Source organism: Prionailurus viverrinus, chromosome A1, assembly GCF_022837055.1.
Source record: "Prionailurus viverrinus isolate Anna chromosome A1, UM_Priviv_1.0, whole genome shotgun sequence".
NCBI classification, from domain to species: Eukaryota; Metazoa; Chordata; class Mammalia; order Carnivora; family Felidae; genus Prionailurus; species Prionailurus viverrinus.
In genome coordinates this window covers 57,405,782-57,477,870 of record NC_062561.1, presented here as the reverse complement: position 1 = coordinate 57,477,870, position 72,089 = coordinate 57,405,782, and positions in this window count along the sequence as shown.

Genomic DNA, 72,089 nt, shown 5'->3' with positions numbered 1-72,089 from the left:
AGAAAAATAATTCCAAGTGTATATATATATACATATATATATATATATATGTATATATATATATATGACTTTTTCATATTATTAATACCTTAATGTATATCAGTGCTTTTAAATATATTCTATATATCATTTATAAGAAAGAAGTAAAATATCAATGTTCATTAGCTCTTGATTTTCCTAAATATTTTATTACCATTTTAAACAATAATGTGCCAGAAAATATACGTGATTAATCTGATTCCACTTGTATTTATATATAATAACATAGAAAAGTTTGTGCATGGCTTTTATCTTTTTGAAAATGGCTTATTTTTCCAATAGCAATATATGTCAAAATGCTGAAATGACAGCATCTTTATCTTCTTGAACCTCAAATATGATGTAGCTCATTACATTAGCACCGAGAAAGCAGGCCATAAATTACCACAGTGTGTTCAGGCATGTCTGCAGGCTTGACATTGCCTTCCTCACAGGATATCCATCATTCCAGAAATGTCCTGGATACTGAAGGGACAGACTGCAAAGAAATTAAATCCTAAAATAGAGCCATACAGTTTCTTACTGTTAATATCAGATACAAGATATTGTTATATCAGTTGAGTCTCTACCTCATTGATGAATTCAGTAATCAAGATAGATTATGAAGAATTTCATACTTTAAAAACTATGGAGAGCTTACATATGTTTACATCATTTATAGAGATTGAAAATGGGATAAGTGAGTAAAATAATAGAAAAAAAATTGAAACATGAAAAAAGTATTTTCATTTTTTATGTCATACATTTTAGAAAATAATAACTTTACTAAAATAAACATGAGAGTTGTTTACTTTCAGGACTGATAAATACATTATTCTTAAAGAATACACATAAAGAACATGCTTGGGTTGATGGTCAAAAATTTTAATTGCAGTACTTATAGTGTGTAACATAGGACTACATTATGAATAATGTTAAAGTTGCAGAGAGAAAAGAACATGTTAAAAGGTACAAATTACAGTGTCTTCTTCTGGCCTAGGAATGTTAAGTTCCATGAGGGAACAAATGGGAAAAAGAAACTATTTAAATGCAGTGCCCGTTCAGAATATTAAGTATGGAAAGAATATTCCATCACACACTCATTGATTTCAATGAGTGATGCAAGGTCTTATTGTTGAGGGACTAGAAAGGACAAGACATCAGGAAATTTAAGATTCTATAATTTTTTTCTTTGGAAATAGAAAAGGAAAATTGGAAGGGAAATATGTTTCATATATTAATATTTGGTTCATTGATTTTTTAATGTTTATATATTTTTGAGAGAGAGAGAGCATGAACAAGGGAGGGGCAGAGAAAGGGAGACAGAATCCGAAGCAGGCTCCAGGCTCTAAGCGGTCAACATAGAGCCTGACGTGGGGCTCAAACTCATGGACCGCCAGATCATGACTTGAACCAAAGTAGGATGCTCAATTGACTAAGCCACCCAGGTGCCCAGTTTATTGATTTTCTTAACTCAACATTGAAAATGTTACTGTTTTGTGAGACTTTCGGTACTTATTTCTTTTATCTGATTCCATTTTTTTCTTTTTTACAGTTAAAACATTGATCATGTTACCAAGTCTATAGTGAAGATAAAAACATCAAACTTCATCTAATATAATTTTATATTAGATAATGGTAAACTATGTATTCATATTTTGGAAAAGGTGACAAACAAACAAATGCTAAGATAAATGAGAATGTAAACCAATCCCTGCTGATCTGCAGCTGTGGCAGAATAATGCCCTCCACCAAATGGGCAATGATCTCATCCCCAAAACCTGTGAATATTACCTTACATGGCAAAATGATCTTTATTGGTGATGTGAAACATAATACAAAACAAACAGAAGAGACTAAATAAAACGATCTGTGTTGATGCAAGGGCATGGACCATAAGACGGTGAGAGTAGTCTGAATTAGCCAGGTGGACCCCATCTAATCACATTGTTAGAAGCAGAGAAATAGCTCCAGCTTGAAGAAGAGGAAAGCAGAGAGATACAGCAGAAGGGAAGTTGGAGACATTTGAAGTCTGTGAGGGAATCTACTGCCTAGCATGAGGGTTAGGTGACACAGAAGTGTGGGAGCCAGCTGGAAAGCATCAGAATAAATACAGACAACCTCTTGACAACCAGCAAAGGTGGTGCAGACCTCAGTCCCAGGACCCAAATGCCCTCCACAACCAGAATAAGTTTGGAAGCTGTTTCATTCCCAGAACCTCCTAAAAGGCAAAGACTTTGGGTTACACCAACTTTGGCCTCTGAGACCCTAAGTTGAAAGCCAACCGAGCCCATCAGGACCAACTTACTGAGGTTAGTTAATAAATGTGCATTGCTTTAAGCAGATAAATCATGGTGATTTTGTAAAGCAACAATAGAAAGTCATACAGCAGTATAGATATTTCTATCAGAGAATTGTTTCCACTTAAAGAAAAAATGTTAAATGGTTAAAAGTTTGAAATGTACTCAAGGCCATTATTAAGATTGTGTCTTAATTCTAATATAAATAAGAAGAATGGAAGAAAATAATATTCATGCACATATATTATTAAAATAATTTTTAATACAAGCATGAATACAGTGTGTTTCAATATCCTTCCAAATGTGAAATTAGGGAAAACTATAATCAAAATTACATGTGAGCAGAAAATGGTAAGGTGCCTAGTACCTCGTTTGTTGTGATAGCCTATTCAGAGTCTGATATAGAAAACTTGGTAGGCAGAGTCAGATATTTGCAGAAGACCTCTACTCCAAGGCAAACTCATATCTAAACGTATTCTCAGTCGGTGCTGTTAGTAGTGAAGCTGCTCAATTGACCTGACTTTTGTACAAATTGTATTCCTTGCCTCATTACAGCTGGAGATGTTAGCAGTCATAAGAACAACAACAACAAAAAACCTTACAGGTGGTGGGGGGGGGGGTATGCAATGCTTGTTTGATACCAACTATGATAAGAAAGAAAAAAAAACCTATCCTCTTATGCAGGTGAACATTTTTAGTTGGGATGGCTCAAACCCATTTAGGGTTTGAGTGACAACAAAAAATACAAATAATTATTAACATTGCTGATTGTATTTCATGTAAATCACCTGGCCATTCACCTCTCATTGGTTGTGTGTACGGAGATAGTTTTTCCCTGCCCCAATGCTTAATAAGTGCTATTTTTAAAACTCTGATAGCATTTCCATGTAAATTCTGAGTGTGTTGGTAGAAATGTAATAGATACTGATGACAGATTTTGATAACATAATTGTATAAGATATGATTTGCAGGTTAAAATTGGAAAATTGGAAGGTGACCAAATATCAAGGGCAAATTACCAGAGTAAATGTTTTGATTTAGGATTCATTCTATTTAATATCATGGGCAAGAATGGAGACTTTTCTAGCAATCATCAATCATCCAAATTGTCAATCAACTATTAGATAAATCTTTATAGAGTGCTTAAATAAGTACAGTAGAATGTAATGTATAGTACCCTGCTCTCCGTATGTAAGAGTTAAAAGAAATACTCCTTTGTTAGATTACACTTGAGTTTATTTTAATGTGTTAAAGCATTTTTCAGAGAGGAAAAATACTGTTTCAAAGTTCCCTTTACCCATTTAAATGTCCAAGTAGGAATCCGTAAACTCTTACCATTTCTGGACATACAATAGCAGAAACCTTTCTGCATCTGCCTCACTGCTTGTCAACAACTGTCTGCTTTTCTGTGTTTCAGAATATTGCTAAGAGCATATAACCTTGCCATTGCAATTTCAGACTGATTTTCTTTTTCATGTTCCCTATCTAGTTGCCTAGATTCCAAGGTCATCTGTTAGTTCTCCCTGTAGGAACTGATAAAAAGGTAAATTGAAAAAAAAAAGAATTTAAATTCTGTAACAATGCCAGCAAATAACCTACATAATATTTTGAACTGGCAATTTAAAATCTGAAGGCATCTTGACCTGAAAACACTGGGAGATGAAGGCATAGATGACAAAACAAAATAATAAAATATTTAGAAGGTAAAATATATTTTAAAAATATTGAGTAACAGGTAGTCCTTATTAAATGAAATAATGAAATAAGATTTCAAATTTTAGAGAATGCTAAATTCTCTAAATGATTGTAATGTTGTAGCTATATTAACCGTTTCATGCTTTATGGCTATAGTATGCTCATAACCTGAAAAAAAGTTAATGAATCTCTTCTTTTATCATTCAAAATTATACTTTGGTCTTGAGTAGACTCTTGCTCATTGGATATTTAAATTGAAATGGCAGTAATAGTAATAACAACATTTTATCTAACATAAGATCATTTTTAGAAAACAAAAGAGAAAGAGATAATCAAAATAGAGATTTTGGTTGTAGTTCCAAAAAGAACAAATAGCATGTCAGAGGTATTGTAAAGGTAAAAACAGATCAGGAAAATTAACATGTGTCAGTGTGATATTATTTAATTGTTAAAAGATGAATTTGGGATATTTGCAAGTAATATAATAGATAGTTATCTAAAGATGGTAGGATTCTCAATCACCGATATAAAAAAATCTATTAAATGTAACATATGATGAAAAAACTAATTTGGAACTATTTGTAGGAAATAAGTCAATTGCTAGATATTTATTTAAAAATTAGTGATTGTATACTTTGCATTTATCAAAAGCAATAGAATATAGAAAATTTGTCTATTACTATGATACACTGTGATGGCTCAGCATAACCTCTGTTAGGGTGAGTTTTATCTCTGAAGGTGTGTAGGCCATAGTGCCCAGTTATTTCATCAAACACCAGTGTAGGTGCTACTGTGCAGGTAGATGTGTTTAGCAGCTATATGATCAGTTAACATTAAGAACAGGAGATTACTCTCAATAATATCGGTGGGCCTCATTCAGTCATTTGAAAGCCCTTCGTAGCATAACCTGAGGAGTCTGTGACAAAAAGTTGTCATTATGTCTCAAGACTCAGAAGCAAGTCTTTCTGGTCTGGTGGCCTGCCCAGCAAATTTCACATTTGTCCTGGGATCATGTCAGCCAGTTTATTAAAATAAATTTCTTTAAATAGGGGCAGGTAGGTAGATAGATTCTATTGGTTCTGTTTCTCTAGAGAAACCCTATTGATACAGCTTTGCACATAAAATATAAGTATCAGAGGTATTCAATGATTACTGCAATAGTTGTTTGACACATAGAAATAGATTTTCAAAAATGAGCGGTGCCTGGGTGGGTCAGTGGGTTAAGCATCTGACTTCAGCTCAGGTCATGATCTCGGGGTTCATGAGCTCAAGCCCCATGTCAGGTTCTGGGCTGACAGCTCAGAGCCTGGAGCCTGCTTCAGATTCATTGTCTCTGTCTCTCTCTGCCCCTCCCCCACTCATACTCTGTCTCTCTCTCTCCTTCTCCCTCTCTCTCTCTCAAAAATAAAAAAATAACTTACGAAAATGCTTCCTAAGTTCATGTTTCTACATTTATTCTATTTTAACACATCACATTCTAACTGAAGACTTTTTCCTGAGCACCAATTTCCATGAGAAGGAAAAGCAGAGCTAAAGTTTTAAAACCCTTTTCTGTCTAGTACCCACATTTCCTTTAGCTTTTCTGACTATTTTTGTCTGTGAAATTGTGTGTTTTCTGCATTGCTAAGTGGATCCTTACTTGTGATTGATATTTCCCTTACAAAAGCATCTAAACCTGTATTTATTCTGTGGTTATTTTTTTTTCAATATAAGCAGTAGTAATAGAAAACTAATAGAAAAAAAGAACTAATAGAAAAAGAAATCCATCATATGTAATACCTAATGATTATTGTCACTTTACGATTATTTGAAACAATGAAATACAAGGATGATTTTTACTCTTTTTATGCTGTACTTTGATTTTAATTTTTTTAATGTTTATTTATTTTTGACACACACACAGAGATACAGAGTGCAAGCAGGAGAGGGGTAGAGAGAGAGGGAGACATAGAATCTGAAGCAGGTTCCAGGCTCTGAGCTGTCAGCACAGAGCCTAATGCAGGGCTCAAAACAACAAACTGTGAGATCATAACCTGAGCCGAAGTCAGATGCTTAACCCACTGATCCAGCCAGGTGCCCCTTAATGCTATACTTTTAAATGGCCAAATTCTCTTTCTTTCTTCCATCCGTCTATCCTCTTCTACATTCAGGTAACAATAGAAGATGAGACATTTGTGCTATTGTCAGAGATTTGAAATAGTTAACAGCAAAGAATTAAGTCAGTTGATACATACAGTTGTCCTAATAAAACATTCCTTTTGATGCTTTGTGATTCATGTGAGTCTATAATTGCCACATAATTAGGAACCCACAAAAATAGTAGCTAAGTTAAGATAGCCAGTTTCAAGAATATCCCAGAGTTTCATAGATGTTTTGGTTGGGGGGGAGGGGGGAAGGAAGGAATTAGGTCAAAGTATGTGTGGCACATACAAAATAGCATTAAAATTAATGCAATATACATTCTTCCTTTCTATAAATACATAAACTTATTTTTGAGTCACATTATAGAATTAAGCTCCAGGAGTTAATTTCACAACGGATAATTTAGTTGGCTTAGAAATCCAAGTGAGCAGGGGCGCCTGTGTGGCTCAGTCAGTTAAGCATCCAACCTTAGCTCAGGTCATGATCTCTGGATTCCTGAGTTTGAGCCCCACGTTGGGCTCTCTGCTATCAGCTCAGAGCCTGGAGACTGCTTCAGATTCTGTGTCTCCCTCTCTTAGCCCCTCCCCTGCTTGCACTCTGTCTCTCTCTCTCTTTCTCAAAAATAAAAACAACATTAAAAAAAAATCGAGATGAGCAGCCACTATGTCAGGCATGAGGCCATAAAATAATCTGGTCACTAGTTGATATAAATTTTGGTATTAAATATCTAATAGATTTTAGAAATAAGGGTTGCCAAAATGTGAATGCAGCAGTATATCTAAATAATTAATGCATAATTAATTAATCCATCAGTTAAGTTTTTTTTTCCTTTCTAGAAGTAAAAGTTACAGATAAAACCTATATATTTTTACCCTTTTGTATACATTCATCTATTGTTCTCCATAATAAGAAATGACTCTGCTAAGTACCTTATAATAGCAAATATAAATTAAATCATGTTATTTAAGTGCAGTAAGAAATCAATATGGTTTAGAAAGTTTAAAAGAATAAAGACTATAACTTTTTTCTGATAAACCCTTTAAAAAATTGAATTATCACTCAATATATCAGGGTATATTCAATATATCAGGGTATATTCAATATATCAGGGTATATTATCCCTTAAGATGAATAATAATATGTACTTACTCATTATTTTAATATACATATAGCAATGATAGAGAAAACAATAAATATTAAGTGACCAAGCACTACAGCAAAAAGTGGAAACTTTATTTTTAAAAGCAATTTTTGTGTGATTTTACTTTATTATCTGCCCAGCCACTCAAATACATGTACTTAAGAGTTTTAAAAATAATTTATATTAATAACTTTGATGAAAGTAGAAGTACAACCCATCTTCCTTTATGAAAGCATCTGCTTCTGGAATATACAATAAAATGGACTCTATATAAAAATACATTTTATAACTAAGAGTTTAGGTTTTGCTGGAAATGCTTAGATTTAGCATTTATGGCAAAACTAAATGTTTTATGCACAATTTATTTAAGAGAAAATGTTCAGAATGGTGATTTAAAGAATTCCTTTCTTTTTTAAAATTTATTATTTTGAGAGAGAAAGCATACACCATAAGAGGAGAGGGGCAGAGAAAGAGGAAGAGAAAGAGGGAGAGAGAGAGAATCCCAACATGGGGCTCAAACTCACCAACCGTGTGATCATGACCCGAACCGAAATCAAGAGTCGGACACTGGAGGCACCTTGGTGTCATCACAGTTGGTGAGTTTGAGCCCCACATGGGGTTCTGTGCTGATAGCACAGCCTGCTTGAGAATCTCTCTCTTCTTCTCTCTTTCTCCCTCTCTCTCGCTCTCAAAAATGAATAAATAAACTTAAAAAAAAAAGTCAGACACTCAAATGACTGAGCCACGCAGATGCCCCAATTGTGTATTTCCAATTTCAGAACTGTTAAATGTTACATGCACTTATTTTTCATTTGTATTAGTGCCTGAGATATTTTAATAAGGACCTGTAATTATGATTACCATTAGATTGTGATCAGATTAATTAATTTGTTTTCAATTTTTGTTCAATTCAAACAGTAACTGTTTAATGTACCGCCGGCACTGATTCAGTTACTGTGGGTATTGGGGCATAAGAGGTAACAGAGTCTTTTCCACAGATAAGAGAAGACACTGGTTGGGTTTTGTCCCAGGCCAGAGACTAAGCCCTCCCTTTCCCCTGTACTCACAATGCAGAGGTGAGAATGTTGAGGTTGTCAGGATGGTTTTGAATCTGAAGCGGTTTATAAGCAAAGATAAAATGCTTCCAGAATCAACCCCCTGAGAGGGATACAGCCATGATGGTGGCAATATGGTTGACAAAGATGGGTTATGTCAGAGGACATAAGGCGACCCTCTGTACACGATGTCTCCTCAGTAGTCAGCATGTGGGTCCACCAAAAACCCTGCTCAGTTTCCTAGAGAAGAATAGATTTGTGTTTTTGACAGTGGAAAGTTGAGTAAATTCTTATCGAATGGCCTTTTTATTCTTCAATTCAGATAGAAGTGGCAAAGATTGAGGGAAAGAGATGCCCCAATTAAAGGTGAAGAGACTGGAGGAGTTATTGCAGGGCAGGGCTGGCATCCTGAATGTGATTAGAGACATTAACTTGCCAGCCAGGATTGCTGGTGAGCCTCCCTTGCTCCAGTCTGCACTGGAATCAACTACAATTGTATCAATCTTACAGTGGCATGAAGAGCAAATGGCTAAGGTAGTTAAGAAAATTGGTGACAGTGATTTAAGTGCCAATCCACATAGAAAAGGAAGGGAGAGCAAAAGGGGAAAACAGAAAATGAGGTAGAAGAGGGATCAAAACAAAATCAAAATGAGAAAGAAGAACAGACATGCTAGAGATAAATAGAATCAAAATATTGGAAGAGTGTGATCAAATAGTACAAAACCCCCAACTGATTATTTCACAGATAAAAGACTTCCAGGGAATGTTGAGTTCCATTGATGTCAGTCCAAGTCTTTGAGATCAACCAGAGGGAAATTTTACTTTTGGCTTTTGCCTGCAGATTACTTTCACTTGCTCTTTCGTTCCATTTGCTCCTTCTCACAGTGTGCCTCAATCCTCATCTGTACTACCTTACACCAATCTTAATAGAAGAGCATTTGGAACAAAGCTATTCCTAGTCCTATTATTGGGGGATTCTGATAAGAGGTTGTCTAACCGTATGCAAAGCAGTTCTGGTATAAAGGGAACTGCAGTGCCCTCCTCTATGTTAACCATTCCAAATGGTATTTGCATAATAGTAGAGCCTTATATTCTTACTTTCATGAACCTGTAAACAGTGGTACTGTTGTATGATTGAAATTCAGAGATGAAGACTATATTGGTTTCCCTAATATTATATTGTATGTGCCTATGCTTTTCTGATACCGTTAACTATTAAGGCCTGTAAAGAATTCTAGGTTTCAGAATAATATAGCTCAGAACTGACAAGTAAACATCATGAATGCTGCCTAATTGATAAGTGCATTTTTCTAACTATGTAGAGAATTAACTGAAGAATTCTTGATGTGCTCTCTCAATCAATCACTATCAATTCATCAGAATTTGTGCATCAGAAGCAAGCTAGTCAACATTTTTAGCCTTCTCCTAGGAAATCCAGAAGGATTGTCAATCCAGCCAATTGTCATTGGCTCTTGTACCACAGACAAATGATGAAGCAAAAGTTACATCTAAGGGAACAGGGAGGATTTGGTTTCATGGCATTCACAAAAATACGGGGCTTCCTGAAATTTAATCCATTCGAGGCTGATCTCCACAGAGACTTCTAAAACAGGATAAGAACCCAGAATTTCTTCTTTTCCACAAAAACTTCTGCTGGACCTTTGCAGTTGGATTTCACATTGTTAAGGGCGCATCGATTTTGCTCTTCATCATGATTGTGTTTCACTCCCCCCATATTTGTTATAAAACAGTCATATATTTTTTGTACCTTGGTGGGATTTTTGTCTTAAAAAGTATGAAAGCATTTTACTAATTTATATAAAATTCCAATCCACATGTTTTTTTATATTCTCAAAATAATTCTATTTAGTCAATGTTATTCTTTTTCTTTTTTTGAGAGAGAAAGAGAGAAGGAACTAGTGAGTAGGGAAGGGACGGGGGAGAGAGAGAGAGAGAGAGAGAGAGAGAGAGAGAGAGAGAGAGAGAATATCTTAAGCAGGCTCCACACCCAGCACAGAGCCCAAAGTAGGGCCCAGTCTCACCAACTGTGAGATCACGACCTGAGCTGAAATCAAGAGTAGGATGCGTAACCAACTGAGCCACGCAGGCATCCCTCGCCAATGCTATTCTTCTGTGTTCACTCCAACATTGTAAAATTGAGGCATTTCTAAGGTACAAAGGGACAAAATCGGTTCCACGTTTAAAATCTCAAAATTTCCAAATTTCTCAAAGACTTTTAAAATTAAATATAGTTTATCTTGTTATTTTTTTAAAGTTTATTTTATTTTGAGAGAGAGTTTGTGGATATGTGCAAGCCAGGGAAGGGTGGAGAGAGAAGGGGAGAGAATCCCTAGTAGGCTCCACACTGTTGGCACAGAGCCTGACAGGGCTTGATCTCAAGAACCACGAGATCATGACCTGAGCTGAAATCAAGAGTTGGACGCTTAACTGACTGAGCCACCCAGGCACCCCTAGTTTATATTATTTTTTAATATTGGGAGTAGATTTTCAGATAAAAAGGAATTTTTTTAATAATAGTCATATTTCATCATCTTCCCATATAAGTATGGGAACATAGTATATATGGGCCTCTCTGGGCTCTATCCCAATACATTGAAATATTTGGCTGTGCTTGCACTAATACAACCTTGCTTTAATTATTATAATTGTTTATATTAATAATTCTAATTCTTCATGAATTATTTGATTTTCAGACAGGATATGTCCCCCCCTTTTTTTTACATTTTAAATATTTTATTTTCTAAAATTTCACATTTATTATTCCTACATTTTTAGGGTTTCTACCAACCCTAAAAGCAATATTACTTAAATGCATTTCTTGGTGATCCAACTCAAAATGTTGAGCCTTTTGTGGACTACCACACCCTTCTCCATTTGCTTTTTTTAGAATTAAACAAAAAGACTCCTCACCCCTGTAACTTGAAGCTACATCGCAGAATGTGAAATTTTGGCTTGACCTGTGTTTTTTTCTATTTATGTAAGATATTGCCACTCCAGTATGACTACAGTGACTGCTTTATAGTCTCTTTGTTTATGTATTGTCTACATATATTCCTTAAAACCAAATCATGTGGCAAATGTAGCACACCCATTTTCGGGAACCATATGTCTTCTCTTCCTGATCCTCATGAGCAGATTAGATGTCACACTGATTCAGCGACTGCAAAAGTGGGTGAAGTAGTAATAACACTTTTTTAAGGTTCTTTTGTTTATTTTGAGAGAGAGAGAGAGAGAAGGCACATGAGAGGAGCCGAGGGAGGGAGAGAGACAGAATCCAAAGCAGGCTCCACACCATCAGCACAGAGCCCGATTCGAGGCTCAAACTTAAGAACTGTGAGACGGTGACCTGAGACGAAGTCAAGACTCAGATGTTTAACAGATTGAGCCACCCAGGCACCCCCTAGTAATAACATTTTATTTAGCAAATTTTACATGTGAAAATACATAAATACAAAAATTAAGCAGTGATTTTTATTTCCAAGGGAAGTATTTCCCCAGTTCTCTTAAACCAGCATTTTAGATATGGTTTAATAGGCCAGAATATGCAGTTGTTTTGCCAGAAACATTGCATCTGCTAAAATGCATGCTTTGGGTAATTACTTGTTCGACCACTAGCTTGACATGATATTTGACATCATAAATGTCTGCAATCTTGAGAAGATTAGTTAACTTAAAGGAGCCTCATTCTCATTTCAAAAAGTGTGAAAATACTACCTTTAGGAAAATAATTCTTTAGACTTGTGATTTGAAATATGGGAAATAAATGGGGAGACTACATTGTGAGCTCTTATTATGTAACTGTGAAAAGTTATTATGACATACGTATGCCACACCACAGCTCCCAGTTTCCTACAAGACTGTCAGAATTTATATTTTATTCTCTCATTTGTTTTCATTGCTCTGCAGTAGAAGCTACTGCATGTGTGGCAGAAGTCAGGAACAGATTTCAACAGTTTATTTCCAGTGAGATTTCTAATGAGGTCCCCCCACCCGCCACCCAAGACCTACCTAAGAGGCAAAGTAACAGGCACTTGAATCTGTTACTTTTAATCAATGTGTTATAAAAGCTGAAAAATGTAACAATATTTTATGTTTTAGTAATTTATCAGGTAGTGAATTAGACTCTGGGGAATATATTGCTGTTTGTATGATATGAAAATAATATGAAAGAAATTAGCATCTTTTTTTTTTCAACTTTTTTTATTTATTTTTGGGACAGAGAGAGACAGAGCATGAACGGGGGAGGGGCAGAGAGAGAGGGAGACACAGAATCGGAAACAGGCTCCAGGCTCTGAGCCATCAGCCCAGAGCCTGACGCGGGGCTCGAACTCCCGGACCGCGAGATCGTGACCTGGCTGAAGTCGGACACTTAACCGACTGCGCCACCCAGGCGCCCCAGAAATTAGCATCTTAAAACCCAGCACATTCTTGTAAAATTATTTAAAGTATTTTACCTATCTTTGTAAATTTTGATTGGAAAATAAGAAAAATGTTATTCCATCCTCACTCCCCTATCCACTCTGGCTTAAGTTTCTAAGAGATAAAATAAGCCACATGGATTTTTCCACTCCTGGATCTGAGTAGTTGTCAGTTGAAGAATTCTCTTCCCGTTCCCTTTTTATCCCCACCCTCGACCCCCTACCTGCCAGTCCTACAAAGGGCACAACTTGGCAGGTTTACTGAGAGTTTTGCCCAAATACAAAGAGTATGTGAGGGCGCCTGGGTGGCGCAGTCGGTTAAGCGTCCGACTTCAGCCAGGTCACGATCTCGCGGTCCGTGAGTTCGAGCCCCGCGTCAGGCTCTGGGCTGATGGCTCAGAGCCTGGAGCCTGTTTCCGATTCTGTGTCTCCCTCTCTCTCTATGCCCCTCCCCCGTTCATGCTCTGTCTCTCTCTGTCCCAAAAATAAATAAACGTTGAAAAAAAAAATTAAAAAAAAAAAAAAAAAAAAAACAAATACAAAGAGTATGTGAGATGCAGTGTGGCAAAAACTTGGGCCAACATACAGTCAGCTGTCCCTCTGCCCTACCTGCAATACAAAAATGGCCTCTCTGATCAATTAGGAGGCTCATTATTATGTTCTTGAAAGAATTGAGTACTGCTTTATCATAGCCTGGAAACTCAGACCACTGCATTCTATTTCTGATGATGTAGCCTATAACATAAATTGTAAGAAAAATATCTATGAAAAATGAAGTATTTCCTTTTTGTTTTTTCAGGATATCAGGGAGCCCTTCCTGGTAAGAATGTGCTAATATCATTTTCTTTCTTTGTTTCTTTTTTTGTTTTTTCTTTCTTTCTTTGTTTCTTGAGAGAGAGAGAGAGAGAGAGAGAGAGCAAGGGAGGGGCAGAGAAAGAGAATCATAAGCAGGTTCCAAGCTGTCAGCGCAGAGGCTGAGGCAGGGCTCAAAACCACAAACTATGAGATTATGACCTGAGCCAAAATCAAGCATTGCCCACTTAACCTACTGAGCCACCCAAGTGCCCCAACTAACATCATTTTCTAAAAAACAAAACAAAATAAAACAAAACAAAACAAAACAAAAACCAAAAACGTTTAAGAATATGAAGTCATTTGCTTTATTTTTAGTTTATTTTGTTTATTTTTATCAATGAAAATATATCATTAAAAACACATAATGTTATTATAACAAAATTGCAGCCATTGGCCCACCCCTTTCTTTCCATGCTAGAGTCAACCACTGCAACTCTGTTATTTGTTTTATTAATTTTCATTTTCCCTCACCAAAAAAACATACTGCTGTTTCCTCTTTCCTCAATTTTAGACACAATTTATTCTAACTATGGAAAATTAGTATTTAGTCAGCCTAATACATAAACTCCCTCTACCTGCCCTCAACCCCCCTGACACATTTCTTGTCCCATTCTCTCTGTACATTATATAACTTTTGGGGGTAAATATTCAAATTTTAATCTTTATATCCATGTAAGTTTCATTAGTGTGATATCATTGTATTTCCTGTCTTATAACATTCCAGTGGGACTTTGTAAGTTTTTGGATTCCCTTTCTGTGTTGGAATTCATTCATAAAAGCACAAAAGGATTACAAATAATATCTCAGTTTAGAGAATGGAAACACATAATTTCAGGTTCACTTCAGTCCTAGAGGTAGAGGTATTTCTCCCAAAGCCCTTCCTTTTGTTTTGTTTTGTTTTGTTTTTTTCTGAATTCATTCTAGTCTTGTTCTCATCCTTAAGCCTTTCTTTTTTCATCATCTTGCAAATCTCCTTTACGTTTTTTTGGCTGATGGTTTTCCTCAGTTCTGATTTTTATCTTCTTGCTTGTTTTCCTCCCTAGTTTTGTCTGCTCACATTCAGCAGTAGTTCCCGAAAATAATCCATGGGGGTATTTTTTTGAGAACCAGCATGTTTTGAAGAAGATTTTATCTTTGCAGTTCATTAAAGTCTAGGTTAGAAATATATTCCCATCAGAATTTTGAAGACACTGATTTCTACTCTTCAATTTTATTTAAAAGTTTATTGCCACACCAGATCCTTTATATGTGAACCACATGTTCATATTCATCCATATACCCATAAATATAAGGCATTTGGGAAATTTAAAATACCAAATGGTTACAAATGAATTATTCAAGCAATCCAAATAAAACTTTAAGATTAGTTTTAGTTTAACCAAACAATGTGGTGAATTTGTTAATTCTTTACTTTTCTTCGTATTCAGAACAAACCATCCTAATCAGTGTTTGAAATAAGCAGTTTTTCTTATCAATGTTGCATATTTGTTTCCAAATCTGTGTTTGAAGGGCTGGTAGAGTAAAATGAAACTTGCAAAACTTGGTTTTATATCTGTTTACTCTCATGATGGTATTAAAAGACACATAAGAGATCACTGGACTAGAACTGCAGGTCAATCTTTCCTGCTGGATTTTAGGCAGAATTAAAGTAGAGATTATGCCTGTTTGATTCCACTTGTATCTCCAAAAGTTAGCATAAGACCTGGCATATAGCAAATATTCCATAAGTGTTAAGTGAGGTGTGTGTGTGTGTGTGTGTGTGTGTGTGACATATTTAAGTAAATTCACTAAGTAAAGGAATTATCTAAAATAACAGCATAATGTTTACAAAAGTCACCAGCGTAAAAAAAAAGTCACCTGTGCTAAAAGATATTTCCAACATCAAAATATTCTTTCTGACCTCATTAGTATGGATGAAGACTCAATGCAACTTGCTTTATTTATTTATTTCCTATGTTCCTTCCATTAATGTTTTAATCATACTGTGTGAAACTGTTCAAGCTTCAAAACTGATATTACATGTCTCTATTCTGCCAAAGTAAGACTGTTTTGTTAAACATGAAGCACGTCCTAAGGCTGTTTGGGGATATTGAAAACTTACGAGGTGAAGAAACTTAACTTTTTTCTGTAAACTAGGATAATTATAAAATAGTCTAATCAAACATTTTTAGAGGCCTATTTTGGTGCTATACTTTAAATAATAATGACTAGGCCTTAGTAGATAATATGAATCATCCTGACTCATGTCTTTAGAATTGTGAGATTAAATTTATATAAAGCTCAGGGATAAAATCGTATGGATTTTGAATTTATGTGTTTATAATGCTATTAAGGTAGAACGTCTCAAACTTAAAGATGACATAATTATTAGATTATAATTACTGAGAGACTTTGAAAATGGAAGAATACTGAAAAAATAGCCTGGTGATCAGAAGTCATAGGTATGTTAAAAGGTAAACTGAGATACATTAAATTTTTTCAAGTTATTTGAGATTAGAAATGGGCAGCACCAAGCCCAGGGTGATTAGGAGTACTACAATGATAAAAGCTAAGGGGAGGTTTTTATGAAGGATGCAGAAACAGAGGAAGGGAATTCGTTTATTGGCTAGACCTTAAGCAGTTACCTTATTTAAGAAAGCCTAATTGACTGTTGTGATTGGTTGTTTTTAAGTTCTGTTTTCTCAGATTTGAGTCCATTGACTCTGGCTTAGGTTTTAGTTTGCTTACTAGGCTACCAAGTCATTAAAGTCACCTCAATCTAATGGTTTCCTTGTTTAATTACAAATTCCTTATTTGATTTTGTTTGTTTGTTTTCATTGAAAGGAAGAGGAAAAAGCAGATTAAATGGATACTATTCTACTTTGACTTTATAGAACTGTACAACTAATGTACAACTGGATGACTGTGAACTAACGTACACATCTTTTAAATTCCATATAAAAAATGACTACTTAGAATATTAATAAGATAAATAACAACTAAAGGAAAGGAAAAAACCCATTACTACCATGAATAATGCAGATTTTTTCTACCTTGGAATCTTGAGAATTACTAAGTTATGAAAATGATTAACCGAGAGGATAACTTATAAGTATTTTTTCATATGGCTGATTTTATAATTTGCAATACCCAGTAAACAAACACAGGAAGAACATGAGAACAGTTTTGTATTTTTCAAAGATCACCTCATGGGGAATCTGTTTTAGTGTATTTAAAACAATTGTTTAAGGCTCTGTTTTCCCATGTATTAACATTTAAATAACTTCAGTTCAATAAGTGCGTCAGGTACCAATGGTGGAATTATGATCAATAGACTTCTGTCTCGAAGCAGTGAATGATCTGTTGGAGGAGAAAGAAAACTTAAAAATGTTTACTACTGGTAATTATAAATAATTCATAAGACCTGAGGATTCTGGTCAGTCAAGTGTGAGCTGTCTGCAGACCACCCAGTATTGCATGAGCGTAGCCACTCTTTTCAGATATATAACATGATTTAGTTTAGAGCAGATAAGTGATCAAATGGTTATAAAATTAAACAACAACAAACTTCATTCAATAGTTTCATGACAGAGATGATTTAGACCAACATAATGAAAATTCAAAGAACTATACATTTGGTTACCTTTATCCACATGTGAATATCAGCATCATCAGATAATGTTATAGTTAAAAGTTACACTGTGGAATGATAATTCACTCATTCATAAAGAAGGATTTTTGTTCAAATCGTACAAAAACATCTTTACTACATTACCTTTAATCATAGTTACAAACAGGTCAATTTTGTCATGGACTGAATTCCTGATATTTAATGAATGACACATGATACTGAAATAGATTAACATACATGCATAATTATTTATAAATATTAATTACAGTATATATTATGTCAAACTTAATAGTGAATCAAAGGCTTATAAGCATGTGTAGTCAATACATTTGCAAATTATTCTCATCAATTGCTTTATGTACTTTGTATGAAAATCTATCCATGTGTAAAGTATTTGTGTAGCATTCAGCCAAATCAACCCCATCAAAACAGAAGAAAAAATTTGCTTAACTTTTCTTCTATTGTAAATCACTGAACCTTTTTATCTGAGGTCAATGACCAAATGATACTTGGATTAACTACATTTGATATTTATTGTAAAGGATGTCTCCAAGTCTGTCTCACTTCATGTCAATTCTGTTTTATGCCCTGTTCATGTTTACCATGGAATGAAGCTGAAATAAGAACTTATTACTTTACTTTGGCATTACTAGACTTCTTTCAAAATCTGATAAAACTCCAGGTGATTTTAAAACATTGCTAATTTGTTCTGCACGTCTGGACCACATTAGTTGCCTGGATAGAGACAAAGCATAGATCAAAGAAGAAGTTAATTGAAGTACCCATTTGTTTTTAGTGGATCCAGTATACGTTGCTTGGAAAAAAATGTCAAGAGTTGGACAAGAGTTTAAGGGAAGGTTTAAAAGAATTTGTGCAGAAGCAATAATTTTTGAGGTAGAAATAACTGAGCTTGAAAGCTGAAAGAAATGAAGTATTGAGTATTCCTTACAAGGGTAAGGAAAGAGGAAGTTTTGAAGAACTACCTCACCTGATCTTCAGGTCCTGTTAAAGCATAATGAGCACTTGATTATTGCTCAAAGCAAGGAGAAAAGATAATATAGGAAGGAAAGGGAAATCTTGGAGAGTTGGAGGTGTAACAGCATACAAACCAGTGATTTGAATATGAAAAGTGCTTTTGAAGTTGGTCTGTTCAAGGAATGGTAATACATTATACCTTAAAGGAGGACAGCAGTAACTAATGGATTAAGGTTTTGTTTTTCATATCAGTACATTTAACTCATTAGTAAATTAACCCAATAAGTTATAGTTTCCCTATAAAGATAATTACTTAAGTCTTTAATTTTATCAAATGTATGCTTTGTGGAAGTGGGACATTTATATTCTACTTTAAACCATAAACATGTTCTCTCATATTAATCTTGCACGGATTAAGGTGGTTTAAATAATTTAATAATCCACAATAAGTATATCAACACTCCTAAAATAATTTATTACCACATTTGAAATTTAAGGATGCATTTCACTTATTGTATACTTTGATTTATCTAACATTTATTTAGGATACTTTGAATATTTTTGTTTTTCTTTTCCTTTGAGCTCTTTTGCACAATTAAAACTAAGCTGGAAAGAGGAAAGATCTTGGGGGTGTAGAGTGTGTGCGGGGTGGGGGTGATGGATATAGGGTTTGGTGGGTAGTATGTAAATGTCATGTGGGCATAGGACATAATTGAGTTTAAAATATTCCATAGTGGCAGACATGTTAGTCATTTTTGCTTTTTAAAGTGAGAAGTAGGTTTAAATACCACCAGAAGAATGTCAAGTTTTAGGGAGCTGGGAAAATTCCTAGTTCCTTATTTGCACAGATGATTATATGCATATATTCCTGATGAGTTTTCTAACTCTGGGTATTAACTTCAGATTAAGCATTACAGGTAGCCTAATTGGAGGATTTTTCTAGCACCACATAATATAGTTCTTTGTTTGCAATAGAAAACTGAGTACAATATAAAACCATACTAAATTCTGCAAAGCTGCTGTCAGTTGTTAGCATAAAGAAGACAGATACAGCTAAATGGCATTTTTGTGACCCATTTGTAATGCAATGCTTAAGAGCCTAAAGTGAGAGCCTTTGATTTCTAGCATGTATAGAAGGCATGTTTCAACAATGGTAATATATGAATGGAATTTTAAATGAACATACAGTTAAAGCCCAAGTTGCAACCCACCGATTTGAAGAACATTATATATATATATATATATATATATATATATATATATATATATCTGCAGTCATGGCAGCCTTAGAGAATAGATTTTAGATTGTATATATTATTATAGACTATAGATAGAAAATAAAGTGAGAAGTCTCAGTTCTTCTCTCTACTTCACAAAACTAGTAGGAATGTATTTCAGCCACAGGAGATTTCTATTATCTACTAATTGTTTCGTTATTATTATAGTCACAAAACACTTTAACACTGGATACCTTGAAATGGTCTGCAATTAAATTAATTTCTTGTGAGGCATAGCCATTGAGCTCTCAATAAACATAATAATAAAAAGCCTTCTTTCCTACATCAAAATCTTAGATGAGCTACAACTCCTCCATGTCATATATATGATGTCCTTACTACCTAAATTTTAATAAAATGAATTGAGTATTATTTATCTTTTTGAGTTTTTTAAATTCCAGTTGGTTAACATACAGTGTTATATTAATTTCAGGGGTACAATATAGTGATTCAAGAATCCATACATCATCCAGTGCTGATCATGACAAGTGCACCTTAACCCCATCTCCTATTTAACCCATCCTTCCACCCACCTCCCCTCTGGTAACCATCAGTTTGTTCTCTATAATTAAGAGTCTGCTTCTTGGTTTGTCTCTCTCTGTCTCTCTCTCTCTCTCTATCTCTCTCTGTTTTCTCTTTACTCAGTATTTGCTCATTGTTTCTTAAATTCCACATATGTGTGAAATCATATGATGTTTGTCTTTCTCTTACTGACTTATTTCAATTAGCATTATACTCTATAGCTCCATCCATGTCCTTGCAAATGGCAAGATTTCATTATTTTTAATGGGTTAATAATATTCCATTGTGTGTGTATATGTATATATGTGCATATATGTATAAAATCAGTCTCTTTATATATTCATCAATTGATGGACATGGGCTGCTTCCATATCTTGGGTATTGTAAATAATGCTGCTATAAACATCCTATAAACATCGAGGTGCATGTATCCCTTTGAGTTAGGGTTTTATATTCTTTGGGTAAATACCCAATAGTGTGATTGCGGGATCATAGTGTAGTTCTATTTTTAACTTTTGAGGAACCTCCATACTCTTTTCCACGATGGCTGCACCAGTTTGCATTCCCACCAATAGTGTAAGAGAGTTCCTCTTTCTCCACATCCTCACCAACACCAGTTGTTTCTTCTGTTACTGATTTTAGCCTTTCTGACAGGTGTGAGGTGCTATCTCACTGCAGTTTTGATTTGCATTTCCCTGATGATAAGCAATAATGAATGTATTTTAATGCGTTTGTTGGCCACCTGTATGTCTTATTTGGAGAAATGTCTTTTCATGTCTTCTGCCCAATTTTTATTTGGGTTATTTGGCTTTTGGGTGATGAGTCTTATAACTTCTTTATATATTTTAGATACTAACTCTTTACCAGATATATCCTTTGCAAATAATCTTCTATTCTATAGGTTGCCTTTTAGTTTTGTTGATTGTTTCCTTTACTGTGCAGAAGCTTTTCATTTTGATGCAATCTAATAATTTATTTTTGCTTTTGTTTCCCTTGCCTCAGGAGAAATACCTAGAAAAAAGTTGCTATAGTTGATGTCAAAGAGGTTACTGCCTAATGTTCTTTTCTAGGATTTTTATGATTTCAGGTCTCACGTTTAGGTCTTTAATCCATTTTGAATTTAATTTTGTGTATGTTGCAATAAATTGGTCCAGTTTCTTTCTTTTGCATTTTGCTGTCCAGTTCTCCCAACGCCATTTGTTGAAATGAGTTTTGAAACTAGGTGACAGTGAAATGAATATTTTACGCTATCATTTATTGTATTATTTCTAACCCAAAAAGAAGTGGTCTCAATCCAATTAAAACAAAGTTGTCCTATGGAAATTTACTAATTCTACATCATATCCTAAAATTAGAACTTTCTGTTACAAGATAGATATATTACCATTTCTTAAAGCTTTGCAATAACATGGGGAGGCAGAGTGTCAAAGAGAAAAGAATATAAGCATTAAAATGATATAGACTGTTACAAACTACATAGATAATAAAGTAGAGCCACTCTATATATATACATATATTATGTATTTTATATTATGAAATATATCTATATATGCATATATATACTTTCTATATTATATATATTAAAAAGCTAATAACATTGGTAATAATATTCAGTAACTATATCAATTGAAAATTATAAGTATGAGTCATAAATGTTGCACAAATATCAAAACATCATGAATTTGTCAAGAATCTGGAATAAATGATGCATTGAAAGCCATCAACATGGGTGATATATAGTGTAGAGTCTGGATAAGAAGGCAAGAAAAGTATCAAAACATAATCTTGAGATCACTAATATTTGAAGAGTCATTAAAAGAAGAGAAGATGTAGAAGAGGCTTCAAGAGACTTCCAAACAAAGGGAGAACATGGAAAGTGTGATTTACCAAAAATATAAGGGAGAGAGAAACATTTAAGACCTAGCCTTTCAGATGCTGCTGAGCTCTCAAGCGAAATCAGTTGTCATGGATGCAGGATTAGTAAAGAGGTGGGAATGAAAACAGATTTCCATGATTCTAAAGTGTAAACAAAAGCTGAAGAGTAGGCACAGCAAGTTGAATATGTCTTATAAAACATGTCTGTAAAGGAGACATTTTAGGTGTTTGACAAAGGGAAGTTCAAGGTATAAGGAGGCCTTCTGAAAATGAGATGAGAAGAATATAACCTAAGGTGATAATCTCAGTGAAGGAATATAATTGTAGGATAAAAGGGAAAGTAGATATAACTGATCAGTTAGAGTTTCTGGAAAATAGGCACAGGTGTTATCCAGAGCAGAGAGAGAGAGCAAGTGAGTGAGTGAGAGAGAATTAGCTTTGAATTGGAGTGATACATTTTTCCTGCAGCATTAAAATGTGAGAAGTGATAATGTGTGTGTATATATAATATGTTAAAGAATAAGATGCTAAAATAAATCCTAGTTTATTTTTTCTTATAAATTTACTTATAAAAATTTCTTTATAAATCAGAAATGGGGTCTTTGGCTTTGTGGGAAGGGAATTAGAAGTGGGTAAATTGGCTTAATTAGAATGGTAATGTTAGTATACTAAATAAGAGAGCAGAGAGAGGGAAGGAAAGAGGACACAGAACATAATCTTAAAGAATAAGGATATTGGAGAGATAAAGAAACACAAATAGTGGCCAGAGAAGTTTAAAGGAATCAAGGGAATAGAGTTTTCATGAAGATAAATGATGAGTAGGATTATATGTCTTTCAGTTATTTATACAGGAATATTTAATATTAGTTTTAGCAAAAATAACTGTAATTTCAGAGCAATTAGACAAATTTTACAGAAAAGCAAGGTTTAAAAAATTTGACATAGTGGCAATCAATTCAGTTAAATTCAAGGAGTTTGTGCAGGAAAGAAAATAGATGGGGTTATATGGTTGCAAGGAGGATATGAGATCAAGGGATGGTACGTTAATGAGAGGGAAAAATCAAGTATGTTCAAGTAGTTAATGAAAGGATCCAAGAAAAAGTGTTGGCTAAAGACCAAACAAAAAAAGATTGGTTAAGAGATAAATATAGCTGAAGAAGGAAGGGGAAAAAAGTGTGAGATTATTATTGCTATCAAAAGATAACTCTTTTTGAATAATGGTGGGAGAATGTTGAGTATTTCTGCTTGTGAATTTGAGGGAAAATTTTTCTGTTGAGAATGAGGACAATGGAAGATAATGTTTGAAATAATTTCTCTGGAGAATGGGAATAGCAATAACTTGGAATGATTGTTCAACATTGTAGAGCCCAGATGATGTTAAAAAACAGGGATATGTATTGGCACAGATCTTAAAGTTGAGCTATTTTTCTTTGGCAATAAATGTGAAGCCAACCATTTGTTGTAATTCAAGTTCAGGGAGTGGAGAGGGTGGTATTGTTGAAGGACAGTACACAGAGGGACTATACATGCTGACAAGTCAGTGGTTGAAATAATGGAAATGGGACCTAAACTGAATATGGCAGAAGGGAGCTTATGATAGGGAAAAAATAAAGATCAAAAGACTAGAGTTCTGCTGAGTCCCAATAATTATGGAAGTGGAGCTCTAAGTAGATGTAGTCAGTATGATTAACAAGAAAAGTAGGAAGTTGCAAGGATCATTTTTTTTCAATAAAAAAGGGTGAATTATGACAATATAAATGAGCCTCAGAGAACTGAGGTTTGCATTTAAAAAAAAACACAAAACATAAAAGTAAGAGTGTGGAAGTGGCAGGAAGCCAGCAATACCTAGGATGTAGGAGTAACAGGCTCGTTTACTTCACAGGGTTACACAGGAAGGAGACAGGACGCTCAGGGGAAAATCTATTTTGAAGATGAGATTCAAGATCCCTTAGTGAAGAGTTTTTGGACATAAGTTCTATGTACAGAATGGTGCCTTCTTAGAGAATCATGAAAAGATATGGGTAAGAGTGGGACATTGAAATTTGTGTTAATGAAGTAGAATTAATGAGAAGTACGAATAGACATGAGCATGAGATGACATGAAACAAAGGGATTTGCATCATGGGAAGTCCCAAAGACTATTAGCCATGATATGGTAGTTTTAGTAGCATCACTGATAACATTTTTAGTCACATGAATCTGAAATATAATGTTAACAATTTTTCTTGTAACTAAACTTAGATGTAGCATGTCTAGACTTTTCTTTCAAAACCACTTTATTGAGGTATAATCTAAATGCCATAAAATTCACCAAATATAAGTGTCCTACAGTTAGCAAATATACAGAGTGGTACAACCATCACCACAGTCCAGTTTTAGATAGTTTTCATCACCCAAAAACTTTCCTTGTGAATATTTGCAGTCAATCAATGTTCTTACACCTAGCATGGGACAGCCACTGATTAACTTTCTGTGTTTATAGGTTTGCCTTTTCTGGAATTTCCTTATAAATGGATTCTGATCTCTTTTGTGTCTGGCCTTTTAACTACACCTAATATTGTTTTTTATGTGCTACTTTACGTGCACCACTTTATATTTCCACCAAAAATGAGTGAGGGTCCCAGTTTCCCCACATTTGTGCAAATACTTGATATCCTCACTCTTACTGATAATCACCATTCTAGTGGTATATAGTGATATTTCACTATTATTTTAATTTGCATTTTCTTAAAGATATGCTTATTAGCCTCTACTTATCTTCTTTGGTGAAATGTCTATTCAGATCTGTTTTTTTTTCTTAAGCTGGTTTATCTTCTTAGTATTGAGTTGTAAGTATTCTTTACATATTCTGAATAAAATTATTTTAGATATAGGATTTACAAATATTTTCTCCCAATCCATAGCTTATCATTTTTTTGTTTTTGTTTTCTTTTTGTGGTAGTAGTAGTTGTAGTGGTATCCTGCTACTTTGTTGAATATGGTTCTTAATTCTAGTAGCCTTTTCATAGGCTCTTTAGAATTTTCTACATACAACGTTATGTTGTCTGCAAATAAAGGCAGTTTTACTTTTTTTTTTCTTCCCAGTCTGGATGCCTTTTATTTGTTTTTGTTGTTTTATTTATTTGGCTAGTCTCTCCAATACAATATTTGAATAGTAATAAGAGCAAAATTCTTTCCTTGTTCTGAACCTTAGGGTGAAAATATCCGGTCTTTTGTAATTAAATACAATACTATAGTTTCTTATAAATGCTTTCATTAGATGGGTATATTGCCCTTGTGGTTTGTCATGAGTTTTTATCATTAATAGGTGTTGGATCTTGCTAAATGCTTTTGTTTTTGTCCTTTGTTATTACTTAACTAATACTCAGATATTGAACAAACCTTGCATTCCTGGAAAAATTCCAATCTGTCCTGATATATAACACTTTTTATGTGTTGTGGGATTTAGCTTGCTGATGTTTTGTCAGTAATTTCTGCATTTATGTTCATGGAGTTTCTATAGTTTCCTTGTGTCTTGTTTTGATATCTAGGATACATAGTCTTTGTAGAAAGAACTGGAAAGTGTTTCCTCTATTTCTAAGAGGTTAAGATTGGCAATATGTCTTCTTTAAATACTTGATAAAACTTACCAGTGAATTTCATAGAGCCTGGAACTGTCTTCATGAGAGATTTTTAAAATTATTATCATTAACTTAATTTCTTTATCTGTAATAGGTATATCCAGATTATCTCTTTTTTTGTTGTTGTTGAGTCAGTTTTGTTAACTGTTGTCTTTGTATTAATTTGCTAATTTCATTTAAATTGTCTGATTTACTGGCATAAAAATTGTTCATGACATGCCCTTAGAAGACTTTGAATTTCTCCAGGGCCATAAGTAATGGCTTTTTAAATATCTGATTTTTATATTTTTTGTTTTGTCCTTTTTATCTTCCTTAAAGAATAGATTGTCAATTTTTGTGTTTTTTTTAAAATCAGATTTTGTTTTTTCATTTATTGATTTTCTGAGTTCTCGGATATCTATTATTTTATTTCTTATGCTTGAATTCAATTTCCCCTTCTTTGACCATTTTCTCTATTGCTGCTGTTTATATTAAATAACTGTCTCTCTTTTTAAATAGAGGCATTTAAAGTCATAGATATCTACAAACTATTTATCAGGATCTGATAAATTTTGATATTTTGTTTTTGTTTTGATTCAATTAAAATATTTTCTAATTTCCTTGACTATTTCTTTTTTCAAATGTAGACTTCTTTAAAATTGTGCTGATTAATTCCAAATATTTGAAGATTCCCCAGCTGTTTATTTTATGTCCAATTTTATCCTATTATGTTTAGAGAATATAGCTTCAATTATTTTAACCCTTTTGAGTTTGAGTCTTGTTTTATAATATAGCATACATCATATCCTGGAGAATATTTCACCTACACTTGAGAAGAATCTTTATTATCCTTGTTTTGTGTGCTGTGTTCTGTAAATGGCAGGTCAAGCTGCTTAATAATATTGCTCAAGAATTCTATATCTATGCTGATGTTGTATATAGTTGCTTTAGTAATTATTGAGAATGTGGCATTGCAATATCTAACCATAATTATGAATTGTCTATATACCCTTTCGGTGCCATCAGTTTTTGCTTAATGTATTAACATATCCCTATGCTAAGATACACACATGTTTATAATTGTTATCTTATGGACATTTTATAATTATTAAATATTTCTGTTTCTAGTAATATTTTTGTCTTATATTGTATTTGATATCAGTATAGCTATTCTCATACATTTGTGATCACTATTTGGCATTTGTATCTTTATCTACCCTTTTACTTTCCACCTATTGGTGTTTTTGGTCTCAATGTATTTCTTGTGGACAGCATTCACTAAATCTTGCTTTTTCATCTTGCACTTCAATTGCATAACTTGCCAAAACTCATTTAACATAATTATCAGTATGTTTGAATTTCTGTCTATAATTTTGTTATTTTTTTTATAGTTCTCATATCTTTTTCTTCCTCTGTTCCTTCTTACTCTTGTATTTTGTGTTAACTACTTTTTAGTGTCCATTTTCATTTCCCTGGTGATTTTTTACTAGTATATTTTTAGTTTTTTTAATGTATTTTAATATATTGCATTCTTCTGCAAGTTAATCTTAAGAACTGTCGATGTTTTGAGATTTTGCTTTACTTTCAATAACAAATAGTGTGCAACAGTATCATGGGTATTAATAGGGAACATGTGACTCACGAGCAAGAAGCAAAGGACTTTCTTACTCAAAGCAATAGTGGAAACCGGAGGATCAGCATTCCCATGCCTGGTTCTTTGAGGACTATTTCCCACAGGGCAAACCGAAAAAGGTCAAGCGGCACTTGCAAACACAGTGAGTTTCGTTACAGGAAGGAAACCGTGAGGTTAGCTTACTCAGATCTTATATACAGCAACGAAGTTCCCCTCTGTTTTGTTCCAGTGGGAAGATGCCATCTCTTACTTCCAAGGCTGTTCCTTATACAAATGTCCTTGAAGGGGTAGTCCAAATTAAATGCAGAAATGTCTCTGCTGACAAGATAGATGGGAATGTGAGGGACCCGTGGGGAATTGCCTCCCAACAATTAATACTGGCTTAATTCTGGTTAAATACAATAATTTCACACTAATAGAACTCTATCCCACCTCCTTTTGTGCTATAATTTTTATATATCTTGCATCTATATATTTGATCTGAAAAATACAGCATTATAATTATTGCCTTATAGAACCATGTGTCTTTTAAAGAAATTAAAAGAAGAAAAGATATATTTATAAAATAATTTATATTTACCCAGATATTTATCATTTCCAGTACCCTTGATTTCTTCCTATGTATTTGTGTCAACATCTGGTGTAATTTCCTTTCAGCCTGACAGTCTCCTTTACTATACCTGGAATGACAGGTATACTAGCAACAATTTATCACAGCTTTTGTTTATCCAGGAATACCTTTATTTCACTTATTTTGAAGGTTAAAGTGTGTGTGTGGATGGGTGGCAGGGTGTAGGTGTGGGTGTGTATTTTATGAACATGCTATTCTCTAGCTTTTACCTCTAGTTGTTTCGATGAGAACTCAGAAATTAATCTTATTGGTGTTGCCTTCTGCGTGGTGAATTGTTTTTCTATTTGTTCTTTCAAGTCTTTTTCCTTTGTTTTTGGCTATTGACAGCTTGTCTATTCTGTATCTGGGTGTGGATCTCTTTGGCTTTAAACTTCTGTGGCATCATTTTATAAATCAAATTTGGCCAATTGAGTGTCATCATCCTTAATTTTTAATCCTGCCCCCCGTCTCTCTCTCCAAATGTATCTATGGTGGTGTGCCTGATACTGTGTTCTGGGTCTCTGAGCTTCTGTTTATTTTTCTTTCATCTTTGTTTCTTTCTGTTCTTCAGATTATGCACATTCTATTGATCTATATTCATGTTCATCGATTTATTATTCTGCCATCTAATACCTGCTATTAAGCATATCTAAATTAAAATTTTTTTTTTACTTTTCACACTAGAATTTTCATTTGTATATTTATAGAATTTTTATTGTTTATTGATATTACCTTTTTGCTAAAACATTTTCACATTGTTTATAATTCTTTAAGGATCATTTCCTTTGATTCTTTGAATATATAAAGTTTACACTCTTTTATTTCTTTACATGTCTCATTTTTAATTTTTTTAAATGTTTAATTATTTGAGACACACACACACACACACACACACACACACACACACAGAATCTGAAGCAGGCTCCAGGCTCTGAGTTGTTAACACAGAGCCCGACCCTGGGCTCAAACTCACAGACTACAAGATCATGACCTGAGCCAAAGTCTGAGGCTTAACCGACTGAGGTGCCCCTCTTTACATGTCTCTTACTTCTCTGTTGGAAACTTTACCTTTTACAGAGCATATTGTAGCATTTCTGCATTCTGATTTTTTTTTAACAGAGAAGAGTTATAGCCATTGCTAATTTTTGTTATTTTGCTTTGCTTTCCTTTATGCTGTAACTTTCCTGGACTTAAATATGGACTCTCTCCTCTGCAGTGTGTGGTCACTGATGCTTCTGCTCAGTTGTTTTTATTCTTATATTTTTAGCCTCAATTCCTAATGGTTGTACCTATGTTTGCTTGGTAGGCAACCAATCGTTGATGAAAGAGTCTGCTCAAGCCTAAAGCCAGTAAGATTTCCACTCTCTTACAGTAGCTCTGATTGGAAAGTATTTCCAACATCAGGCGGTTTTCAAGTCTTTCCACTCAGGCCTCTCCCATCTCCCATGTGCATATGCAAAGTCTCCTATTCCACTGTCATTTCCTGGAGCTCTTGGGCCCATCTGAGTCTCCTCCTTATGGACATATAGCTACCCATCAAGCCAGGACTAGGGAAAAGCTTGTCTAACTCGACTTTTGCTCTTAATTTCTAGGATCTCTCTGCTAAGAGTTTTGATTGTCTGGGGGACTTCCACGCATTCCACTCATGATGGTTTTAACCTTAAGCTAAAGAGCTACAGGCTTTCTGTATTTGTTTCCAAGTGAGTTTGCTACTTTTATTGGGAATATTGTTAGGGTTGGACTTTCCATTCTGTGAAACAAATTAAGTCTACTTCCTCCTCCAGTGAAACTTCCGGTTTTCACAGTTGGCACTGCTCTGGTAGAGCTATATGCTGACTGAGATGGTGGGGACAAGAGCACCCCTAGCAATAATGACACAGACTCCCACTGTTGTTACCCCAAATTCAATGGTACAGCATAAGAAACTGCTTCTGTTTGTGTTTGTTGTTTGGCCTTTGACCAACTCCCAGAATCTTGAAATAGATATTTGTAACAACTTTGTTCAGATCCCAATTTGCTTTGGGGGAGACTATTTTCTGAGCTCTTTGCACCTCTATAACCAGAAGTTCTCCCTATTCTTTTTGATATGGTGAAATAAAACAAAACAAAAAGCTTAGCTTAAACTCTTTCAAATAAGTCACTTTTGTAACTTTTCTCAGATATTTCTTGCTTAAAGAGTCATTCTCTCCCATCCTGCCCACTCTTCCCTTGTGGAGTTTTTAGGATCCTCTCGCAAAATATTCAGTGAACTGCTATCACTGCCCACATCTGACTCGTTTGGATGTTTTCTCCACAACTTCTGCTGCTATGTCTCCTCTAACTGACAGTGAGAGGCCTTGTAAAATTTTCTGTTTGTGTGTTCTCTCTCATGGTTAGTTTCTGTGCCTCCTTTGGGGGTGGCAAGTGGGACCATAGGTGTCCATTCTAATCCTACACTACTGAAGAAGTGCAGGAATCTGAGGAATTCTCTGCTCTCAGGTTTGGACACACAGTGCCACTATGATAACTGAAAGAAGGCTTTAACTAGAATTTGCAGCACTGTCTTCTTTAAAATCATTTCTCCAAACATAGAGTTGTACCATCCACAACTCCCCACTCCAAAAGACTAGACCTTGAAAACAAACAAACAAAAATAAAAAATGCAGGTAGAAATTATAATCTAAGTATCATATCTACCTTGTTCTGACTCTATATCCTCACATACCATCCTGCCCTCTCTCTTCACAGTTCAGAGGATTATACGGTCGGGAGCAAAGATTCAATTTCCTATATCTTTCTGCTTTACAATAATACAAAAGGTTTTTTTTTAACTTAAAATCTCAGTATTTACCAGTTCTTCTGTTTATAATCTTTCCTCAAGGCAATGCCATTCTTCTGTCTCAAGGCCTAATTTGAGAGGATCATAAGTTACAAGGGAGAAACATACTTCAGCTAGTGTGTATCTTCCTGCCACATTTGCAACAGCCTTCTCAAACTAGAATAAATCCCTTTCAGTCCCTGATGAATAAAAGACATCCAGGACTTGATTGATCATATTTCAAGGTGACTCCTTGACCAGAGGGACAACCTGGCAATGTGAATATCACCACATACTGGAAAAGTGACAGCCTACGATATTTGAGAAACACTTAACTTATGAGGGAGATATGTGCCAAACAAGATTCTAGCCTAGTGGTCTCAATGCTTGCTTCACATTTTAATCAGCCAGGGAAGAGTTAGAATAGAGCAGTGTTCATGTTCCACCTAGAAATCATGATTTAATTGTCTTGGGTTATGAACATTGTTTAATTCTATAATGTAGCACAGCTTGCTTGAGCCTTTCTGGGAGGGGTTAGCAAAAGATTCGTTTGGTTTTAGGGATTTACGGCACATACTATCAGAGAGGCACTGTATGACCTAAGGAAAATCTCAGGTAATTGAAAAGTGCCTAGCCTGTAGTCACTGTGTCTAAGGCGCTGGTGGTTAAAAAAGTCTCATTTCTCTACTTCCTTTGATAGTCTTTATCTCTCTACTTCCTATTGCTAGCAAATGATTAACCAGTGTATTCTTTATGAATAATCATGGTCCCGAGACTAAAACACCCCAGGCTATGATAATAGTAATGTTTCAGAACATCAAAACAGAGAGCCTATTCTTGAATATAGTGACCTTCTTGAATTTACCTGCTGAAGTACTTTACAATGTAACCACTTTTTCTTGTATGACATGGCCAGCACTTTGCTGAGTTTCTACAAGTATTTGTTGTTGAAGAACAAGCTGTCTGAGGCCAGAATGATATATTATTTTTTTCTAGGCATGCCATAATGAAATACCACAGACCGAGAAGCTTAGACAGTAGAAATGTATTTTCTCACATTTCTGAAGGCTGGAAGTCCAAAATCAAGGTATCGGCAGGGTTGGCTTCTCCAGAGGCCTTTCTCCTTGACTTGCAGAAGGTCACCTTCTTGATGTGTCCTCACATGGTCTCCATCCCTGGTGTCTCTCTGTGTGTCTTAATCTCCTCATTTTATATGGACACCAAGGAAATTGAATTAGGGCCAAGGCCAAATGTCTCACTTTACTTTAATCCCCTCTTTAAACACCTTACCTCAGAGAGGCTTGAGACCTGAACATATGAATTTTGAGGGGACAAATTCAGACCATAACAGATGCCGAAGCTGCTGAAAGGACATGGGGAACAAAGCCGAGGTGAGGGCTGTTCTAATCCATGATCTTGTGACAACTACTTAAATTGTATTTCTTCTTGTTTTCTTTACCTATAAAATGGGGGGAAGTGAGCATCAGAATAGTTAAAATTAAAACGTGTTAAAATTGGGGCGCCTGGGTGGTGCAGTCGGTTAACCGTCCGACTTCAGCCAGATCACGATCTCGCGGTCCGGGAGTTCGAGCCCCGCGTCAGGCTCTGGGCTGATGGCTCAGAGCCTGGAGCCTGTTTCCGATTCTGTGTCTCCCTCTCTCTCTGCCCCTCCCCCGTTCATGCTCTGTCTCTCTCTGTCCCAAAAATAAATAAACGTTGAAAAAAAAATTTAAAAAAAACGTGTTAAAATTATGCTGCACGCTCTGAAGATACAGTTCTCCATGGATTACTTGGGTTTCTGTGTGGTCTCTCGACTTCTTAGCAAAAGGCATGTTTGAAGAGCCGGTGGAATTGGAGATTAGAGACAGTCTATCCCTGTAATTTAATTTAATTCCTATATATTTACCATATGTAGCAATTAAAACTGTACTGAAATCACTTGTTCCATTTATGATTTGAGGCAGAAATAAGTTAGGAACAAATACTCTGCTTGTAATAAATGAGAAACAAATGAAATTTCTTGAATTATTTAATAATTAGAATATTTCTTAGAGTACTTTAGCAATGTCTTGATTGTCCTAATAGAATATTTTTACCAAGCTGTAATAAAGTGGATGACTGCAAAATAACCAAAAATCATAATTATCCTTTACACAATTGGTAGAAATGACTTTTGTTACATTTATTTAACAGAACCCTGTAGCTTAGCTCCAATTAATGAGTCTGTTTTGTTTTAAAAGAAAGGGATTGGGACATAGGAAATATTTTGCCTTTAATTTTTCCCCCATTACTAGAACATGTTTAAGTTCGCTGTCTTGAAAGCATAAGCTCCGTAGAATCTATGACAAAAACCAGATGCAGTGTAACCCTATGTGGCAGATAGCAGATTAACCCTATGTAATACCAATACTTACAATACCTGCCCTAACTATTGCACACTATAGACTGGGAAGTTGAAGAAAAGTGCGTGGGTCCAGATATCTCTAAACATATGTATAGGATAACAAGTGCATCAGATGGTGTAATTCAAATTTGAATTTTAACATATGGTTGATCCTAAAGTTTTTAGTACCACTCATCTCCAGTCCTGTCCCATGCGTTTATTCCCTTCTCTCAGGGTATTCCACTAACCAACATCAACTCCTCTCCCCCATTTTCAAAGTGTCGTTGGAAAAACAATGAACAGAATAGCTTTTGATTTACTCTATTTTGGCTTCATCCTAGCCATAAAGAGATCTGCACTTTACCCTTCCAGGTGATTCTTATGCACATTGATTTTGAGTCCTAGTTTCCTGGGATTTAAATCTCTGCAAAACTTTCTGACTATTTTAAAATTCAGGCCTAATGGTTTGTGTTCTTACTTGACTTCTAGTAGACCCTGCTGGACTATACCAATAGTACTCACATTGACACTGGGCAAGCACTTCCTGTAAGTTATCTCTCCTAATTATCACACCGGTCCTATGGAATGGTATATTCCCATTTCACATGTTAGAAAATGAGATGAATAGTTAAATAGCTTGATGCTTCGCTGCCAGTTTGTAACTGGAAGGACTTTGATTTGAGAATACCAGAAAGAGGCCAGTAACCCGAAAAACTAGATATTAATTCTACCTAGAGCTAGGTATTTCTGTCTAAAGATTTTATTACACCAGTCACTACCAGGCTGTCTTCATAATATCTATCTGAAATCATTTGCTTCTTTCTATCTCATAGACACCTTTGCTGAAAAAAATGTACTCAGTCTAGCCATTATGTAAACAGACTATTCCCACATTGAATTTTCTTTTTGATTCTACCTGAATTTTAACATGTTCTCATCAAATCACTAATTTTAAATTGTAAAATTCTCCATCTTCCCTACCAAAACTTTTTGAGACATTGAATTAGATTTTCATGATTTGGTTCTGAGATGAAATTTTTATCATATCATTTTAATAATACAACAGAATGCTCAGTTGCACCTCTATTACTGCCCAAAATTGATGATGGAATCCAAAATTGGAGGCTGAGAAGCATCAAGCAGCAAGGAATTGGAGGCCAGACGTCCACTTCAGCACTTAATAAGGGAGGCTAATTTGGCTCTGCTCCCCTGATTCTAATCCAGCTTCTGAACCCTCCATTTCAAGCCAAGTAAGAGTGTCTCCAACAAAATTAGTCACAGAGTTTTAGGGTTGCCTTCATTCTCCATTTGAAGGTCTATTCCTTAAACTATCAGCTACGTATGCTTATTTAAGCAGGAGCTAGGGAGGGAATTGAAGTGAAAATCTTCGGCAGGAAGAAGACACAAAATGGAGCAGCAGGCATAACCATCACTTGACGTGGCCAGGATGCGTAAGCTTTCTCTAGTATTTATAGTGCATGAAAATAAAATTTGAGGCATGTTGCTGGTATCTCAATCAGGAAGCCTGCCAAGTCTGCTGGCTGCCAAGCGAACAAAAGACTGTAGGATGGTAGCTGAAGGGTTGGAGGAAGGCAAGCCAAAGGAATCACCATCTTTGCATACCTCCTGTCTGTAAGTTTACCCATGCATACAGTGAGATAGCCAGCCTTCACACCGTTGTTACACAGAACATCAGTGATCACCTAGATGAGTGAGAAAAAAATTTGCAGCCTAGAGAGACACTTGTTCCTTTCTACTCCTCTTTTTCCGATCCCGACCTAGTGAAGGAGAATGGAACTGAAGAGAGAGAAAGAAAGCAGTGAGAAAGCAGAACATATCCCCTACCCCATGTGGGTTACCAGGGCCAGAGTTGAGCCTGACTTAGGCAGAGAAGTATAGAACGCATTGAATGAGATAGGAGATTAGACTATTACACTTGATTAAGTTTGTCTCATATTTTCAAACCTGACAAGAACCATAACGTTATAGAATCTGTGCATGACTGGAGGAAGGGACAAAGTCACAGAATGTTTGTGTCTTACTTGGTTCACACAGTTTAACAAATTAGTGAAAACTAAAATACAATCATATTCTTGAGAACAGAGAAAATTTAATTTGACTTTGCATTTTTTGCCATTGTTGTATGCCAGTAACTCCTTATCTTTTTATTAATCTGGGAATTCTCAAAGTGTGGTGTTCATGTCAGCTGCACTGGCATCACTTAGAAGCTTGTTAGAAATGTAACTTCTCAGGCCCTAACCCAGACCCACTGAATCAATAACTTGGAGGTGGGGCCGGGTGATGTGTCTTTTAACAAGCCTTCCAGATGATTTTAGTACAAACTGAAGTTTAAGAATCGCTGGGTATTTTGTTTTCTATTTTGCATGTCTTGAGGGAAAGAGTTACACAGATTTAACTTTAATTGATATTTTGGTGACAATTTTGCAGCTTTGTATATTCATCACTTAATTTTTCTAATATTTGGTTTAACTTAAAATATTTTGGACCTTTTATTACAATATTATATCAATGTTTATTATGGTAAAATCTTATTTAATAATTTTATAATTATAAATAAGTTTATAATTTTTATATATTTTTCCAAATGAAAATGTCCCATTTCATAAATTTATATTTGTTATTAGCTAGTGATTATTTAATATAAACTCTTAATGAGCTATCCTACTGAAGAGCTATTCTCTTAAAATTTCCTTAGAATATTATCCCTGGCCTTTAAAAAATGTAAGCATTTCTGTAATTTTAGTAATATGCTTAATTCAGAATGACAAAGTTAAAGTTAATACATTCTCAAAATTTATATCTGGCTCAGTAATCCTTAACAGTTTATAATTGACCCATATTTAGCTAATAAAAGATTTCTATTGCTTTTGAAATTTTATCATAGCCAGCTTAAAATTAGCTTCTCAAATATGTTTTATGTCTGGTTTAATATCTAAAATGCATTTCTAGCCTTGATTGCTATTTGTTTTGTTTTGTTTTGTTTTTACATTCCTTGTCTGTTTTACTATCTAGGAATATCACCATTTTAAGTTAAAAACTGGTAAAGTCGTATTGACTTTAATAATCATATACTTACTTAATAGTAGAATAAAGAAGAGGTTGTTTTCTATAGCCATCATATTTTTTATAAAAATACAGAGACACACACACACACACACACACATGCACATACACACACACACACATCTATTTAAACCATGGCTTGATTCTATTCTACTTTGGAGCTAAAATAATGGTGCATAAAGATTTGCTTGGTAACTGTTTCTGGGTTAAACAAACTTTTAAAATTCTAATAAAAAGCTTCTCAAACTACTGTGTTGTGAAATGTAAAGCATTGCCACATTATATTTTCAAAAGATAGAGAAAAGAGACTAACATGAATGTGAATATTAACACAAAAATGCATTTCTATAAAAAAATAGGTGATCAGTGCAAAAGAAATATTTTGATTTCATGTTAGTGTCCGCAATATATCTACATGCCCTTAATGTAATAGAATTTGACTTAACTCTGCTAGAATGGATCAATAACAAAAATAACAATATCACTGTGTTTTGGATGTTTGAAGGATGTCAGGAATCTCTGTAAATGCTAAAAATACAGTATAGTATGCCAAACAAAGGGAAGCTAAGAACATGTGAGGTCTAAAATTTGTGGATTTTGGCCAGCTGAGCACAGCAACAAGTAGTTCATTTTAGCAGTGTGCACAAACACTTCTTTCATAGAGGAACACTCTGTCACTATTCCAGCCCCTCCGGTCTCCCTGAAAAATCCCATACATGACATTTGCATTGACTTCATCAGCTTCAAATCGCACCATCATGAATACTAGCACGTATTTTGTATTCTTTGCATCAATAGCCAGGACAGGAGGCTAATTAGTGTACCACCAATCCTTTAAACACAGAGTTGCCATAAAGAGCAATTCTCTCTCACAAACACCTCAACTTCAAACCTGTCAATTTAGTCAGAGATGGGATTTTTCCCCCTTGCACAAACTGCCCTAAATAGCTACCTATTTACAAAAGTTTTAACTCTTATACTAAAATGTCAATATTTTAAAAACTGTTCCAGCTTCAAGTCTGAAACTTTAAATTCTAAGTGAACTGAAGCCATTCATTGAAAAATATTATAAATTGATCTGACTGCTATTTAGACTTCAAATTCTGTTATAAATTAAATGAAGTAATTCATTGAAAGATATTATATAGTAAGACATGGTTAGAGTATTAGTTGTGGGAATGAAACTCAGAGCCTTTGTTGCTAGTATCTGATCCCAAAGGTGGTTGTGCTTTGAGCAAATATCACTGGGTTTAGACCTGCCATAGTTCTTAGAAACTCATAAAGTTCCAATAAATAATATCTTGAGCATAAGAGTGAATGACCATGTACAACATTTCAACAGGATAAGGATGTGAATTTTTTTTATTTAAATAATATTGATGATTCTTTAAAAAGATATGATTGAAATAATTTTGAAGTAATGGTAGAACATTATATATGTATATATAATACCTATGTGTATATATTTGTACATACTTATACAGATGTATAAACACACACACACAAATTTTTCTTTTTTTATAAATTACAAATGAAAATTTGAAAAATACTACTTTCTGTATTTTTATCAATAAAAAATAAACTAAAATATCTATCATGGAAGTTGAATCCATCTCTCATCTTGAAAGAATAGATACATGCAAAAATTTGTAGAAATTCGTCAAGGGAAGAGAAGACAAAACATTCATATATTTTCTGAAATTGTTTAAAATTCTTCATTTGTAATCATGTAATAATTATGACTGAGAAATCTCTCCAGTTTCCCTTTTTCAGGAATTGTAAATAAGTATTACCATCTATATGTGAGTTAGACTGTGTTACAACGAGGTCAACACTTCTGTGTAGTACAACTTTCAAAGCACATTTATAATTGAAAACCAATGTTAACATTAGTTTTTGGGGAGTTATTTTATACTTGTGATAATAAGGTTTGGCCCGTAATGCCTTTTTAATATTTGTATATATTCCAAAATGATCACCGCAGTAAGTCTAGTTAACTTCCATCACCACACGTAGTTACAATTTTTTCCTTGTGATGTGAATTTTTAAAGCCTACTCCCTTAGCAACTTTCAAATATATAATAGAGTAGTTATAACTATAGTCACCATGCTGTACATTACATTTCCATGACTTATTTCTTTATAACTGGAAGTTTACACTTGATCTTAGCCAAAATGCTGCAGTGAACATGGGGATACATATATCTGTTTGAGTTAGTGTTGCCATTTTCTTCAAATGAATGCCCAGATGTGGGATTGCTGGACCATATGGGAGTTCTATTTTTAATTTTTTGAGGAACCTCCATACTTTTTGCTTTCCATAGTGGTTGCACCAATTTACATTCCCACCAACAGTGTAAAAGCCTTGTATACTACCTAGGAACTACAAATTAAATACATTAACTCAATGCATTTAGAATGAATTTTTAAAGTAAAAAAAAAAAAAAAACGAACTTCGCATTTTGTTTTGTTTTTCTTTTTATTTTTCAGAAACCATTAACAATGTGGCTTGCTTTATTTATTTATTTATTTAAATAAGAGGATCCAACTTTTTTTTAAAGTTTATTTATTTATTTTGAGAGAGAGAGCATGAACAGGGGAGGAGAGACAGAGAGAGAGGGAGAGAGACAGAATCCCAAGCCCCATGCTATCAACGTGGACCCAGTGTAGGCCTGGAACCCACAAACTGCGAGGTCATGTCCTGAGCTGAAACCAAGAGTCAGATGCTCAACAGACTGAGCCATTCAGGTGCCCCAACAATGTGGCTTCTTAAAAAGATTATCTACTGTGGTCTTTATATTAAACTTAAAAAAGTATATACATATATATATGATATATATCATGTCTTTTTACAAACCAGAGTAATAAGAAGCATATCATTAATAATTTTCTTATTATGACTATGAAAAACTGAATTAAAAATTGTAAAACCTTATGGAACATCATTCAACTAAATTTTTTCAGAAATGATAGCATTAAACTAGCAGAAGAATAAATTAATGAGTATATTAATTGAGAAATCATTAGCTCCTATCTCATTTTAGTTGTATACTAAACAAATCAGAGTATCTGCAACAATTTTAATTATTTTGTTAGATGTGGTCTTAAACTAAACTCCTCTTCTGCCTGTGTTGGAAATAGACTACAGATGATTACATTTCCATAGACTTCAAAACATAAGCTTCTTTTGGTTTGAAATAAGAATGTTAAGGTTGCCAAGTATAAAGTTTATAACTGCTGTTATTTTGGATTATATAGAGTTATGAAAATCCAAATGTTTTACAAAGTTAAAAAGTATTCTTTTTTTTGCTCACTTATAACTCAAAAATCTCTAGTCATTCTGCCAAAACATGCCAAGAAGCCCAGCTCCTTGCCATATGTCTGCATAATCTTATCAAATCACTGCTATTCACGTGCACACTCTCACACACATACAAACAAGGGATGCCAAAAATTAAAAATATATGTATTTTACAGAAGCTTGAATTGAGACCATGACCTCATTTGAACGCAGCATGTGGCCTATTTCTAGGGTTATTTTAAGCCACCATTAACAGAAGTGTGTATGTGTATTTTACTTAATACTCCTTGTACTACCTACTATAATTTTAATGTATCCTGATAGTCAAGCATGATTGAAATAATTTAATAATAATTTAGTTTTTTAATTTTGTTTACTATGTACAATTTTCTTTGTTTATCAGTTAATAATATAAAACAACATAATAGTGAATGGCATTCCGGAATCACCAAATAAGCATTAGCTATAATATAATAGTTATTTAATATTTAATAGCATTAACTATTACTAAAACATGTATAAATAGATTCTTAGACAAGGCCCTTAATGTCTTAGGTTCTTAAAATAACTAAATTCTGTTAATAAGTTGTTTATTAGATTTTTTTTCCTTTGTGAAAAGTAGCAGTGCAGCAATTTGTTCTGAGGTCACGATTGTCCAAAGTTCCATATTTCCTGTTTCTAGATACCCATTGATATCTTCCTATAATATCAGTCATCAGTTCCAGGCCCTGTGAGAAAACAGACACAAGGATTGTATTCTCTCTCGAGACATGGACTAAAGAGAATTTCAAATTGGGTGTTCTAGTGTTTAAAGAATACCTACTTCATGCCAAAAAATAATTAAAAACCATTTCTATATGTCTATGTGTTAGGGAAAAAATGTGAGTGGGAAAAAGCAGGAGGAGTGAGCTCCTCTCCTTGTCTTCAATATCACCACATTTTGTTCCAGGATAAGTAAGTCTCAAATGCTTTAGGGTATGAGGTTCTTTCTAAGCTGATCTCAGTTTGCCCCTTTATCCTAGGTTTGAATGATTTTTCCAATCCAAATCACCTCACATCAAGATGTATGTCCTTTCAGATTGGAATTTGCATTTTGCACCTTTACTTTTTTCTATTTCATATCTCTCTGCTATTTATATTCACACTATCTTTTTTTAATTAAAAGAAAATTTTAATGTTTATTTATTTTTGAGACAGAGAGAGAGACAGAGCACAAGCAGGGCAGGAGCAGAGAGAGGAAGACACAGAATCCAAAGCAGACTCCAGGCTCTGAGCTGTCAGCACAGAGCCTGACGCGGGGCTGGAACTCACAGACCGCGAGATCATGACCTGAGCTGATGTCGGATGTTCAACCAGCTGAGCCACTCAGACGCCCCTATATTCACACTATTTTATAGCTACTTTAGTTTTTCTTATATTCTTAGTCCTAGATAAAGACTCAGTGTTTATTTAATAAGTAGACAAATGAGAACATTTTCTTGAGAAATACTGAAAACTATGTATAATCCACCCAGTGGGAACGGCCATTCAATCCCACTATAGTGAATTTAGACTACTTTAATGGCACTCAGCCTTAGATGAATGTGTAACTTGGAAGTATTGAAAGAAATCATGTTGGAAGAACTTGCTCCGAATTATATTAAAATATCTGAAGGTAGAGGGGACTTGGCATTAAGAACTATTAATATCTCCCAGGTGATATTCTAATGGGTAGCCATGGTTGAGAACCACAAGCATAGATGACTTTGTATCTACCTATAAGGTTTCATATCACATGTACTTAATTAGGCCAATGCATCAATGAACATCAGGTGTTGCTGAAGTTAGCCTATAATGTGGCTTACATGGATCTACTTCCTGATCACTTTTCCACTGCACAATAATGTGAGAGATTTTTCACGGAGTCCAGACCTATGATTTATAACTTATATCTTATGATTGGATTTGGTCATGGTTTTATGACTTGATTGTGTTATTTTATTTATTTTTAAGTATTACTTATTTCTGAGAAAGAAAGAGAGAGAAAAGGAGTACAAGCAGGGGAGGGGCAGAGAGAGAGAGGGAGACACAGAATCTGAAGCAGGCTCCAGGCTGTCGGCTGTCAGCGCAGAGCCCAAGGTGGGACTTGAACTCATGAACTGCAAGATCATGACCTGAGCTGAAGTTGGACACTTAACTGACTGAGACACCCAGGCACCCCTTGATGGTGTCATTTTAATCCCTTCTACAAAGTCTTTTGGAGATGCTTTGTTAGACTTTTTTTGAACAAATCACTTTGTGTTTTTCCCTTGACACAGTCTATACCTATTAATAGATTGTTCTAATTCAAGTCAATTTCCTGTTAAAAAACAAAATTCAGGCAAGTAAATTTGAATATCTAATTGGCTTTATTAAAGGATTCATGAAGTGTGCACCATCCCATCTGGCAAGTAGAGGGAAGCTCAGAGTGGTACAAATGGAAGGTTTTTATAGGAAGGAAGGTGGGGCATCCTTTGTTAGTAGAAGAAAAGGATGATTCCTGGCAAGGTTGCTTTTCATTAAGGGGGAAAATGGGCTCTTACCCAGCAGATGACCTCATCTCCCTTTGGGGGATGGAGAGGGCCCACATGGCAGACTACTCCACTGGCATCAATTGAGACAATTCCTGACTGACCAGTTATAACTACATTTCTGGGGGAGGTTGAAACTTCAGATGGATTGTATATTAAACCTCAGTTTGGGGACTCAGCATAAGTGGTGCCATTTTTGGCTGTTTTCTGTTTAACATTCCTCATTTGGATTGATTAAAAATCAGGTTCCCTATGATTTTCCCTGGACCTTTGCACATGAAATAAATCTGTTTGTTTTCCATCTGTAAGTCCATTGAGTGTTTGAAGATGGTTATTATATTTATTTTTCCAAACTATACTTTTATACTTCTCTTATGATATGTTACTTGGCTTTTGTATTACTCTGTAACAATTCTATTTAAAGTGTAGTACTGTGCAAATATTTAATACTGTAGATGCATAGTGAACTAGCAAACGTTAAAATAAAATCATATATTTTTGAGACGAACATTTTTTCCTGGTAAACCAAAGTTACCCCTGCCTCCCTTTCTAGCCTGTATTTTTGTTGTGGGGTTTTATGTCCAAATACAGATGTTACTTTTATCATGGCTTAATTTTAGTTTGTTTTATTTCATAATTCCCATCAGATATTTTTAAAGTCCAGTTGTTGTAATCTAAGGGAAAAAGGATTCCTTGAGAAAGCTGGAGGCAGAGATGTTTTTCAGAGGCATTTAGGCAGTAACGATGAGTTCTCCTTCTGGAATGGTATGGCCTTGCTGATACAGAGTTTGTTTGGTTTAAGACCTCCATATGTTTCCTTAAAAGCAGCACATTGATTAACAATTTAAGAGTTTCCAAATGTCAGCTGAAGTTCCACATGTAAAAGGTCAGAATCATGAAATAAATTGACTTTTTGGAAACTGGTAAGACCCTACCTGCCCTACCACAGACTCTGGCTACATCTGTTTTGGCATAGTGGAAAATTTATTTTCATTATGATTTTATATCCTTGGATAACCAAATTGGGAATGCAGTCTGTGTAGAGTGTTTGTGTGTGTATAAACATGTATAATTGCATACTTGTCTTTTATTTTGTTTGGGTAGGTAGATATTCCTTTTGTCCTTATTCTGCTTGTCTGAAAAGCAACACTTGTCAGGTGTTGATTATTTCTTTTTGCTCTGGCTAATCTGTGTCATCAACAACCAAAATGACTTTATCAAAGACATTAATAACAATGCTGAGCAGAAAAGGGCTGATGATAGGACTTTGTAAAATACCACTGAAGACAGCTCCCAATACCTCTTATCTTCAGTTTGAAAACAATCTGTTATGCAACATTCCTCAGACATATTTTCCAAATAGTTATATTGCCCTCCACCATGTGAAGTCACAAGGAGAAGGCATCAGCTATAAGCCAGAAAAAGGGCCCTCACCAAATAATGCAATCATGTTGGTGCCCTGATCTTGGACTTTAGGCCTCCAGAACTATGAGGAATAAATCTCTGTTGCCTGTAAGCCAATAAAAAAGTGTTTAAAATTTGTATCACTAACAATCCTACTGGATTTATATAACAGAGGTTTATTTCTCACTACTGTTTTGTGTCCTCTGCTATAGGTTCTATTCTGTTTCTTATTTATTCCAAAACTCAGGCTAAAGGAACAAGGTTGCTTAGGGTATACTGGTTTTGTGGCTCTTAAAACTTCTGGTTGAATATGATATGTCCTTTCTTCCTACATCCTGTTGGCCAGAGATAACCCTATGGCCCATTAGCTCTGATACAAAAGGGAGAAGTGGGTATATTCATCTAACAGGGAGAACACGGAAGGGATAGATGAAACCTTATAGATGGACCCTGTAGATATTGGTAAAAAATAGTACAATCTACTACAGAGTTCTTTATGGTCAAGAACCTTACCTTTCTTATGGCTATATTTCCAGAACCAACAATTATTCCTAGAACATAATAAGATCTGGATGCTTGTTTGTTTAATGAATGAAAGGATTGATTAATGGCTGAATGAATGATTGAATGATTAATTTTGAGGTACTGAGTACAAATGCCACTAAATACCAAGCTAAGGCATTTAATATTTTAACTGTTAAAAGAATAAGACATCATTAAAAGCCTTGGATCAAAAATATTATTTGAATAAAGGATAGCTAGAAATTTCTAGTGAAACTCTGGAGCAAAATACAGCCAGAAGACCATCCACCCAAGAGCCCTCAGAGAGATTGTTAAACATGCAGATACTTAAGCTAGATCTTCTGAATCAGATTCTGCAGAAGGGCCTAGAAAATTGCAATTTTTTTTTATAAAATTTTTTTTCAACGTTTTTTATTTATTTTTGGGACAGAGAGACAGAGCATGAACGGGGGTGGGGCAGAGAGAGAGGGAGACACAGAATCGGAAACAGGCTCCAGGCTCTGAGCCATCAGCCCAGAGCCCGATGCGGGGCTCGAACCCACGGACCGCGAGATCGTGACCTGGCTGAAGTCGGATGCTTAACCGACTGCGCCACCCAGGCGCCCCGAAAATTGCAATTTTTTTGATGGACATATTTCATGACTTTAAAGTACCCTCAAGTTCGAGCATTTCTCACTGATGCATATAAGAAGATCAAAGAACTATTGGAGTTTAGAGCATTTGTGGAGAAGCAGGTTCTGGAGAAGAGGACAAAACCAAAAATCATCAGACAGATGAAGCTGTTGATGAGATAGGATTATCTGTTAATCCTGTCTTTAGATGTACTTTTTTCTTCCTCCATGTTTTGTTAATATTTCTATCTTTTTCATCCTAAAAATGACAAGACTATTCTTAGGTGAAGTTAGCGATTATTCAGAGAACATCCTTCTGACTTCTGTTTCAAATTCTAACCTAATTGCTGGATTGTCCCCGGAGGAAGGGGACAGAGGTGATGGTACAATGATGAGGTAGCAGGAAGAGGTAGAATGGGATAAGAGGTATGAGAACTACACCAGAAATTAAAGGATAAAAAATTACAGGCATTTGGCAGGATGTCTGAGCTGAGTTCTCAAACTTATTTTCAGATGTGCAATAAAGTGTTACTTTTCCTTTCTCAGAAAAATAGAAGCATTTGGGACACATTAAGCAATCAAAAAATGTTATCTATTTCAAATATATATTTTAGTTTCCTTATGGAACTCAATTATTTTCACATAAATATTCACTCTTTTAGATTTTAATCTCTTGCCTATCGGTATATATTTATTAAATATATTATGAATTAATATACAGAATTTTGCATCCTCATAAATTTTTGAATAATGTATTGTTTTAGTATCTTGCTTTTTTAGCCACAAATTAATACAAATATTTAATATAAATTATGTAAATTAACAATTATTTTTAAAAATCTAGAGCCATTCCTAATGTAATTTCTAGAATTTCTTCAAACATCCTCTAATTTCATCATCCCTATGATTGTTATTGATAAGATGTTATCCATATTATAGGGTAGTATAATTGTTCAATACTTTCCCACTTTTTTTAAACGGTCTTGTTATAATATATTGATTAAGAAGACAGTGGCATCAGACTGCTTGTGGTTGAATTCTAGTTCTCCAAGTTAACCACAACAAACCTCTGTTTATTCATCTATAAGATAGATATAAAATAAAATATTACCTATGTCAGAGAATTATGACAGCTGGATAACAGAATATGTTCAAAGGCATAATGCATGATACAGTAAGCCTTCAATTAAGATTAACTATTATTATTAGATATTGGTGTAATACTTATAAATTATATGGAAAATATCTACTTACATATTTCGTAGTACAAATTTTAATTTCATTAATATCAATACCTATTATAATGTTACTCTGTTGATGAATCTGACAGTTTTTAGATTTTTGATACGAGTATATTTTATAGTAATATTCTAGAGAGCATGCATGGGGGCTTAACCTTCTGAGTCCTCGTATTTTCACAAAGTTTATTTTGTTTTCTCATTTTTAAAGTTCATTTGGTTTGGATGCAGAATCCTAAATTCCAAATCAGTTTCCCTTCCATCAGTGTTATATTGTTTGAATTACTATGGCTATGTTTAATACCAAGTGTCTGATAAAATAGGCTCTTATGAATTAAGATTATTTTTCAAATTTTCTTGAAACATTTTCTATGTAATCCAGTTTTGGTAATGAGAATGTCAGCATTACTTATATTCTCATTCCTTTGTAGGCAATTTGTCTTACTTCTAAAAGTTTTCCGTAGTCTCTATTTTTCCTTATAGTTCAAAATTTTTGCCGTGATATGTGTCTTGTGGGTCATTTTTCATTCTTACTACTTAGTACTTGACAGGCCTTATACAAATACAGATTTATGTATTCCTTCAGCTCTGGGAAATTTTCTTCTAATATTCCAGATTTACTTTAAGGGTCTTTAGTCCTAATATAATTACTGATGTAGTTATATAAGTATATGCATTAAAATTATCTTCAACTTTTATATACTTGATTCTGTATACTTTTTATGACTAACATGTAAAAAAATAATTTTCAAAATTCAGAAAATCTTGATTTTATCCAAGTACAAATGTGTCTGGAATCTAAGAAATTCATTTATGAAAGCACAAGCAGTGTGGTAAAATCGATACAAAGAATATTTTTCAAAAGACTTTATTTTTTGAGTAGTTTAACGTTTACAGAAAAATTGAGCAGAAAGTGGAGATTGACCATATATACCACCCACCTTTCCTCTAGTTTCCACTGTTATTAACATCATACATTACTGAGGTACATTTGAAGATTGATGGGCCAATATTGATCCATTATTAACTCAATCCCTATTTACCATGAGGGTTTATTCTGTGCTGAACATTCTGTTGGTTTTGACAAGCGTATCAGGACATTTATTCACCATTAAAACGTTATACAGAATAGTTTCACTGTTCCAAACACTACTGTGTTTCACCTATTCATCCCTGCCTTTCCCTCCAACCTTTGGCAAACACTGATTTTTTTTTTTTTTTACTGTGTCCATAGTTTTGTCTTTTCCAGAATGTCATGTAGTTAGAATCCTACGGTATGTAGATATTTCATATTTGGCATCTTTCCCTTAGCGATATGCAGTTAAGATCCCTCATGTCTTTTTGTGGCTTGATAGCAATTTGTGTTTCTAGTGCTAAGTCATACTCCATTGTATAGATGTACCACAGTTTACTTATCTAGTCACCTAATGAAAAATATCTTAGTTGCTTCCAAGTTTTGGCAATGATGAATAAAACCTCCATGGGCAGGTTTTATGTGGACATAATATTTCACCTCATTTGGGTAAATACTAAAGGGTACAATTGTCATATTACATAATAAGAGTATATTTAGATCTGTAAAAATCTGCCAAAATTGTTTTCTAATAGTTGTACCATTTTACACTCACCAGAAATGAACGAGCATTCCTGTCACCTCCTATCATTGCCAGCATTTGGTATTATTCTTGTTTTGAATTTTAGCCTCTCTAGTAGGTACATGGTGATATCTCATTGTTGTCTTAATATGCTATTCCCTAGGGATATATGATATTTAGTATCTTTTCATGTGCTTATTTGCCATCTATATATTTTCCTTGAGGAGTAGTCTGTTCAGATATTTTTCCCAGTTTTTGTTGGATCATTTATTTTCTTACTTTTTAAAAAAATTTTTTTAGTGTTTCTTATTTTTGAGAGAGAGACAGAGTGTGAGCAGGGGAAGGGCAGAGAGAGAGGCAGACACAGAATCTGAAGCCAGCTCCAGACTCTGAACTGTCAGCACAGAGCCTGATGTGGGGCTAGAACTCATGAACTGTGAGATCATGACCTGAGCCGAAGTCAGACGCTTAACTGACTGAGTCACCCAGGTGCCCCATATTTTCTTATTTACTTTTAAGGTTTCTTTATATTTCTGGAAACCCGTCTTTTATCCAATAGGTGTTTTGCAAATATTTTCTCTTAGTATGTGGTTGCCCTTTCATTATCTTAATGGTATATTTTACAGATTAGAAGTTTTTAATTTTAATGAAGTTCCAATTTATCATTCTTTTTTCTTTCATGGATTGTGCTTTTGGTGTTATATTCACAAAGTCATTGACAAACCCAAGGTCACCCTGATTTTCTCCTATGTTATATTATAGGAGTTTTATAATAGTGTTTTCAGTTTATGTCTGTGATATGTTTTGAGTTGATTTTCATGAAAAGTATAAGGTCTATTCTAGACTCATCTTTTTAGGCATGTGGGTGTCTAGTTGTTCCAGCACCATTTATTGAAAAGATGCCCGATCCTTTTGCCATTGAATTGTGTTGCTCTCTTGTCAAAGTACAGTCACAGCTATACTTGTTGCAAAGATGGGAACATTTTAAGAATTGATTAGAAGAATTAAGAAATAAATAGTAAAAATCACCAGCTTATATACAAACTTATGTTCAGAATTTTATGTTTACAATATTTATGCTCTAGAAGGAAATATAATCATGACTGAGTTATTCTGGTCAAAAGTTATTTGCATCTCAACTAAATAAAAAATCCACAGTTTAGCATAACTATAGAGTCTGGGTCAGAATCAGTAGTAAACAGATCTCAAAGCACATCCCATAGGGATCTGAACTCAAATGTCACATCTTCAGGGATGTTCTTCCAGACTTTGCTACTTCAAGTAGTCTCTTCCCCAAGAACATTTTGTCAGATTATGTGTTTATTTCCTTCTTTGTATTCCTATCCCCTGAGACCTTTAGTGGCAAATAGTAAGTGTAAAAGACATAGGATCTCCTATTTTTCTAGCTCCATTACATTTTAGTTGACTTTGTGATTTGTGACTAGAAGTAACAAATCACTTCCATGCATAGTCTTAGGAAAGCCCATGTGAGACCTTCCACTTATACCATATCCCACTGGGAAATGCAAGAAGACCTTATTCAGAGGTGGAGGAGGAATGATAAGATCTGAGCAGCCTAGATGACTGATTAGCCACATGGATGGCAAGAAACAGTGTCATATAAACAGACATCTGAGCCTACAAGCAGATCGAAGGCAGCAAGAAATAAACCTTTGTGTGTACAGAATTTGGTGTTGCTTGTTAGCTCAATAAAACCTAAGTTGTCCTAATTAATACAAGTATGTGCATCGATATAGTGTATATATGTATTTTAGATGAATGGTAAAGGAAAATGAAGAAATGTGTGTTTACTACAATGAGAACAGTCATAAAGGCAGAAAAATAATTTCATTGTAGAAAACAAGTGAATTTATTGGGTCATGTCAATATTCCAGAGAATTATGGGAGATCTCAGTCTAATTGTGTACATGTGCTTCATATGTCTGTGTGACCCATGTACTGAGTATTCTCTTAATTAACTAAAGTAAAATCCAAATTGAATTGAGTAATGAGACTGCCTCTGAGTTACTCTAAAATTTCCAGGCAGAAGAGCCTACAGAGCAATCATGAGAGTAAGAAGCAAACATCATAGATCTATTCAAGAGCCAATAAGATCAATCCTCACTTTCTATTTTTATGGTTAATCTTCTCAAGTTCAAATTTTGGTCTTCATTTGTGTCTTTGCTTATTCAATTTTGTTCTCTATTTTTGTTATTTTCTGTTCTCCATTGTCCTTTAGAACACTGAGAATTCACAAACTGCATTTGTCTCATGTCTTACTGGCTGGTTTTCTAACAGGTTCTGCCAACAGGATTCATTGCTGATAGATCAGAAGGGAGGAGAGAAAGAGGAGCTTCCTGATTCTAGCACAGCAGTTACAGTGGTCCCCTGTTTTCACTTCCCATGGTTTCTGTTACCTGTGGTCAGCTGTGATCTGGAAGCAGATGATCCTCCTTCTGATGTATCCTCAGGAGGTCAGCAGTAGCCTAATGCTATGTCACAATGCCTACATCACCTATCTCACTTCATCTTATCACAAGGCATTTAATCATTTCACATCATCATAACAAGAAGGGTGAGTACAGGACAATAAGATATTTTAAGAGATAAAGAGATCACATGTATATAACTTTTATTACGGTATACTGTTATAATTGTTCTATTTTTATTATTGTTGTTAATCTCTTCCTATGCTTAATTCATAGATTAAACTTTATCATAGGTGTGTATGTATAGGAAAAAACATAGTACATATAGGGTTTGGTACTGTCCATGGTTTCAGGTATCCACTGAAGGTTCTTGGAATGTATCCTTCATGGATAAGGTGGGGGTGACTACTGTATTGGCATTTGCTAGCATTACTTAGAGCAGTGGTAGCAGTGAGATATTATACTTGAACACATTTTGATTGTGTCAATGCCACTCATCTTATTAGTGTGTCCAGAACTACCACTATAGCCTCTCCTAGTGTGCAGTAGCTGATGTAGGCTGGTGCCCTCCAGTTGAGAGACATTACTAACAACTTCTATTTCTTAGTATTATCTCTTCCAATTTATTCCTTCAGCCCCTGTCATCTTTCTTTTTTTTTTAATAATTTCTTTTTTTTAATGTTTTTATTTATTTTTGAGACAGAGAGAGACAGAGCATTACTGGGGAAGGGGCAGAGAGAGAGAGCGAGACACAGAATATGAAGCAGGCTCCAGGCTCTAAGCTGTCAGCACAGAGCGCGACGTGGGGCCCTAAGTCACAGACTGTGAGATAGTGACCTGAGCTGAAGTCAGACGCTTAACTGACTGAGCCATCCAGGTGCCCCCTGTCATCTTTCTTTTGATCATTCAGTCCTCCACCACCTGTATAACCATTTAGCCTCTTTGAACAACATGGATTAATTTCTGTTTCCCTGAGCTCATAGTGACAATATACTTGATGTATTACAGGAAGGCAATGATGAGTGAATTAGCAATTTGCATAAAACTAATGAATGAATGTGATATAATGTATAGAAAATGGACATATTTTTATATTTTATATGCACAGATTCCTTTAATAATCTGAAGTCTCTTGAGCAATCATTGAAAATTAAAGTAAGCAATCACAGGCATGAAGATTGAAATGGTTGTCTAAAGTTTTATGCCCTGAAATTCATGTACTTTACTCTGTTGGATATATCTTGGCATTTTTTTTACACACTATTCTAATAAGCTCTTTCATTTTTTTTAAATTCTTTTTTTCAACGCTTATTTATTTTTGGGACAGAGAGAGACAGAGCATGAACGGGGGAGGGGCAGAGAGAGAGGGAGACACAGAATCAGAAACAGGCTCCAGGCTCTGAGCCATCAGCCCAGAGCCTGACACGGGGCTCGAACTCACGGACCATGAGATTGTGACCTGGCTGAAGTCGGACGCTTAACCGACTGCGCCACCCAGGCGCCCCTCTAATAAGCTCTTTCATTTTTTTTGTTCAGCCCAGAGCAAACTACTTTAGGACAACAATTTTATATGGGGGTGTTAGAATGACTCCTAAAAGCATAGTGATCAAAACCAAGATTAATACCTGACAGCTTAACCGTAGAGGAAAAGAAATACTCAAAGAATAAAACATAGAAACTGTTCAAATGTTATCACACAGAATAAAATGTACGGACACATTCATTTACAGTTTTCAAAATGTCCCCAAATGTCTAAAATAATAAATTTTCCTATGATATTTAGCCATTAATAAGTTATTTTAGCTTTAAAATTTTAAAATACCAGGAGCATACAATTGAGTAAGTAAAATTACACAACAAATATAACATGTTTTAATTAGGTAGAACAAGTGCAAAGGGCTTTGATACCTAAATAAGAAATTCCTTATATGCATAAAGTTCATGAGAAGTTTCAATTTATGTTGATCTACCCAGCATAATTTTTAATGGTGCCTTCTTTTACACTTATAATTATTGTGGTTTGTGCAATAAGGCATGGTTATCCTTTCTACTGGGAATATACTTGTCATTACTGTAAATTATGTATTTGGTTAATATCCAAAGCTAACAGAATTTCTGACACAGTGGTAGCAGCGAAGATTCTTGGTTGTCCTGAAGATCCATACTCCCATTTTTCCAAAATTACACATTCCAATTCAGAATACACATGATTTTTTTTTTCTTTTTCTCTCCCCCACCCCCCAAGGACTCCAGTGTGACTGTGTGGATAAGTTCAGATCAGATGGAATATGGATAGAAATGTAATCTGGCAGCTTCCAGAAATTTTCCTTAAGAGAGCTGTCAGATACATTTTGACCTTTTCATCTCCTCCCTCCTGTCAGTTCTTGGGATGCATACATTCTGTTTTGGAACATGAGATTGGGTGGGGGGCGGCAAACCCATTCAGAACATGACAAAGTTCTGAACAGGATAGTCCTTGGTTCCCTGGGGAGTTCATAGACTAAGCACAATAACTTGTTTGGGACCACTTACATCTAGAGTGTGTTTATACAAGATAGAAATAAACATATAAGGCACTTATTGGCAGCCAAATGTAGTCTTTACTGAGCTAGTAGATCTTTAATAAATGTCCAAAGGGTGAATCAATTACTGAATCAAGATCAAGCTAACATTCAATCAAACTTAGAGGCAATCTTTTATTTAAAATGATTTTAGCTTCAAGGTGCAGAAATTCCAATTCAAATTGCTTCTAACAATATTAATATATATTTAATCACATCAGAGAAATCCTACAGTGAGCATAGGATTCAGGGTCTGATGATTTAATGGCATACAGTAACACAATTTATGCATACCCTTTCCATGGTCCCACTCAGTCATTCTTTGACAGTCATGGTAGATTTAGAATGATTGCTGGAAGCAATAGCAATTTTATTCAGCAGCAAAGGGATGGATATTGCCGAGATTTTATAAGTGGAAGACTTTTCTGGGAAGTCAGTGGTAAACTCTTGGCTTCTATTGTATTCATTCCTTTCACCGTGAGAATACTGTATGTTGATTGATCTAGGCTGGGGTTTCTGGTGCAATAAATGGCAAGAGGATGAGATACTTATTAGAGTCTTAGATTATTGGTAACCCATCCAACACATATATTTAAGTGGGGGGTGGGGGTGGTATAGGTGGATAGTTGGGAAAGGAATGATAGTCTCTGGAATTCAATGACAATATCTTCTATTGTCTAGCACTTTTGCCACCTGACACCGATATTTCCTTTTCATATATACTTTCAACTGAATTTCCTGTCTAGGATCTCAATGTAATATACATCCCTCTTCATCAGATACAGATATCTTTCTTCATGACCAGGTATGTACATATAGCATATCCATCCCTAAAGTGTGTGTATAAATATAGGGAAAAAATTGAAAAATACTAGAGTGAAGAATCTCATTTGTAAAACTTTGAATAGAAAAGACCATCAACTTTTCATTTGTTCACATAGCACATCATATTGGAAAAAAAAAGTAAGAACTCTTTGAGCTGGTTGTAGAGTCCTCATGTGTACTGTTTCCCATGACTTCACCTGAGACTGATGCATATTACAGTTTTATATTAAATTTTTAGTCTTAAATTTTAAGTTATACTAAAAACTGTCATCTGCCAATAAACTACAAAGAAAGTCTAGGTAAAAATAGCAAAGTATTATACTACTGAATTACTTTAGCTTTATTATTGATACCACAGTACTAATAAGGAAAACAAAAAAATTTAAAAAATTGTCTAAAATACTTAGCTAAAAGAGCATTATTTTATCTGTGTAAATTGTTACCTTTGCAAGTTAGAAAGTGATCTCATTTTGTTATGCAATTACAGAGGAGTTATGTTTAATGACAGTGAATATAGAAAAATATATTTGGGCAGTTTGCTTATATATTTTTCCTTAGGTTTGTTTTACAAGTAATCATTGATGCATTGTCTAAATTATTAGGAATTGAAATTTAGGAGCTCATCACCATCCATTTAACATTTTTGTAGAAAGGAGTATTCAAGAAAGTGAAAATAGATTTTTCTTTAAAGATTTTTTTAAAATAAATTTCACTTCAAGACTACTTTCCTCTAAATATTCCCAGGGCTACAATGATCACTAGTACAGAGATTTCAAATCATTTGAACTACAAAGTTATACCTGGCAAGTTGGTCTTATTTTCACTTTTTTATTTCTTTCTTTTGAGTATTTGGCAGGACTAATCATGTTGATTGATGTGTGGTAAAAAGGACTGCTGGGAAAACTGCTTCCAAGCAATGTGCCGCTGATGAAAATGGTGCAATTTAAGATTTTTAAATAAAGATGGAATAATTTCAGTATTAGGAAGTGCATGGATTTCAGTGGGAATTGGAATAAGACTTCTCTTTGGACTGATATCAGTTAATAGCTATGCTAAATTGCAAATGCCATTAGCATTTGCTGTCAAAAGAAAAATTGAGACTTAAAAATACCTAGAAAAGTTTTCTTTACAGTTTATTGTTATGTGATAAACCAATCTGGGCAAATTATATAAGTGTTTATCAGTGGTTACCAGGTGAATTGTACATTTCCCTTACTTTGATACATAGATGTCACTCTTTTCAATTTTATTGGTTAAATTATAGTATGATAAGGACAGATAATAAGGCATATTTTTCAATCACATATTTCCTATTTAAAATTATTCCTAGTTATTATTAAAAATGTTATAATAAAATGTACCTCTTAAAATACAAGAGGTTTGAAAAAAGGGGTAAAGAAAATACTGCTAAAATCATGAGGAGTTCAGTGTCCCGTCAGAGAATACCATCTGAATTCCACAGGGAACATGCACCAAATCCATGAGGAGAGGAGCATATCTGGTTTGTCCACGTCAGGGTCATCAGTAGCTAGCACTGTGCCCAGAACAAAATAGATGCTCAATACATGCATTGATTAAATGAATGGATAAAATGTCACAAGATCTTGTCTTTTCCAAAGAAGGGTGTCAGGAGACAAACATCAAACAGGTTCGTGAGATTGATTTGATCTAAGTCCTACTTAACCTTAAGACTGTACTTGGTGGTACATGCAAAGGAAAAGAAACATAGGTACTTTTGCTTCTCGTGCAGAGAAATGAATTATTTCTTTTTCCCACTAAGAAAGTTTGTTCCCACTAAGAAAGTTTGTGTTTTTATAAATGCATTGACTTTATATTCTATAATTAGTTTATATTTGTATATAAATGAATAGGTAAGGAGGTGTGTGCCTTCTGTGCTAAAATATCTATCAATAGACAGACAATCCCAATAAGGAAAATTCCCTTACCTATAGTATCAGTGCACCACGATACTTATTGCTTAGAGATTTCAGACTTTTCCATGAAGCTGTTTTGTATTCTATGAATAATCAGATACAGTTCTTGCATATGTCAAACAAACAGCACTGTGCTCACAACAGTGAAAATCAACCAAAACAAAAAACAGTATTGTAGGAAATCTGGGAAATTATAGCACAGTTTAGTGTTGCTCGAACTGGGAATGAAAAAAGGAAAAATGTCCCATTGTGGGGGGGGGAATTTACTACCTTAAAAGATTTTTCTAGGACTTCAGAAATTCTCTGAAAAATATATTTATTTATTTTTGTTTTGTAATTCTTAATCCTAAGAATGCCCTTTAATTCTGTAGGACTGTAGTGGAAAAACAAATATCTACACATTTATGGAAACAATTAAAAAATAAGTGAATACAAAAAGAAGGGCAAAGGGACTAATGAGCCTGATTTAAAGGAGCTTTCCCTATTGCCCCACGTCACCCAAACACCCGCACATGTTTTCACTGACATTTAAAGGCATGCATAAGATGTTTTCTCCATTCACACTACTGACATACGTGTTATTTAGAAACTGCTTTTTTACAAATGTATTTGAGGAGTGTGGCAGTTTTTCAGCACAGATACACCTTAATCTCCATACTTATACATAATAACTGTAAACAGAGACGAATAGTAGTAAGTAGTGGTACAGAGGAGTGGTATCTCCTCTGAAGAAAGTGCTGGGTTATAAGGGAAATCAAAACGCTTCGCTACATGATACAACCCTACATTACTATCTCAGTATTTGCTGTTAAAACCATGGAACTTATAATATAGATGACATTAACATAAAAATGCCAATAGGTCTGGTTACTTTGGATACTATTTGAAACTGTAGAGGAATGATGGGTTACTATGGCTTTGAAAATAAATAAATATAAGGAAATTACCAAAAAAAAAAAAAAGATAGTAGTATTAGAGATGAATGTCAGTAGAACATAAAACTCTACTAAGAAATACCTCTCTGTATCACTTAATATTCCCAGGATCTATCTACCAAATAGGTAATAGAAAATACATCGATAAGTCTGTATAAAAGTGATAAAGGAGATATTATTTTTTATTTCAAGTGGTTGTGTTTTCTATGTGTGATTGCTGTAGGATTAGGCATTCTGTGAGAGGCATCAAGAAATGCATATATATGTAAATATATATATTTTTAAAAATTGTGTCTATAAATATATATCAGTATGTGTATATACATATACATAAAGAATGAAGAATGATCAACATAATTAATGACAATCTGTTAATTTTGAGTCCCAGATAAACTTCATAAAAACAGAACTATATAAAGACACTAATATTGTGATAATTTCATCATTCATCAAATTTAAATCTTTTTTTAAAAATTATTTTGCTATAGTAAAAATTCCTGGATTTCAGATTTATTTTCCAGATTTATTTTCCTAAAAATTATATGATGATTAAATTATTGAACTTTTATATGCTATGTGATTTTCACTTGAAAATCACGTCTTGAAAGAGATGTATAATGATAATAATAGGAGCTAGAATCTTCAAATTAATAGCAAATACTTAACAGAAAAATATGGCTAAAATGCTAAAGCTTTAGGTAAGTCAAGTTATCTCTATGCAAATATATATTTTATTTGCCATAAAATTACAAATATGACTGCCCTATGTCTTTGTAATAACATATACGCAAATATCACCAAATGGTCTAATACATAGATACTTTACAATATGTAAGACTGTCAACCCTAAAAATAAAATGGCCAGTTATTTTGCTAGCAAAATGAGTTTATTTGAGACAAGCAAACTATGGCAAACAACAGTCAAGTTCGAAGACGCCAAGAGAAGGTCAGCTTTAGTAGCTTTTAGGAGGAAATTGGGAAAGGTTATTTTTAACAGGAGTTCACTGGAGAACAGCAATAATGAAGTTGTGGCAGTTTCTCATTGGCTACAAGTGGTAGATAGTGTGTTGTTGCTGGGGCACGTAGAGATCTGCCTTACTTTTTTCAAAGGTGGGAAATAAAATTCCTATGTGAAACTCTTCAGTGTAAAAATTATATTCTTCCCGCTGATTAGGCAGACTGCAAGTACTGGTACCTGTGAGAGCGCCCCCTTCAGGACTTCCCCCACTTCATTTTATTTATTTATTTATTTGTAATCTTTATTTATTTTTGAGAGAGAGACAAAGTGTGAGCAGGGAAGGAGCAGAGAGAGAGGGAGACACAGAATCCGAAGCAGGCTCCAGGCCATCAGCCCAGAGCCCGACATGGGGCTCGAACTCACAGACCGCGAGATCGTGACCTGAGTTGAAGTCAGAGGCTTAACTGACTGAGCCACCCAGGCGCCCCATCGCCACTCCATTTTAAATGAGATTTCCTTTACTCCATGCTCAAAACTCTCATACCATAAAGTTCTTATTATTAACTAAATTTCGGGCTGAACTCATCATCTAAAGGCAGTGTCTTCACCTCTCCTCTTTAAAACAAGTTACCTCTTAAATTTAAGCTTTGTTTCGAGTGTAATTGTGAGTGAATAAATTAATCATGTGCTATAACATAAAAAGAGAGAGGACAATAGGACTCAGAGGAGAGGTGAATGCAAATGAACTGAAGAATTTAATGCTCAGCTTCAGTGCAATATTATGATTTTCACTTCAGCAGATGAGAAATAGCGGGGGTGTGCAATCTGAAAATCATCAGTACAGTTAGCTCTTCCCTGTTCCCACACTAAAAATCCATCAACAATCTGAATACCAGACTATAACTCCACAATCCAAAAGCCTTTAATGTTGCAAACTCATCTGTGCTACTGCTCTATGTACAGCATACCAAATGTAACTATTTAATTATTTAGCACCTATGTAAATTTGTGTGTGTGTGTGTGTGAACTTGTATCTTGCAAACACCTGCTTCTATCATGCATAATGTAAACACAGTCCCAAATGAGAGGGGCTGTGTAAAGGATTCTTCTCCAATCTACTTCATCGTGCTATTTTGGCAGTGTTGCTACTGTGTCTAAAAATTAGAGAGACTATAAAATACATGTAATCATTTTTATATTTTTTTATTGCCTAAAGCAAATAGGTCACAGAGTAATTTAGATGGCAGTTACGTTTTATTATTTTGACAGTTTCCAGAGAGATAGCAGTGAAATGGAAGCTACTTTCACCAATGTGTAGCATGTCAGGAATATTTTGTGTTGGCTTAATATATAAAGGGATTTTGTAACTTGGTAGTGATAGTGGAGGACCATCTAGAACTTATAACATCTTCAATACTGGGTCTTGAGTCTTGAGGTAATTAAGTCAGAGCCAGCAGAATCAAATGTGTCATAGGTTTATTTTCCCTACTACTGCAGAACATTAATTTGGTGGATGGTAAATTATTATTTTTTTACATTCTTGAGTAGTCTATGGAATATGCACCCCACAGCCTAGACGTCTGTGTCCAATTCCCACAGAAGACAGTGGGGAAAATAATCTCCACAACACATAGCTTCTTCATATTTATAATCCCTAAGGAAAATAGACGTTGGACTTAAGGCATGTAAATAAATTCATTTTTACAGTGCGATAAAAGTCAATCACAAGGACTTTGAAGATTTGGACAACAAAGACTTCATTACTTGCCTGTAGCAAAGCAATTTAGAGTGCTATTCTTCCTGGAAGTGTATCTCTCAAGTTCCTGGTTGGAAGTTCTTGTTCGATCTCATCTTAAATTAAAAGATTTTGTGGAATTTCTTTTCTTGATTTATGATGTAGAGAGGGTGGTCTGTGGCACCAAATAGGCCTTGTTCAAAAGCTCATTTCCAGTAAGCATTAGGTGAGTGAACTTGAAAGAGTTATTCAAACCCTAAAGGTTTCAGTTACTTTGTGGTTTGCAATAACAGTTGTTTTCAGATTTAGATAATGAGTATAAATTGCATATCCAGCACAGTGCACATATCAGATACTGTAGGAATATCATGGCACTCTTTGATAAGACTCTTTTAGTAAGACTTCCATTTTTAAAATAAAATATATTGCAAGCCATTAAATTATAAACAATTATGTCTGCAAAATTATGTTTCCTAGTCTGCCCTTAAAACCAGTGATCCTTGTTTTTTTTTTTTTAATTTTTTTAACGTTTATTTATTTTTGAGACAGAGACAGAGACAGAGCATGAACGGGGGAGGGGCAGAGAGAGAGGGAGACACAGAATCCGAAGCAGGCTCCAGGCTCTGAGCCATCAGCCCAGAGCCCGACGTGGGGCTCGAACTCACGGACCGTGAGATTGTGACCTAAGCGGAAGTTGGACGCTTAACTGACTGAGCCACCCAGGTGCCCCCAGTGATCCTTGTTTATAACAACACTTACTAACATTAATGTTGTAGTGATGTGTTCTAACGGTAATACTTCTTAACAGATAGTAATGAACAACTGACAACAAAAACCTAGTCCAAATATTTTATAGAAAAAATTTAACATTTATTGTTCATTGTTGGTAATATATACTTTATATATGTTATGTTAAAAGCAGATATTGTTTTCAATATTTTTCAGATAGTCACTGAGGCTTAAGAAGCTTAAACAGCTTGCCCGAGTTTATAAAGCCTGGAATTTAGGCTCAGGTTTTTTGCGTCTAACTTCCATCTATGATGCAACACAGAATTTCTGTAGTTGTGCAGGGGGAGGATCATGAACTAGAATGCCCCACAGATCCCTTTACCATCTTGTTCTTGTGATTCTGATCATAAGATATTTCTAAATAAAGTGGGAAAAAATTCCAAAATGTATGGTATTAACTATGTCATGAAAAGCATTTTCAATTCTATCCAAAGTATGATCCATGGACTATTTTCACAAATAGAAAAAAATTGCAAATTGAAGATAGCCATAAATCAAGATTAGTCTTAGTTTCACAAAGAGTAGAGAGCATATCGTATGTGGGCGGAGAGGTGAGAAAAGTATAGATGGGGAAAAAAAAATTAAGGTGCTCCACCTAGATCAGGTATAAAGTTTGAAGTTGCAAACTTATTTCATATGTAAGAAAGGAGACACATTCACAGCTCTCCCTTACATATTAGATATTAAGTTACAAGCATCACATTATTGTCACAGCCTTCAAATTCCTTAGTGATAACTCTCCCATATTAATCTCCATATTTTCTTCTTTCCCCAGGGCTAATTAATCTTCCTCTTCAAGCTCTGGTTTTCATCTTATCCCACAAAACCTCTCAATTTATTTCTATTCTCTTATCCCTGTTCAATATTTTTTTTAAAAAATAAAAGTATATTCTATTTCTTCTTTTTTTCCACCTTTGGGTAAAGGCCTATATCTGGCCTTCAAGGCCTTGTAAATGGCCTCTTCTTTTTTCTTCAGTACACTTTTGACAGTACTTACCCTACACTTCCACCCCTGCTTTTTACCCATGTGTTCTCAGAATAAGCCACATTCTCCATGCTTTTGAACATGCTCTTCTCAGTGAACAAAATCTCTCTTCCATACCTACCTCATTTAGATATCTAACAACTCACTTTTAGGTCTCAGGTCTTATGCAATTCGCTCTGGAAGAACTTACCTGTTTTATCTAGGTTGGATCCATAGTCCTTTTGTATTTCCACATTTATAACATCTATGACACCTAAATTATTTGTTCATTATCAGTCTTTGCCACAAAGGGCAATATCTTTTTTATTCACCAGGGAGTTCCTAGGATCTAGCATAATGCCTGGCATAGAATAGATATCCAGTTCAATTTAATTTAATTTTTCTGTCATGAAAATTCTACATACATTGATGCAGGTACTAAAGTTAAGTTTTAAACAATGAAACATATTCAATGTAATATGTGAACAGAAAGAATAATATATGGTCCATGCTGTCTATTTAGTTTATAACCTGGTTCACTTATTTCTATTTCTACATAGTTGAAACAAATTATATTTTGATAGAAGTCAAGTGGTGGTAATTAAGGGTACAGTCTCTCACTTACTTTTGTGTACAGACCCCAAAATGTAGATAACGGGAAACCCAGTGAGCTTTGAATTATCTTTTTTTGTTGTTGAAGGGAAATTCAGATGCACATAGTTTGCACAGAGAGAAAAGTTATAAGGTCGGTTACATACAAATTTTAGAATAAATATTTGTTATGACAAATGGCAAGATAATGACTCTCTGCTAAAAGCAAAACAAGATGATCCCTCTTTATTAAAGGCTCTCCATTGAACTGGTACATATAATTAAGACAGGAGAAGTTTTTATTAAATCCTCTCTGAATTTGCTTGATTATATTCTGCTTTTAAGCAATCTGCAATCTATTCAGAATCTTTTTAGAGATCCTGAATTTGATTGTTTTAATTATAGCTCTGAGCTTCACATAAAAGCTCAGTTTCCTTTTCTGTAATGGTGGGGAATCTAATAGCACACACACACATACACATGATAAATTTCATGAGTGGTTATGCCTGTCAAGCAAAAATTGATCCTCCCTTCCATTTTTTCTTAAAATACATCCATCAGAATATCAGATTCAAAATCAGAAATTCTGGCCCTGCTCATTCTTAACCATGAAATTAAAAAAATTTTTTTTTCAACGTTTATTTTTGGGACAGAGAGAGACAGAGCATGAACGGGGGAGGGGCAGAGAGAGAGGGAGACACAGAATCGGAAACAGGCTCCAGGCTCTGAGCCATCAGCCCAGAGCCTGACACGGGGCTCGAACCCACGGACCGCGAGATCGTGACCTGGCTGAAGTCGGACGCTTAACCGACTGCACCACCCAGGCGCCCCATTAACCATGAAATTTTAAGTAATTTCACCAAAAACTTTGGTCTCCTTTCCAGTCCATAAAAAGCATATGTGATATTTCCAGATCACTTTCTTGGTGAATTTGAGGATAAAGTTAAACAAGTGACTGTCAAAAAGCTTGAATAATATGAATAGTGTCATATAAATTTAAAACAATAATTTAACTTAGTCGTCTCTTTTTTCTACACTAGCCTACTAACAATAGTGTTGTAGACCTTTATAAATAAGAGATTCTGTAAGGACCTGTGCCTAGTTATTTGCATATAGACATCATTTTTCTAGACAGAATTTTTACAGTGAATTTAATTCTCTCCTCAAGGACTCATTTTAATTTACTCTTGTGGTAAGTTTAAAGCCAATATCCACACAAAATACAGAATCACTCTTTTATGTACAAATCTACACCTATAGCTCTCAAACTATACCATGGAGCAACTCACCTTCAGAGCTTGCTAACTCTACTGGGTCCCACCTCCAGAATTTCTAATGAAGTTGATTTTTTTTTTTTTTCATGCAAGTTCCTAGTTCAGCTGCTCCAGTGGTAGCATGTTGAAAACCAGTGTTTTCAGATTTTAACATTCTTAGCAACTGCCTGGCTTTATTCCCTCAAACAGTTATTTCATTGCCCTGAGGTATTCCTCTACATTGTTATTCTTAAAAAAAGAAACAGGAGTTGAGATTAACTGCTTTAGAAGGAGCGTTTCTCAATCCCCTTGCCAAGACCATACTCAATTAAATCTGAATTGAAAGGCAGGAAGCCTGGGATTGCATATTTGTTTTGTCATCTAAACAAATATTCAACACAATGTTATCATTCAATTAGAAAAATCTATTTGAATAACTAATAAACACTGTTTTCTGGGTCATTCCAACCTAGCAATGAGCTGTTACAAACAGATGTCTATGGATTGGGGTACAGTGATCAGAGGTGGAGGTTGCCCTCCTTCCTGCCCTTAATTCAAGCATGATATTCATGAAAAATTCACCTATTGTGAGTGTTCTGATGCAGATACAGTAGCTAGTGCACCAAGACTGTAGCACTGTTGACCAATCAAGCACAAGAAATAACTTCCCCAGCTTCCGTTTCTTTATGATAGAAGTAAAACTCAAGAATTTGTTACTATCCAAAAAAGATGATTACAAGGGTTTTGGGGCAAAAGAACCCTTAATACTCACTTTTTTCCAGTTTGAGATTTTGGAATGTCTATACCTTTCTTATACATGCTTACCCTCATAATAAAGCTTTGATTATGTGCCTTCATTAGGGAACGATAATTATTGTGACATGGACTTTAACAGACCATTAGCATATGAGTTAGTTGATATTTCATAAATGGTTCTCAATGAAAAATTACATATTATGGGAGCATCTGAGTGGCTCAGTAGGTTGAGTGTCCGACATTGGCTCAGGTCGTGATCTCATGGTTTGTGAGTTCAAGCCCCACATCAGTCTTGGGGCTGTCAGTGCAGAGCCTGCTTAGGATCCTCTGTCCCCCTCTGCCCCTCCCCAGACTGCTCTGTCTCCCAAAAAAAAAAAACAAAAAAAGAAAAGGAACATTTAAAAAAGTGTATATCATGTATTTAAAATGTTTAAAAAAATTTTTTTAACGTTTATTTATTTTTGAGACAGAGACAGAGCATGAACAGGGGAGGGCAGAGAGGGAGACACAGAATCTGAAATGGGCTCCAGGCTCTGAGCTGTCAGCACAGAGCCCGACGCGGGGCTCGAACCCATGGACCGTGAGATCATGACCTGAGCCGAAGTCGGACGCTCAACCAACTGAGCTACCCAGGCACCCCCTAAAATTTAATAATAACCATATTGCTATTCTTTAGATGAATATCATGTATTCCTTAATCATTCATCAAATTCCTCTATTATAAATAATATATGGTAAGAAATTACATATTTTTCCAGTATAGCAGATATTTTACACATAATAAAATCCTGTCTTCAATTCATTAGATAAATGGAAATGAGCACTTTTATGACATGGTTTTAGGTTATAAATTTCTCAAATCTGTTAATTTGAGAAAATTTAAAGATACAAAAAAGCATACAGTAGAAAAAGAAAAAGAAGGCATGTTAATATAAAGATGACTATTGTATTCATTTTTTAAATTTTATTTTATGTTACTAAATATTTAGTGCCCCTTTATTTCACTTTAAAAGTTTAACATACTGGGGTGCCTGTGTGGCTCAGTTAAGCGCCTGACTCTTGATTTCAGCTCCAGTCGTGATCTCATGGTTCGTGGGTTTGAGCCCCGCATCAGGCTTTGTGCTGATGCTGCGGAGCCTGCTTAGGATTCTGTCCCCCTCTCTCTCTGCCCCTCTCCTGCTCTCTCTCTCTCTCAAAATAAATAAACTTTAAAACATTAAAATAAGTAAATAAAAGTTTAACATAAAAATTCTTACAAATCTTCATAAATATCATTTTAACAGTAATTAGAAGATGTATTTATTATGTTTAATATTCCATGTGGTAAAATCCATATTTTTAACTTTGATTGTTTTCACAACACGAGTCAATTCTTTTATATCTTTTACAATGAAGTTCAAAAAGCCACTGTACCTGATTTTTGAAAGATTTTTTACAAAGTTAGAGCATTCTGCTTCTAATACTTTTATTATATATTTTAAACTAAATTTAATACACAAAAATACGTATTTTGTAATTGGTGATTTTCACATCTGTATAACTACATGCTCGTCAAGAAATAGAACATTGCTAACTCCACAGATACACCTTTACATCAAGTTCCAGGCATTAGCATAACCTCCAATGCCATAGATTACTTTCACTTTTCAGCTTTATCTCAATGGAATCATATAACATGTTATCTTTTGTGTATAGCATATCTAGCTCCAGATATCTTTGTGTGAGGTTTGTACCTCTTTCTACATAAAGCAGTGTTTGGTTCATTTCCATTGCTATTTGCTACACATATGAATATCTATACCAACACTTTTGACTCTTTCCTGCCAATAACCAATGGCATAATAAGTACCTGTATAATATGTGACTAAATTGTCAAACAACTAGAAACTGAATGAAGTTTTAAGTAACCAAAATGGACAGTGAATGATAAACTATGTTATTAAGTATTCGTTATGCTCATGTAGTCTCCATAAACTATTAAAAATTCTCAAATAAAGCACCTAAAAACCTAAAAATTATATTATTAATATAATTTTGTTAATATACAATACTCTAAAAGTATAAATGGAAACAAATACCAGTGTTTCCTTTAATGTCATGACCACCCCTGAGCTTTCAAACCTCAACAGCAATGGTGAGAAATGGTTGTTCAATGATCTTTTTACTATTTGGGTATTTATATATCTAGTTAGGGAAAAAAAAGTCATTTATTAAGAATTGTCTTAAATATAGTTAAGGATTCTAAATGTAATGAAATAGGAATTTACAAAGTTAACCAAATAGGTAGCTGATGATTAACAGAGTTAATAGGCAAGTTATTAATAATTTATAAAGTATCAAATTATTTTTATTTGCTTTAAATATAATAAATCCAAAATGAAATGACAGTTATGCAAATACAGACAGATCAATCAATAGCTGCATGCTTAGTAGCTGTGGTTATGAAGGTTCCTATAATAATGTTTGTCTAGCCAGCTTCCATTCTACCCCTTCTTTCTCTTGTGAAGCAAACCTCTGATCATACATGCATGCATCTCAAGGGAAGCATGAAAACTCAAATATTATAATGAACAACATTGTATTCATTATAGAATGTGTAAAATTTCAATAAGTATTCTTGAAGGACAAAATCAGTATCTTCTAATCATGTTATCTAGAGAATTCATATCATTCTCTGAGATGCTGTTAACAACTGAACTGGTTCTAAATGGTGTAGAATTTTCTTGAGGTCAGCCTACAAAGAGTGTGAGAAGGTCAGGAGCATCATGTTCAGTGTTGGAGATCCAGTTCACCATGTATTAAATGAGAATTTCTAAGATAAAGCAAGCTGGAAAAGCAATAGAAATAGAAATTAGAAATAGAAATAGAAATAGAAATAGAAATAGAAATAGAAAGAAATAGAAATAGAAATAATAGAAAGAGCACCAGCATCATTTTAGATACATTTCTACAATAGATAATTCTTTTCAACTAAATAGGTGCAAAACCACAAATAATATTTTAATTAAAATTATAAAATTATATTTATACCTAGTATATTTAAAAGGTCAGTCTGGCTCCAAATTGGGAACTTAAAAGTTATATATGAATATTATCTAACAGAAATAGACATATATATATAAGTGAATTTGAAAGTTCCCATGCGGTTAAAATTTATGCCTGTATATATGTTGTGTTTTTACAAAATTGTGTTTCAGTGAGCAACTGAGAGAATTATACAAACGTCATTTGACAATAGTGTGCCAAAATTTTATAAGGAGCCTCAGGACTTATTTCACATTAATTGAAGAAGTACCCAGTGAGGCCCATTGTTAGATGCAAGGAGGTCTTGACCCATCTCACTATGAATGACTTCTTCATCATCATTTTCAACTTTTTCACATATATTCGCTTCCTACCATGATTATGACAAAAAATAAGGAACAAGTGTATCCTAGTTGGAATTAGAAAAGACAGATAAATTAGGAAATGCTCTTTCACTTCATATTTCAGTTGCTTTCTTTGGACAAAGTTTATGCCTTGTAACTCTAGGCTTAAAGAATTCAGCCACTCGAGACAAAAATAATTAAAGAACAAAATTTGTGTTCCTTGACTAATTGATTTGTATTAGGAGGGCTTATTGTTTACCCTTGCTATACATGATGAACATTGCTATTCTCAATTTCAACCTTTCCTTTCACAAAGAAGCAAATCTTGACTACTGTTTCTGAGTTACATTGGGAGAGAAATATGGTCTATAATATGCTCTCTAGGTTTAGCCTGGTTCAGTGGAGTTTATTAACATTTCAATTCTAATTTTTTCTCCCTCTCTCCCTTTCTTCTCTCACTCTTTGTACCTCTATATATCATGATGGTGACTGATTCATTTGACTAAAACAGAGTCAACCAATGTGGACATAAACTGAGTATATGTGGACATAAATAGAGCAATAAATAAATGCTCTATTCTCCATTGTATACATAAAAATATAACCCTATAGTAAATCAATGTCTCCATTATTACATCAAATCATAGCAATAACATAACTCTGAAAAAAATGATTTATCATTTAATTTCCAGAAATGCTTATTCAATGATTTTTTTGTATGTGCAATTTAAAGGCCTAATTTTATTTATTTATTTATTTTGAGAGCAAGAATGTGCATGCAAGTAGCAGAGGGGCAGAGAGGGAGAGAGAGAATCCCAAGCAGGCTCTACACTCACAGTGGAGCCTGACATGGGGCTTCATCCCACAAACTGAAATCATGACCTGAGTGGAAAACAAATGGATATCAGTTAGACGTCTAACCAACTGAGCCACCCAAGCACCCCAAGACTTAATTTTCTTAAATATTTATGAGACTTAGTCTTAGTTTTGCTTTGTTTAAATTCTAGCCAAAAACGTTTGTTATTGTATCGGTTTTTTACAACATCAACCTTTATCACGGTATCAAAATCCCATTAGCATTCTTTAAAATTTTTTTTTCATGTTTATTTATTTATTTTTGAGAAAGAGAGAGAGAATCCTAAGCAGGCTCTGTGTTGTCAGTGTAGAGCTGGATGCCGAGCTCAATCTCACTAATGGAACTGTGAGATCATGACCAAAGCTGAAATCAAGAGTCAGGTGCTTCACCAGCTGAGCCACCCAGACACCCCAGAATCCCATTAGCATTATTTTTTGTTCTTTCTTTCTTTCTTTCTTTCTTCATTTCTTTTTTTAAGAGAGAGAGAGAGAGTGGGAGAGAGGCAGAGAGAAGGAAACACAAAATCTGAAGCAGGCTCCAGTCTCTGAGCTGTCAGCACAGAGCCCGATGTAGGATTCAAATTCACAGACCACGAGATCAGAACCTGACCTGAAGTCAGAAGCTTAACCGACTGAGCCACCCAGATGCCCCCATTAGTGTTCTTTAATCTGGAATGGCTTTTTCATAAAACACATTAAAGTAATACTGTAGTTTTTCTAATGGTAGGGTACACAGAAAAATTTTCTTGGTATGTGAAGAATGTATTTTAATGGATATTTAAAGATACCATGGTAGAACATATCATTAATATCCTAAGAACAATAATGGATAGGTAAATTGTTAAAATACAGACATAAAACATGATGTTGATAACTATAAATACTTCATGCAGATTATGAGGAAGATGTATTGCGATGTTTTTAAATTCTAAAAACACTGAGCACTGTATTTTACCATATTCAAATATTAAGACAGGATATACTGAGATACCTAGAATATGTGTATGTAACCACTCTGCTTCCAACAGGAGTATATTTGTAATTTAATATACATCAATTAATATATACATTGTTAATGTGTAATTCCTTTTGAGAAAGATGCCATTTTCCCTTCAAATTTGATAAATGCATTCTACGTAACACTATCATTCTCATTAATGATTTATTATACAATATTGTCTTTCACCAGAAATTATGGCAACTACATGACCTACAACACTACCTGAACTGAAATAAATGGCTTTTAATGTTACCCTGCTGTTTAAATATGCTCCACCCATGGTGTTTCATGCTGCTGTGTACCACTATGCTAGAGTAACTTGTGCATTCCAACTTTGTAGGTAATAGATGGCTTAAATATATTATTTGCCTTTAATTTAAATATGGTCAACTGAGTGATTATAAAATAGCTCTGTAAATCATTTAAATACCAAATTTTAGAGTATGTTTTATAAATATTTGCCCTATTTATTTAATGTTTTTATTTTTATTTTTGAAGGAGAGAGAGACAGAGCATGAGAGGGGACGGGCAGAGAGAGAGGGAGACACAGAATCCAAAACGGGCTCTAGTCTCTGAGCAGTCAGCACAAAGCCCAAGGCAGGACTCGAACTCACAGACTTTGAGATCATGACCTGAGCTGAAGCCAGATGCTTAATTGACTGAGCCACCCAGGCACCCCTATATTTGCCCCATTTAGAGGGAGGGGAGGACTTTTAGTAATTTTTATTTTTCCACACATGTGCACACATGTGTGTGTCATAATCAGTAGTATAATATGGTGGAGTTTATTCAAACTGACATATGTTCTAATCTCATTAAATGTTAACTTCCTGCCACCCCTTGACATTAAATGTTAACTTATAAATTTATGTGACTTTGGGAATACTGTTTTATAGCTCAGGTTGGAATTTTTTTTATAATAAATTGTAGGCATGATAGGATTTTTTATAATGAATTGTAGGTATGATAAAAGGATTATTTGACATTGTAAATAAGCAAAACTTGGTTTCTAATAGATGCTCATTAAATGGTACCTAAAACCATTTCCATATTGTCAAGGTAAAAATAGTCTTATTCTTTCTGGTACTCTCCTTTGATGTTTCTCCCTTTAATTCTTTCACTCTTCATTTTATAAAATACCAGATACTGAATCACATTTCCACTTTGTTAAAAAGATAGGTTAGCAAATAAAATTAAATAACTGTAAACCAAAATGTAAAACATTTATTTTCATGTGCAATTAAACTTGTATACAGTGCAGGTATAGAAAATAAGATGCTTTGTTTGAATTTTTCTACCGAGAAACACAGAACATGGGGATTTGTTTGAGGGCTATACATTTTTTTTTTTTTTTGCCAGAGTCTCTACATTGCTGTCTTCTTGTGCTTTCAGTGGCATTTGAAATGTGTGTGTGTGGAGAGAGGTGGTGGATTAAGTTCTGAGGAAGCCATACACGCAATTGTCTCTCAATAAACATTATATTTAACCACATCACATTAAGCTGCTACAATATTAGCATATAAACTTAATGGTCTTATTTGTAAAAATCAGTTTTAATGTACCATTTCATTAAAATAAAGCTTTTTAGATATCTCCGAAAGAGAGAGAGAGAGAGAGAGAAGCTATATTCTTTCAGTCATGGAATTATCTACTTCAGAATTAATAATATTAAGTCATTGAAGTATATTTCCATACCTGAAAATAAAATCAGAATAATAGAAATTCTAATGTTTGACTCTGGTCCCTGTTGCTTTTCTAGTTTTTAATCTGTTAGCTATTTTATGTGTTTGTCTTGTAAAAGTAAACTCTTCAGTACTTGTAGGCTAAGCGTTTTGGGACTACTGGGTTTCAACCTCATACTCACAATAAAAAAGAAATATATGTGAAAACTCTAGGACTTCATGCTCTGCTTACTGTCTAAAATATTTTACTTTAGGTGTATTTAAAGTGTCTAAAAATAATTATCTTCAGAATATGTATTCTTATTAAACTTAGACTACCTAGCTTGTGGTCAAATTGACATTTCTTTCATGTATATTTTTAGCTTCCAACATCTTCAGAGTGTGTCTAAGGCCATTTTTGGAAGAAAAAGTAGTTCAGATACCATAATATTCAGTCTTGTAAAGTGTCCAATTCATGTGGTTTTACTAAAGTGGTACAACCACAACCACTATTTAATTCTAAAAAATTTTCATCACCCTAAAATGAAACCTCTTCTCATTGGCACCTACCCTTCAATGTCTTTCCCCCAATTCCTGGCAACCACTAATCCACTTTGTATCTTTATTGATTTGCCTATTCTGGGCATTACATATAAATAGGATCGTAATATATGGCCATTTATCTGGCTTCCTTCACTTAGCCCAATGTTTCCAAGGCTCATCCTAAATTCATTTTATGTAGTAAGAGTCTTAATTTTGCAACACACTTCTTACCGTTTCAAGAAATATTCAAGCCATTTCAACTTGTGAAAAGTTTGATTTATTGCAATTCTGCAATTTTTTTCCAAAGGTGAAAAGACAAATGTAAGCCATGTCCCTTCTAAACGAAGTGAGTTGGAGTTCTCATCCTTCACTTTATCTCTTTCCTTAATTCGCTAGCTGTTTTGTGAGATCTGTGAAATAAAGGTGATATCTGGCCCTTGTCTGTCACAGGTGCCTGCCAGCAGCCATTATGGGCTGCATAAAAACTACATAAGATCCTTTTATCTTGTACTGTAAGGTTGGCAGTGCAGGTAAAACCTTTTTCTGTCAGCTAATTCATTGTTCTCACCTTAGAACACAATTTTAAAAGGCCCAAGAGAAATGGAAAATGATCTTAATGTAGATCTAACACTTTTAAGCAGAAGAAAAATGATGAACTGCTTTTACCTCCTTCAGAAATTTAATAGATAAATCAATCTCTAAATTTCATATAAATGGTGGACTGCATCAAAGATAAATCAAAGAGCCAGATAAGAGCAAAGTAGGTGCTTGAAAATCTCTGCGAAGTTATGAGTAGCCATATTTTAGCATGAACAGCCAATTTTCAGGGCTCTAATTAATGTTGAATGTTCTAAATCATGCAAACCAATACTAATGACAGACAAGAATGTATATCCAGAGAAGTACACATGCTGAAATATAATTGTACAGTTGTATTACTAACCTAGTTCATATTAATTTTTTTTAAATTGGATACAGTGGCTGAGAAGATAAAACTATGAAGACCTTGAAATGAAAAATTCTCAAAGTCTCAATTTAGAGTTAATAGTGTAGGAATTGTGCTGTTCACTTCAGTTTTTTATTAGGATTAAATAGGAAGCCAACAGAGAAAGATCTTACTTTGACAATTGATTAATTTGAATGTGGGGGCACTGATTATGAATTTTAATTTTTTTAATGTTTTATTTATTTTTGAGACAGGGAGAGACAGAGCATGAACAGGGGAGGGTCAGAGAGAGGAAGACACAGAATCTGAAACAGGCTCCAGGCTCTGAGCGGTCAGCACAGAGCTCGACACGGGGCTCGAACTCACGGACCGAGAGATCATGACCTGAGCCGGAAGTCGGACGCTTAACCGACTGAGCCACCCAGGCGCCCCTCACTGATGCTGAATTTAATCCTAGTCACATAAAAGTGATATTACATTTGCTGAATAAATAGCTGAGATTCAAAAATAGAAGGAAAAGCTGGGCATAGTCACCAGACACCCCGCCCTTGTCAGAGAAATCTTGGAATTATAGGTGAAAACTGACTTAAATTCATGTAAATATTCTTCGCTGCCTCTGACATTTCCACATTAGAACCCTGGGCCTTCTGTGTCCTAGCTGGGTAACTTTTAATTAACTAATGATGTTTGCAGGGTCTCACATTTCTCCTCTATAAAAAGATTGTTAGTAACAGCATCTATTGGAAAATAGTAAAA